General features: G+C 46.1%; 1 protein-coding gene across 1 annotated transcript; it reads right to left on the bottom strand.

Annotated features, from left to right (window-relative positions):
* Positions 1-34,663: 34,663 nt before the first annotated feature.
* Positions 34,664-47,282, bottom strand: LOC138662596 (myosin-1B). The gene is made up of 41 exons (XM_069748409.1): positions 47,264-47,282; positions 46,850-46,892; positions 45,273-45,485; positions 45,043-45,186; positions 44,446-44,602; positions 44,338-44,365; positions 44,135-44,249; positions 43,817-43,909; positions 43,662-43,725; positions 43,479-43,577; positions 43,099-43,202; positions 42,867-43,005; positions 42,661-42,779; positions 42,430-42,579; positions 42,177-42,347; positions 41,782-42,088; positions 41,606-41,676; positions 41,379-41,466; positions 41,163-41,280; positions 40,830-40,953; positions 40,604-40,740; positions 40,253-40,508; positions 39,923-40,165; positions 39,663-39,839; positions 39,427-39,572; positions 39,253-39,343; positions 38,787-39,176; positions 38,583-38,709; positions 38,262-38,380; positions 37,965-38,161; positions 37,690-37,873; positions 37,427-37,592; positions 37,105-37,229; positions 36,326-36,634; positions 35,975-36,178; positions 35,765-35,890; positions 35,516-35,686; positions 35,328-35,432; positions 35,111-35,206; positions 34,883-35,017; positions 34,664-34,790 (listed from the first exon to the last, which is right to left on the bottom strand). The coding sequence occupies exons 3-41, from the start codon at positions 45,471-45,473 to the stop codon at positions 34,773-34,775; spliced, it is 5,814 nt and encodes a 1,937-aa protein (XP_069604510.1). The 5' UTR covers positions 45,474-45,485; positions 46,850-46,892; positions 47,264-47,282; the 3' UTR covers positions 34,664-34,772.
* Positions 47,283-72,089: the final 24,807 nt, after the last annotated feature.

Genomic DNA, 72,089 nt, shown 5'->3' with positions numbered 1-72,089 from the left:
CAGCAGTGCAACAGTGCCGCTGGGTAAGCCAGATGAATGAAGAGGAAGTGGAGAAAAGACCTGCGGCACATGACCGAGGGTCACGGGGGACAGATGCGGGGCTAAGCGCAAGGCTGCTTGACGAAGCAGCGGAGCACCCCGGAGACACCTGGGGTTAGGAGGGGAGACGGAACCACAGGGCACCTGAGAATAATGGGGCACCTGGGAATAACGTGGGCACCAGATAAGAATAGGCAGGCAGGGGTCAAGAATACCGGGACGGACGAGGAAGTACTGAAGGAGCAGACAAATATAGAAACCTAAGACACAGCAGAAGTAAAAGCCAGGAGAACAGATAACAGTACCGAATCAAGAGGCAAAATCACAACAGGGGACAGGCCAAGTCAAAACCAAACACACGGATCAGAACACAGGCACAAGGCACAGGCAACCAGGGGTCGACGTACTCAGCCGAGGGCAAAAGTATAACTGACAAAGCATGGGTCCACAAAGAGGCTATAAAAAGCCTCACAGAAACCAAAGGGAGGCTACCAAAATTAACCCCAGAAACACCAGATCTGAACATACCAACCAAACTATGACAGTACCCCCCTCAGGATGCCTGGCATGAAAAGCCCGAACCAGACCGTCTGCATGCTCCCACCGGGCAGGCACACAAGATCGATCCTCTGACCCATAACCTTTCCAATGCACCAGGTACTGCAATGTCCTGCGTACCAGGTGGGAATCTACAATATGTCCCACCTCATACTCCACGTGTCCCTCCACCAGTTCTGGGGAAGGAATCGATCCCGGATCTTCCACCACTGAACCCAAGGGTTTCAACAGAGACCTATGGAACACATCATGAAGTTTCAACAAGGCTGGAAGTCGTAAACGATAGGCCACTGCATTAATAACCTCAATAACCTCATAAGGACCGATAAACTTTGGAGCCAATTTGGACAATGGTACCTTAACGCTGATGTTCTGAGTGGAAAGCCACACCTTGTCAACTAGCTGAAATGCCTGACCAATGTTCCTTTTTCTATCAAAGGGTTCACTGCACAGTGCAAGCCACTCATAAGCATGAAGAATAAAAAGGGTAGACTGGACTTTGCTAAAAAAACATCTAAAAAAGCCAGCACTAGTGTTGAGCATTCCGATACTGCAAGTATCGGGTATCGGCCGATATTTGCGGTATCGGAATTCCGATACCGAATTCCGATACTTCCCGCGTATCGGATACCGGAATCGGAAGTTCCCAGAATTCAAACTGAACGCAGCAGCCAATGAGGAATGATTGGAAGTGTGGGCACATCCTGTTTAGCATGGTGGGCATGTAAGTACTGGCAAGGCTGTGATTGGCTGCTGAAATGATGTCACTCTGCACTATAAAAAACGCTGCCGCCATTTTGCGCTCACTCTGCTGTGATTTCAGTTAGGGACAGGACGCTGTGTTCTAACTGAGGGCCAGTTGAGCTAGCTAATTGCTTTATTTTCCTTTCCAAAGGCTAATTTAGCAAAACGCTGTGTGTTCTTCACTGTTCACCTTGCTCTTGCCTTGCAGCGCTGTTTTAACAGCGTTCTGCAAGGTCTCTGTGTGTGTGTGCAGCTCACTCTGTAGTCTGTGTGCAGCCATATACCCGGTTGTATTCAGCTCAGGGGGGTTCACACTGTCTCACACAGTTGTCCTTTTTTGCTCATAGTGCAGCCTGCTGCACATTTTTTTTTCAAATTCCCTATTAGTGTTTTTCCACCGGTCTCCAGCTAAATTGTGGAAAAACACTACATAGGATAACCTAGAGGGGGGTTTTTGGGCCTTGCAGCGCCGTTTACGGCTGTCTGCACGGTCTCCGTGTGAGCCCAGCTCGCCCTGTAGTCTGTGTGCAGCCATAGCCGGTTGGATTCAGCTCAGGGTTCGTTACTGGCTCATACCTTGAGAAAAATTTTCCTTTTTTTCAAATAGTGCAGCCTGTTTAAAAATTAAAAAAAAAATTCCCTATTAGTGTTTTTCCACCTGTCTCCAGCTAAATTGTGGAAAAACACTACATAGGATAACCTAGAGGGGTTTTTTTGGGCCTTGCAGCGCCGTTTACGGCTGTCTGCACGGTCTCCGTGTGAGCCCAGCTCGCCCTGTAGTCTGTGTGCAGCCATAGCCGGTTGGATTCAGCTCAGGGTTCGTTACTGGCTCATACCTTGAGAAAAATTTTCCTTTTTTTCAAATAGTGCAGCCTGTTTAAAAATTTTAAAAAAAATTCCCTATTAGTGTTTTTCCACCCGTCTCCAGCTAAATAGTGGAAAAACACTACATAGGATAACCTAGAGGGGGTTTATTGGGCCTTGCAGCGCCGTTTACGGCTGTCTGCACGGTCTCTGTGTGAGCGCAGCTCGCCCTGTAGTCTGTGTGCAGCCATAGCCAGTTGGATTCAGCTCAGGGTGCGTTACTGCCTCATACCTTGAAAAACAATTTCCTTTTTTTCAAATAGTGCAGCCTGTTTAAAATTTAAAAAAAAAAATTCCTATTAGTGTCTTTCCACCCGTCTCCAGCTAAATAGTGGAAAAACACTACATAGGATAACCTAGAGGAGGGTTTTTGGCCTTGCAGCGCCGTTTACGGCTGTCTGCACGGTCTCCGTGTGATTTAAACTAGCTCTGTAGCCCGATCTGCACAAAAAAAAAAGTAAAGTTCACCAACCACAACTTAACACTTGTGTAGGCCACATTTGAAAAATAATAAAGTTTAGTCCACACTTTACAACATTAGTGTTTCTTACACCTGTTAGGAGGAGCATTTCAGGAATAAGCACACTAAGGCCTTAGTACTTTTCTGCTTATCTTTATCTGTCAACCAAGATGAAGAGGGCAGGGAGTAAGGCACGTGGGCGTGGGCGCGGAGCAGGGAGAGGAGCAGGGAGAGGACGTAGTGATTCTGTGCCTGCTGCGGGCGCCGGTGACTCGTCATCACTCAGTTTCAGCAGGGAACAGTCCTTCATGCGCAGCTTTATCGGAGAGCGCCGTGCACCGCTGCTGCGTGAAGACCAAATTGAAGCCATTGTCGGGTGGATGGCAGCTAACGCCTCGGCATCGACTTCAGTTAGTGCCACATCCTCTCAGGCACAGAGCACTGGAGAGCAGCCATCTGTCTCTTCACCACCTGCCAAATTGGCCAGGCAGTCAGAGAGCCCAGGACAGGAGCCGTCTCTACTTCTGTTCTCTGAATCTCTTGGCTTGGAAACAGGGGGCCAGCCAAGCAGCATTGGAGAAATGGAAGAAGAGGCAGTGTGCAGTGATGCCCAACAGCTTTTTCTCTCTGACTCTGAAGAGGCAGGTGGGCCAGTGCCTCCGGTGACCACAGCGCAGTACGCATCTGATGATGAAACTCAGGTGCCGCTTTCTGATGCGTACTGTGCTGCCGAGACTACCCAGGAGGAGCAGTTGGTGGCAGAGGGTAGTGGAGATGATGAGGTCCTTGACCCATCGTGGCGTGAGGAACAGGAAGGTGGTGGGAGCAGCTCTGAGGAAGAGCTTCCCCTTACGGGCCAAAGAGGGAGAGGGAGGGGGAAGACTGCGGAGCCTGTAGCCTCCACTTTGGCACCCGTTAGGAGCCTGTCTCTTTCCAAAGCCAAAAAGGGCGCTCCCAAGACTTGCAGTGCCTGGTCCTTTTTTGACACAGTTGCAGATGACATTTGTTTTGTCAAATGCAAGCTGTGTCATCAGAAAGTAAAAAGAGGGAAAAATGTCAGCAACCTCAATACCACAAATATGTGGAAACATGTGCGGACCAGGCACGCGGTGGAGTTACAGAAACACAGTGAAGACGTAGGCCAACCAACAGCGGCAGCTACCACCTCTTCATCTCGTGTTGCCTCTTCCTCCACTGTTGTCCAGAGACCTAGTGTAATTCCACCCACAGCACCACCTTCCCAGTCATCCTCACACTCCCAGTCTACTCTACAGCCATCGGTAGTACAGGCATGGGAGAAAAGGCGGGCATTCTCGGCCAACCACCCCCGAGCACAGGCTCTGAATGCAGGCATTGCCAAACTGTTGTCCCTGGAAATGCTCTCGTTCAGGCTGGTGGAGACTGACAGCTTCCGTGACTTGATGGCATTGGCAGTCCCACAGTACAAGGTGCCCAGCCGCTTTTACTTCAGCAGGCAGGCTGTCCCTGCCCTGCACAGACATGTTGAGGCAAACATAAAACATGCGCTACTGAACGCCGTCAGTAGCAAGGTCCACCTCACCACCGATGCGTGGACCAGTCAGCACGGACAGGGGCGATATGTTTCCCTCACTGCCCATTGGGTTAATGTTGTTGAGCCAGGTACAGATCGTGCGAGTGGCGCAGGACGTGTCCTGCCCACTCCAAGGATTGCAGGAATCCAGTCTGTACGCATCGACTCCTCCTCTTACACCAGTTCCTCAGATTCCTCTCTGCAGGATCCGTCACAGTCCACCTCCACATGGACCCGTGAACGTTTACCTATGACCGACATGAGCACAGCCGTGGCCAAACGTCAGCAGGCCGTCTTGAAACTAGTTTCATTGGGGCATCGAAGCCACACAGCGCAGGAGCTCTGGAATGCCATCAAGCAGGAGAGCGATGTGTGGTTACTGCCAGCGAATCTCCAGCCAGGCATGGTAGTGTGTGACAATGGCCGAAATCTGGTGGCAGCTTTGGCCCTTGGCAACCTCACTCACATCCCATGTCTGGCACATGTGCTCAATTTGGTTGTGCAGAGTTTTCTGAGGGACTATCCGGATCTTGATGCCCTGCTGCGCAAGGTCCGCCTAGAGTGTGCTCACTTGCGGCGTTCCAGCTTGGCCAGATCCCGCATTGCTGCTCTGCAGCGCCGATTCCGCCTTCCGGAACACCGCATCATATGTGACCTACCTACCCGGTGGAATTCCATGTTACATATGTTGGAGCGGTTGTGTGAGCAGCAGCAAGCAGTTATGGAGTACCAGCTGCATCAGGCGCAAAGAAGTCGCAGTCAGCGCCGATCAGACTTCACAACCACAGAGTGGGCCACTATGAAGGACGTCTGCCAGGTTTTGCGTCCTTTTGATTATTCCACGCGGATGGCAAGTGCAGATGATGCACTAGTCAGCATGACTGTCCCCCTTATCTGCCTGCTTCAGCAAACTTTGCAAGGGTTAAGGGATCATGTTGTGGAAGAGGTGGAGGATGAGGAGTCACCTTTTCCATCAGCTTCTGGAGAGTCAGCGCCACGTGGTTCCTCACAAAGGGGTACGCAGGGGCCAATTTGTGAGGAGGATGAGGAGGAGTCAATGGAGGAGGAAGAGCTCCGTCCAGAGGAGGGAGCGACACAATTGTCCAGTGGTCAGTGTGTACAGCGAGGGTGGGGTGATGACGAGCGGGCAGAGATCATGTCTCAAGCAGGGGACAGCGTTTCTGGGCCAGTTGGCACTCTGCAGCACATGGTGGATTTCATGCTGCAGTGCCTGAGAAACGACCGCCGCATCGACCACATTCTCAACATGCCTGATTATTGGGTGTTCACCCTCCTCGATCCTCGCTACCGGGACAACGTCCAAAACCTCATCCCTGCGTTGACCCGGGAGCGTAAATTGCAGGAGTACCACGACACACTGGTGAATTCCATCATCTTCTCCTGTCCAACTGAGAGGAGTGCTGCTAGTGCTTTACAAAGCAGCTCAGTGCGTCGAGGCAGTGGGGGAGGCTCTGCCCAAAGAGGGAGCAGAAGCAGTGCCTCTGCCCAAGGCAAGCCCAGTATGGCACAACTCTGGAACACTTTTGTGTGCCCGCCCCAAATGTCTACACCATCACCGGCGGCTCCAGTCAGCAGGAGGCAACGGTTCCGTCAGATGGTGACAGACTACATGGCTTGCCCTCTTACTGTACTCCCTGACGGCTCTTCCCCGTTCAAGTTTTGGGTCTCTAAGCTGGATACATGGCCAGAGCTAAGCCAGTATGCATTGGAGGTGCTGGCTTGCCCTGCGGCTAGTGTCTTATCAGAACGTGTCTTTAGTGCCGCAGGTGGTGTACTAACAGACCGTCGCATGCGACTATCCTCCGATAACGTTGACCGGCTTACTTTCCTGAAAATGAACCAGGCCTGGATCTCGCAGGAATTTGCCACTCCTCTGCCTGATTAAGTAATTGGGTGTCATCCAGGTCTCCTGCTGTGTTCATCTTTCTACCACCTGAACTGCTATTCCTGGGCTCCAACACCGCCAGTTGCGGCTCAGAAGTGCAGGCTGCACAGTAAAAACATACGACCCAGTGTTATTGGGTTTCAGTAACGTCAGCTGATCCCCAGCTGTGTAGCCGGCAATGTGTCCTGCGACCGCCACGCTGGCACAACAACCTAAATGTAAGGGAACCTGTCCCCCCCCCCCCCCGTCGTTTGTTACTGAAAGAGCCATCTTGTGCAGCAGTAATGCTGCACAAGGAAAAGGTAGCTCTTTTTTTTTAGCTCCTTGCACACGCAGAACTTAACACTTATAAAATGTGTTCACTGATACCGTTATACTGTCCCGGAGCTGGGACTTTCCTTCGTAATGTGACGCAGCACAGCCGTCATTCCTACCCCCTTGGTGCCATGCGCTGCCTCCTCAGCGTTGTTTTAAGCTGTCACGGAGCCTGCGCTGTTCTGTTATCCCTTGGGCATGCCCTATTTGCGCTGCCTGTCTTCTGACATAATTTGGTGTCAGGCTGGCTGCGCCTGTGCGGCCGCGCTGCCCGAGATCCCGCTTCGCAGTGTCTTCTGATTGAGTCACACTGCGGGCCTGGGATCCATGGGCATGCGCAGTGCATATCTTCCCCTCGGGGTCTCGCTCATTTCCCTCCACCTTCTTTAGACTGTGCGCCGTCAGCTGATCCCTAATAGCATGCCACGGCCGTGACACCGCACAGTCTGAAGAAGAGGGAAGGAGGGGAGTGAGAGTCGAGGATATGCACTGTGCATGCCCATGGTTCCAAGGCCCGCAGTGGGTTACGTTAGACGAGACTGCGAGGTGGGATCTGGAGCAGCGTGGACGCACAGGCACTGACAGCCTGACACCAAATTATGTCAGAAGACAGGCAGCGCTAATTGGGCATGGCCAAGGGCTAACAGAACAGCGCAGGCTCCGTGACAGCTTAAAACAACGCTGAGGAGGCAGCGCACGGCACCAAGGGGATAGGAATGACAGCTGTGCTGTGTCCCATTACGAAGGAAATTCGCACCTCCGGGACGGTTTAACGGTATAAGGGGACACATTTTTAGTGTTTACTTCGGTGTTTGCAAGGAGCATAATTAAAAGAACCACCTTTTCCTTTTGCATCCTTAGTGCTGCACAAGATGGCTCTTTCAGCTACAAACGTCTTGGGGGGGGGTTAAACTTTCAACTTGCTCCAATCAGGCTTCGGCCTACACTCTGTTCCTCTGCTCCTCCTGCCGTCCCTGGGCTCTAACACCGCCAGTTGGTGCCTGGAAGTGCTGTGTGCACAGTCAACAGTCGCTCCTCTGTTATTGGGGTTCAGTAACGTCAGCTGATCCCCAGCTGTGTGTGCGGCAATACCTCCAATCTGCTCCTCCTGCTGTCTCTGGGCTCTAACACCGCCAGTTTGTGCCTGGAAGTGCTGTGTGCACAGTCAACAGTCGCTCCTCTGTTATTGGGGTTCAGTAACGTCAGCTGATCCCCAGCTGTGTGTGCGGCAATACCTCCAATCTGCTCCTCCTGCTGTCCCTGGGCTCTAACACCGCCAGTTGGTGCCTGGAAGTGCTGTGTGCACAGTCAACAGTTGCTCCTCTGTTATTGGGGTTCAGTAACGTCAGCTGATCCCCAGCTGTGTATCCGGCAACGTGTCATGCGACCGCCACGCTGGCACAACTAAAATGTAAGGGGACCTGTCCCCCCCCCCCTAGGCGTTTGTTACTGAAAGAGCCACCATGTGCAGCACTAATACTGCACAAGGGAAAGGTCGCTCTTGAAATTATGCTCCTTGCAAACGCTGAACTACACACTCATGTAATGTGTCCCCTCACACCGTCCAACCGTCCCGGAGGTGGGACTTTCCTTTGTAATGTGACGCAGCACAGCCGTCATTGCTACCCCCTTGGCACCGTGCGCTGCCTCCTTAGCGTTGTTTGATTCCGTCATGGACCCTGCGCTGTTATGTTATCCCTTGGCCATGCACAGTTTGCGCTGCCCGTCCTCTGACATCATTTGTTGTCGTCCTGGCTGCGCCTGTGCGTCCACGCTGCCCGAAATCACACCTCGCAGTGTCGTCTAATGTGATCCCACAGTGGGCCTGGTATCCATGGCCATGCGCAGTGCATATACTAGCCTCTCACTCCCCTTCTTCACGCTTCTTCAGACTAGGCGGCGTCAGCTGATCCCTAATAGCATGCCACGGCCGTGACGCCGCACAGTCTGAAGAAGCAGGAAGGAGGTGAGTGAGAGGCGATGATATGCACTGCGCATGCCCATGGATCCCTGGCCCGCAGTGGGACTACATTAGATTACACTGCAAGGTTGGATCTCGGGCAGCTTGGACGCACAGGCACTGCCAGCCTGACACCTACATGATGTCAGAAGACGGGCACCGCTAACTGTGCATGGCCAAGGGATAACATTACAGCGCGGGCTCCGTGACAGAACCAAACAACGTTGAGGAGGTGGCGCCCGGCACCAAGGGGGTTGGAATGACGGCTGTGCTGTGTCACATTACAAAGGAAAGTCCCACTTCCGGGATGGTTTGACGGTGTGAGGGGACACATTATATGAGTGTGTACTTCAGCGTTTGCAAGGAGCATAATTTTCGGAGCCACCATTTTCCATGTGCAGTATTACTGCTGTACAAGATGGCTCTTTCAGCAACAAATGCCTGGGGGGGGGGTTAAAGGTTCCCTTTCAACTTGCTCCACTCCAGGCTTCGGCCTACACTCTGCTCCTCTTTGATTCCCTGGGTTTCAACACTGTCAGTTGCCACCTGGAAGTGTTGTCTACACAGAAAAAACACTAGGTGATGTGTCAGTGGGGTTCAGCACCGCCAGCTGTTCCCCTGGCAACGTGTCCAGCACAAGCCACGCTGGCACAACAGAACAAAAGCTGCCACCAGTGCAGGCTTCGGCCTAGACTCTGCTCCTCTCCTCCTCCTGCTGACCCTGGGCTCAAACACCGCTAGTTTTTGCCCGGAAGTGCTAGCTGCACAGAGAAAAACACCAGCCAATGTGTTAGTGGGGTTCAGCACCGCCAGCTGTTCCCCTGCTGTGTAGCCGGCAACGTGACCTGCAAACGCCACGCAGGCACATGAACTGAAATTAAAGGGAACCTGGCCCCACCCCCCCAGGTGTTTCTATGTATAACAGCCACCTAGTACAGCAGTACTGCTGCATTTGTACAAGGTGGCTGTTTTTTTATCCTTGCCCACGTAGAATTAAACACGTAAAATATGTGTCTCATTACAGACCATTACAATGTCCCTGAGGTGTGACTTTACTTTTTAATGACACGCACCACCCCCCTTGGTAGCGCTGCCCGTCTTCTGACATCATTGGTTGGCTGCCTGTGCGTCGGCCCTGCCCGACACAACCCCCCTCGTTTCATATATTTTGGCTGCGAGGGTGTGATTGATGGGCATGTGCAGTCCATATGTTCGCCTGTCTTAACTCATCTCCTTCCGCCTTCTTCAGACTGTGTGGCCTCCTGGCCGTGGTAGGCGATAAGGGATCAGCTGAGGCCGCCCAGTCTGAAGCAGGTGTAAGGACATGTGTAAGCGGCAAACATATTTACTGCACAAGGCCACGAATCCCAGCCACGCAGTGTGATTTTTTGAAAAGAGAGAAAAACACCAGCCAATGTGTTAGTGGGGTTCAGCACCGCCAGCTGTTCCCCTGCTGTGTAGCTGGCAACGTGTCCTGCAAACGCCACGCAGGCACATGAACTGAAATTGAAGTGAGCCTGCCCCCCACCCCCAGGTGTTTCTATGTATAACAGCCACGTTGTACAGCCGTACTGCTGCATTTGTACAAGGTGGCTGACTTTTTCTTCTTGCCCACGTGGAACTCAACACGTACAAAATGTGTCTCATTAGAGACCATTACAATGTCCCTGAGGTGTGACTTTACTTTTTAATGACACGCACCACCACCCTTGGTAGCGCTGCCCGTCTTCTGACATCATTGGTTGGCTGCCTGTGCCTGTGCGTCCGCCCTGCCCGACAAAACCCCCCTCGTTGTCTCATATATTTTGACTGCGAGGGTGTGATTGATGGGCACGAGCAGTGCATATGTTCGCCTGTCTTCACTCCCCTCCTTCCGCCTTCTTCAGACTGTGCGGCCTCATGGCCGTGGCAGGCAATAAGGGATCAGCTGAGGCCGCCCAGTCTGAAGCAGGTGTAAGGACATGTGTGAGCGGCGAACATATTTACTGCGCAAGGCCACGAATCCCAGCACCGCAGTGTGACTTTATGGAAAGGCACTGTGGGTCTGGGATTTATGGCCATCGTTAACTGCACCGGCCAACATGAAATGAGGTCATAAGACGGCCTGCACTAACAGGGTATTGCCAAGGGATAACACAAGAGCGCACTCTCCTGTACTGCAAATAACAACGGTAAGGAGTCTGCGCCCAGCACCTAGGTGTAAATTTTGACACCTGTGCTGCGTCTTCTTCAAAAGAAAAGTCACGCCTCCACTACTGTTTGACAGTATAATGGGCTAAATAGTGTACGTGTTTTATTCAGCGTGTGCAAGGAGCAAACTAAATAGAGCAACCTTTTACTTGTGCAGCATTAATGCTGCACAAGGTGTGGCTCTTGTACCTTGCAACACCTGAGGGGGGGTTAAAGGTTACCTTTGAAATTGGTTCAACTAGGCTTCGGCCTACACTCTGCTCCTCTCCTCCTCCTGCTGACCCTGGGCTCTAACACCGCTAGTTTTTGCCCTGAAGTGCTAGCTGCACAGAGAAAAACACCAGCCAATGTGTTAGTGGGGTTCAGCACCGCCAGCTGTTCCCCTGCTGTGTAGCCGGCATCGTGTCCAGCACAAGCCACGCTGGCACAACCGACCAAAAGCTGCCACCAGTGGAGGCTTCGGCCTACACTCTGCTCATCTCCTCCTCCTGCTGACCCTGGGCTCTAACACCGCTAGTTTTTGCCCAGAATTGCTAGCTGCACAGAGAAAAACACCAGCCAATGTGTTAGTGGGGTTCAGCACCGCCAGCTGTTCCCCTGCTGTGTAGCTTGCAACGTGACCTGCAAACGCCACGCAGGCACATGAACTGAAATTGAAGGGAGCTTGCCCCCCACCCCCAGGTGTTTCTATGTATAATAGCCACCTTGTACAGCAGTACTGCTGCATTTGTACAAGGTGGCTGACTTTTTCTCCTTGCCCACGTGGAACTCAACACGTACAAAATGTGTCTCATTGAGACCATTCAACTGTCCCTGAGGTGTGACTTTCCTTTCTAATGATACGCAGCACCACCCTTGGTAGCGCTGCCCGTCTTCTGACATTATTGGTTGGCTGCCTGTGCCTGTGCGTCCGCCCTGCCCAACACAACGCCCCTCGTTGTCTCATATATTTTGGCTGCGAGGGTGTGATTGATGGGCACGAGCAGTGGATATCTTCACCTGTCTTTACTCATCTCCTTCCGCCTTCTTCAGAATGTGCGGCCTCATGGCCGCGGCATGCGAGAAGGGATCAGATGAGGCCGCCCAGTCTGATGCAGGTGTAAGGACATGAGGGACAGGTGACAAAATTTACTGCGCAAGGTCACGAATCCCAGCTCTGCAGTGTGACTTTATTAAAAGACACTGCGGGTCTGGGTTTCATGGCCATCGCTAACCGCACCGGCCAACATGAAATGAGGTGAGAAGACAGGCATCGCTCACAGCGCATGGCCAAGGGATAACAAGAGTGCAGACTCCTGTACAGCAAATAACAACGCTCAGGAATCTGCGCCCAGCACCTAGGTGTAAATTTTGACACCTGTGCTGCATCTCCTTAAATAGACAAGTCACGCCTCCACTACTGTTTGACAGTATAATGGGCTAAATAGTGTACGTGTTTTATTCAGCGTGTGCAAGGAGAAAAATTAAGAGAGCAACCTTTTACTTGTGCAGCATTAATGCTGCACGAGGTGTGGCTCTTGTACCTTGCAACACCTGAGGGGGGTTAAAGGTTACCTTTGAAATTGGTTCAACTAGGCTTCGGCCTACACTCTGCTCCTCTCCTCCTCCTGCTGACCCTGGGCTCTAACACCGCCAGTTTTTGCCCGGACATGCGAGCTGCACAGAGAAAAACACCAGCCAATATGTTAGTGGGGTTCAGCACCGCCAGCTGTTCCCCTGCTGTGTAGCCAGCATCGTGTCCAGCACAAGCCACGCTGGCACAACTGACCAAAAGCTGCCACCAGTGCAGGCTTCGGCCTACACTCTGCTCCTCTCCTCCTCCTGCTGACCCTGGGCTCTAACAACGCTAGTTTTTGCCCGGAATTGCTAGCTGCACAGAGAAAAACACCAGCCAATGTGTCAGTGGGGTTCAGCACCGCCAGCTGTTCCCCAGCTGTGTAGCCGGCAACGTGACCTGCAAACGCCATGCAGGCACATGAACTGAAATTGAAGGGAGCCTGCCCCCCACCCCCAGGTGTTTCTATGTATAACAGCCACCTTGTTCAGCAGTACTGCTGCATTTTTACAAGGTGGCTGACTTTTTCTCCTTGCCCACGTGGAACTCAACACTTACAAAATGTGTCTCATTGAGACCATTCCACTGTCCCTGAGGTGTGACTTTCCTTTCTAATGATACGCAGCACCCCCCTTGGTAGCGCTTCCCGTCTTTTGACATCATGGTTAGCTGGCTGCGCCTGTGCATCCGCCCTGCGTGAAACAACGCCCCTCGTTGTCTTATTTATTTTGTCAGCGAGGGTGTGGTTTATGGGCACGAGCAGTGCATATGTTCGCCTGTCGTCACTCATCTCCTTCCGCCTTCTTCAGACTGTGCGGCGTCCTGGCCGCGGCATGCGAAAAGGGATCAGCAGAGGCCGCCCAGTCTGAAGCAGGTGTAAGGACGTGTGTGAGCGTCGAAAATATTTACTGCTCAAGGCCACGAATCCCAGCACCGCAGTGTGACTTTATGAAAAGGCAGTGTGGGTCTGGGATTTATGGCCATCGTTAACCGCAGCGGCCAACATGAAATGAGGTCATAAGACGGGCAGCGCTAACAGGGCATTGCCAAGGGATAACACAAGAGCGCAGACTCCTGTACAGCAAAAAACAACGCTCAAGAAGCAGCGCCTAGCACAAAGGCGTTATTTGGGACACCTATGCTGCGTCTCCTTAAAAATACAAGTCACGCCTCAACTACAGTTTGACTGTAGAATGGGCTAAATTGTGTACGTGTTGCATTCAGCATGTGCAAGTAGACAAATTAATAGAGCAACCTTTTCTTGTGCAGCATTAATGCTGCACAAGGTGTGGCTCTTGTACTTTGTAACACCTGAGGGGGGGTTAAAGGTTACCTTTGAAATTGGTTCAACTAGGCTTCGGCCTACACTCTGCTCCTCTCCTCCTCTTGCTGACCCTGGGCTGTAACAACGCTAGTTTTTGCCCGGAAGTGCTAGCTGCACAGAGAAAAACACCAGCCAATGTGTTAGTGGGGTTCAGCACCGCCTGCTGTTCCCCCACTGTGTAGCCGGCAAAGTGTCCTGCAAACGCAACGCAGACACAAAGCTGACTCCAGTGCAGGCTTCGGCCTACACTCTGCTCCCCCTGCTTACCCTTTGCTCCAACACCGCTAGTTGGGGCTGTAGGAAGACAATGTTTGATAGGCACAGCACCGCCAGCTGGTTCTCGGCAGTGTTCTTGTCACAGGTACTCCCTCGTGCCAAGCCTGGTTTCAGCACCGTCAGCTGTTTCCGGGTTGTGTCAAGTTCACTGAGACGCCTATGCTTGCCCCGTCGTGGTGCGGTCGGGTTAGCCAACTCCAGGGTGCCTCCAGTTTAGGAGCTTCCTATGTGGGCTGCGTGAACTGGTAGTCAAGGCTGGTTCTGTAGTGCCAGTAGGCCCAGCTCCCCCTGTAGGACTGTTGGGGTTCGGTAACTGCGGCTGCCTCGCGGCCTAGCTGTTCTCTCCTCTCCTTTGGGCCTTCGGGTCCACCTCCTGGTTCCAGCACCGTCAGCTGGTTCCAGGCCGAGCCTTTGGCTTAGGTGCCTCCTCCTGGGTATCCGAGTTCCGCCAATGCCAGGCTGTCCTTGGTAGTGCTTTTAAGCGCGGGCACCTACAGCTTAGTAACTGGGTTCCAGCACCGTCAGCTGGTCCTCGGTCGTGCCATTGGCTCTTGCACACTGGGGCAACGCATCTGGGTTCCAGCACCGCCAGCTGGTTCTCAGCAGTGTTCTTGTCACAGGTACTCCCTCGTGCCAAGCCTGGTTTCAGCACCGTCAGCTGTTTCCGGGTTGTGTCAAGTTCACTGAGACGCCTATGCTTGCCCCGTCGTGGTGCGGTCGGGTTAGCCAACTCCAGGGTGCCTCCAGTTTAGGAGCTTCCTATGTGGGCTGCGTGAACTGGTAGTCAAGGCTGGTTCTGTAGTGCCAGTAGGCCCAGCTCCCCCTGTAGGACTGTTGGGGTTCGGTAACTGCGGCTGCCTCGCGGCCTAGCTGTTCTCTCCTCTCCTGTGGGCCTTCGGGTCCACCTCCTGGTTCCAGCACCGTCAGCTGGTTCCAGGCCGAGCCTTTGGCTTAGGTGCCTCCTCCTGGGTATCCGAGTTCCGCCAACGCCAGGCGGTCCTTGGTAGTGCTTTTAAGCGCGGGCACCTACAGCTTAGTAACCGGGTTCCAGCACCGCCAGCTGGTCCTCGGTGCCATTGGCTCTTGCACACTGGGGCAACGCATCTGGGTTCCAGCACCGCCAGCTGGTTCTCGGCAGTGTTCTTGTCACAGGTACTCCCTCGTGCCAAGCCTGGTTTCAGCACCGTCAGCTGTTTCCGGGTTGTGTCAAGTTCACTGAGACGCCTATGCTTGCCCCGTCGTGGTGCGGTCGGGTTAGCCAACTCCAGGGTGCCTCCAGTTTAGGAGCTTCCTATGTGGGCTGCGTGAACTGGTAGTCAAGGCTGGTTCTGTAGTGCCAGTAGGCCCAGCTTCCCCTGTAGGACTGTTGGGGTTCGGTAACTGCGGCTGCCTCGCGGCCTAGCTGTTCTCTCCTCTCCTTTGGGCCTTCGGGTCCACCTCCTGGTTCCAGCACCGTCAGCTGGTTCCAGGCCGAGCCTTTGGCTTAGGTGCCTCCTCCTGGGTATCCGAGTTCCGCCAATGCCAGGCTGTCCTTGGTAGTGCTTTTAAGCGCGGGCACCTACAGCTTAGTAACTGGGTTCCAGCACCGTCAGCTGGTCCTCGGTCGTGCCATTGGCTCTTGCACACTGGGGCAACGCATCTGGGTTCCAGCACCGCCAGCTGGTTCTCAGCAGTGTTCTTGTCACAGGTACTCCCTCGTGCCAAGCCTGGTTTCAGCACCGTCAGCTGTTTCCGGGTTGTGTCAAGTTCACTGAGACGCCTATGCTTGCCCCGTCGTGGTGCGGTCGGGTTAGCCAACTCCAGGGTGCCTCCAGTTTAGGAGCTTCCTATGTGGGCTGCGTGAACTGGTAGTCAAGGCTGGTTCTGTAGTGCCAGTAGGCCCAGCTCCCCCTGTAGGACTGTTGGGGTTCGGTAACTGCGGCTGCCTCGCGGCCTAGCTGTTCTCTCCTCTCCTGTGGGCCTTCGGGTCCACCTCCTGGTTCCAGCACCGTCAGCTGGTTCCAGGCCGAGCCTTTGGCTTAGGTGCCTCCTCCTGGGTATCCGAGTTCCGCCAACGCCAGGCGGTCCTTGGTAGTGCTTTTAAGCGCGGGCACCTACAGCTTAGTAACCGGGTTCCAGCACCGCCAGCTGGTCCTCGGTGCCATTGGCTCTTGCACACTGGGGCAACGCATCTGGGTTCCAGCACCGCCAGCTGGTTCTCGGCAGTGTTCTTGTCACAGGTACTCCCTCGTGCCAAGCCTGGTTTCAGCACCGTCAGCTGTTTCCGGGTTGTGTCAAGTTCACTGAGACGCCTATGCTTGCCCCGTCGTGGTGCGGTCGGGTTAGCCAACTCCAGGGTGCCTCCAGTTTAGGAGCTTCCTATGTGGGCTGCGTGAACTGGTAGTCAAGGCTGGTTCTGTAGTGCCAGTAGGCCCAGCTCCCCCTGTAGGACTGTTGGGGTTCGGTAACTGCGGCTGCCTCGCGGCCTAGCTGTTCTCTCCTCTCCTTTGGGCCTTCGGGTCCACCTCCTGGTTCCAGCACCGTCAGCTGGTTCCAGGCCGAGCCTTTGGCTTAGGTGCCTCCTCCTGGGTATCCGAGTTCCGCCAATGCCAGGCTGTCCTTGGTAGTGCTTTTAAGCGCGGGCACCTACAGCTTAGTAACTGGGTTCCAGCACCGTCAGCTGGTCCTCGGTCGTGCCATTGGCTCTTGCACACTGGGGCAACGCATCTGGGTTCCAGCACCGCCAGCTGGTTCTCAGCAGTGTTCTTGTCACAGGTACTCCCTCGTGCCAAGCCTGGTTTCAGCACCGTCAGCTGTTTCTGGGTTGTGTCAAGTTCACTGAGACGCCTATGCTTGCCCCGTCGTGGTGCGGTCGGGTTAGCCAACTCCAGGGTGCCTCCAGTTTAGGAGCTTCCTATGTGGGCTGCGTGAACTGGTAGTCAAGGCTGGTTCTGTAGTGCCAGTAGGCCCAGCTCCCCCTGTAGGACTGTTGGGGTTCGGTAACTGCGGCTGCCTCGCGGCCTAGCTGTTCTCTCCTCTCCTGTGGGCCTTCGGGTCCACCTCCTGGTTCCAGCACCGTCAGCTGGTTCCAGGCCGAGCCTTTGGCTTAGGTGCCTCCTCCTGGGTATCCGAGTTCCGCCAACGCCAGGCGGTCCTTGGTAGTGCTTTTAAGCGCGGGCACCTACAGCTTAGTAACCGGGTTCCAGCACCGCCAGCTGGTCCTCGGTGCCATTGGCTCTTGCACACTGGGGCAACGCATCTGGGTTCCAGCACCGCCAGCTGGTTCTCGGCAGTGTTCTTGTCACAGGTACTCCCTCGTGCCAAGCCTGGTTTCAGCACCGTCAGCTGTTTCCGGGTTGTGTCAAGTTCACTGAGACGCCTATGCTTGCCCCGTCGTGGTGCGGTCGGGTTAGCCAACTCCAGGGTGCCTCCAGTTTAGGAGCTTCCTATGTGGGCTGCGTGAACTGGTAGTCAAGGCTGGTTCTGTAGTGCCAGTAGGCCCAGCTCCCCCTGTAGGACTGTTGGGGTTCGGTAACTGCGGCTGCCTCGCGGCCTAGCTGTTCTCTCCTCTCCTGTGGGCCTTCAGGTCCACCACCTGGTTCCAGCACCGTCAGCTGGTTCCAGGCCGAGCCTTTGGCTTAGGTGCCTCCTCCTGGGTATCCGAGTTCCGCCAACGCCAGGCGGTCCTTGGTAGTGCTTTTAAGCGCGGGCACCTACAGCTTAGTAACCGGGTTCCAGCACCGCCAGCTGGTCCTCGGTGCCATTGGCTCTTGCACACTGGGGCAACGCATCTGGGTTCCAGCACCGCCAGCTGGTTCTCGGCAGTGTTCTTGTCACAGGTACTCCCTCGTGCCAAGCCTGGTTTCAGCACCGTCAGCTGTTTCCGGGTTGTGTCAAGTTCACTGAGACGCCTATGCTTGCCCCGTCGTGGTGCGGTCGGGTTAGCCAACTCCAGGGTGCCTCCAGTTTAGGAGCTTCCTATGTGGGCTGCGTGAACTGGTAGTCAAGGCTGGTTCTGTAGTGCCAGTAGGCCCAGCTCCCCCTGTAGGACTGTTGGGGTTCGGTAACTGCGGCTGCCTCACGGCCTAGCTGTTCTCTCCTCTCCTGTGGGCCTTCAGGTCCACCACCTGGTTCCAGCACCGTCAGCTGGTTCCAGGCCGAGCCTTTGGCTTAGGTGCCTCCTCCTGGGTATCCGAGTTCCGCCAACGCCAGGCGGTCCTTGGTAGTGCTTTTAAGCGCGGGCACCTACAGCTTAGTAACCGGGTTCCAGCACCGCCAGCTGGTCCTCGGTGCCATTGGCTCTTGCACACTGGGGCAACGCATCTGGGTTCCAGCACCGCCAGCTGGTTCTCGGCAGTGTTCTTGTCACAGGTACTCCCTCGTGCCAAGCCTGGTTTCAGCACCGTCAGCTGTTTCCGGGTTGTGTCAAGTTCACTGAGACGCCTATGCTTGCCCCGTCATGGTGCGGTCGGGTTAGCCAACTCCAGGGTGCCTCCAGTTTAGGAGCTTCCTATGTGGGCTGCGTGAACTGGTAGTCAAGGCTGGTTCTGTAGTGCCAGTAGGCCCAGCTCCCCCTGTAGGACTGTTGGGGTTCGGTAACTGCGGCTGCCTCGCGGCCTAGCTGTTCTCTCCTCTCCTGTGGGCCTTTGGGTCCACCTCCTGGTTCCAGCACTGTCAGCTGGTTCCAGGCCGAGCCTTTAGATTAGGTGCCTCCTCCTGGGTATCCGAGTTCCGCCAATGCCAGGCGGTCCTTGGTAGTGCTTTTAAGCGCGGGCACCTACAGCTTAGTAACCGGGTTCCAGCACCGCCAGCTGGTCCTCGGTGCCACTGGCTCTTGCACACTGGGGCAACGCATCTGGGTTCCAGCACCGCCAGCTGGTTCTCGGCAGTGTTCTTGTCACAGGTAGTCCCTCGTGCCAAGCCTGGTTTCAGCACCGTCAGCTGTTTCCGGGTTGTGTCAAGTTCACTGAGACGCCTATGCTTGCCCCGTCGTGGTGCGGTCGGGTTAGCCAACTCCAGGGTGCCTCCAGTTTAGGAGCTTCCTATGTGGGCTGCGTGAACTGGTAGTCAAGGCTGGTTCTGTAGTGCCAGTAGGCCCAGCTCCCCCTGTAGGACTGTTGGGGTTCGGTAACTGCGGCTGCCTCGCGGCCTAGCTGTTCTCTCCTCTCCTGTGGGCTTTCGGGTCCACCTCCTGGTTCCAGCACCGTCAGCTGGTTCCAGGCCGAGCCTTTGGCTTAGGTGCCTCCTCCTGGGTATCCGAGTTCCGCCAACGCCAGGCGGTCCTTGGTAGTGCTTTTAAGCGCGGGCACCTACAGCTTAGTAACCGGGTTCCAGCACCGCCAGCTGGTCCTCGGTGCCATTGGCTCTTGCACACTGGGGCAACGCATCTGGGTTCCAGCACCGCCAGCTGGTTCTCGGCAGTGTTCTTGTCACAGGTACTCCCTCGTGCCAAGCCTGGTTTCAGCACCGTCAGCTGTTTCCGGGTTGTGTCAAGTTCACTGAGACGCCTATGCTTGCCCCGTCGTGGTGCGGTCGGGTTAGCCAACTCCAGGGTGCCTCCAGTTTAGGAGCTTCCTATGTGGGCTGCGTGAACTGGTAGTCAAGGCTGGTTCTGTAGTGCCAGTAGGCCCAGCTCCCCCTGTAGGACTGTTGGGGTTCGGTAACTGCGGCTGCCTCACGGCCTAGCTGTTCTCTCCTCTCCTGTGGGCCTTCAGGTCCACCACCTGGTTCCAGCACCGTCAGCTGGTTCTCGGCAGTGTCTTTTGCTCTTGTACCTTCTGCTCCCCATCCTGGTTCCAGTACCGTCAGCTGGTTCCGGGCAGAGCCTTTGGCTTAGGTGCCTCCTTCTGGGTATCCAAGTTCCACCAACGTCAGGTGGTCCTTGGTAGTGCTTTCAGGCACGGGTACCTCCTGCTTAGTAACCGGGTTCCAGTAACGTCAGCTGGTCCTCGGTAGTTCCATTGGCTCTTGGACCTTCGGCTACCCATCCGGGTTCCAGTACCGTCAGCTGGTTCTCGGCAGTGTCTTTTGCTCTTGTACCTTCTGCTCCCCATCCTGGTTCCAGTACCGTCAGCTGGTTCCGGGCAGAGCCTTTGGCTTAGGTGCCTCCTTCTGGTATCCGAGTTCCGCCAACGTCAGGCGGTCCTTGGTAGTGCTTTTTAGCACTGGTACCTCCTGCTTAGTAACCGGGTTCCAGTAACGTCAGCTGGTCCTCGGTAGTTCCATAGGCTCTTGAACCTTTGGGTAGCCATCCGAGTTCCAGTTCCATCAGCTGGTTCTTGGCATTTTCTCAGCCTTCTTGTACCTTCTGCTACATTTCCAAGTTGAAGACCCTAAAGTCGACGACCCGGAAGACCACCCCGATGACGACGACGACGACGACCCAGAAGACCACCCCGATGACGACGACGACGACGGCGGAGACGACGACGGCGGAGACGACGACGGCTGAGACGACGGCGGCGGAGATGACGACACTGGAGACGACGACCCTGGAGACGACGACATGGAAGACCGAGAAGCAGAAGAACAAGAGGCTGCAGAACAAAGAGCAGAAGAACATTAAGCATAAGACTTAATATCAGAGCAAAAGATATTATCTAAATTATATGCAGAAGAAGACTAAGCAGTGTATGGGGGTGAGTCCGTTCCTCCTCGTGGTGCCCCTGGATAAAGCCTGAGGCCAAACTGAACGCGGACAAATGTAACTTTTGTGACTGGCAGAACGGAAGGTGTAATCTTCCAACTTTTATAGATAACAACTACGGGAATGCCTGTCACAAATGAGAATATGATGAAGAAGTAGAATAGGAAGAATAATAACAGTGGATTAAAAAGAATATGTAGAATAGGAAGAATAATAATAGCTGAATAAAATGAATATGAAGAATGTAATAAAAAAAAAAAAAGGTAAAGGATGAAGAAGAAGATGAATAAGGTGAAGAAGAAGTTGATGTCAAAGATGCTGATGATGATGAAGATGAAAGTGTGGGAAAAGAAAAAAAAAAAAGAAAAAAAAGAAGGGGAAGGGCGTGGAATAGTGAAACATCAATATCTGACAAAATAAAAAAAAAAATTTACATAGTCAATATCTTTGTCACTCCGAACGTCTTAAAAAAAAACAAAAAACATGCTATTCTATTTGATTGGGATAAACCTCTATGACTTTAATGTCTCCGCCACCTCCCCAAATACATCCGGCATTATTCTTAGTTGTTTTCCTTCATGTAGAATGAACCTACAAGGCAAGAAAGGGTTTATTTTAATTCCGATATTTTGGTCCCATTGACTTGCATTGGGATCGGGTATCGGTATCGGCGATATCCGATATTTTTTGAATATCGGCCGATCCTATCCGATACCGATACTTTCCGATATCGGAAGGTATCACTCAACACTAGCCAGCACAGTTCTGGAAGAACATTCTTTGGACAGATGAAACCAAGATCAACCTCTACCAGAATGATGGAAAGAGAAAAGTATGGCGAAGGTGTGGTACAGCTCATGATCCAAAGCATACCACATCATCTGTAAAACACGGCGGAGGCAGTGTGATGGCTTGGGCACGCATGGCTGCCAGTGGCACCGGGTCACTAGTATTTATTGATGATGTGACACAGGACAGAAGCAGCCGAATTCTGAGGTCTTCAGAGCCGCCATACTGTGTGCTCAGATCCAGCCAAATGCAGCCAAACTGATTGGTCGTCGTTTCATACTACAGATGGACAATGACCCAAAACATAAAGCCAAAGCAACCTAGGAGTTTATTAAAGCAAAGAAGCGGAATATTCTTCAATGGCCAAGTCAGTCACCTGATCTCAACCCAATTGAGCAGCATTTCACTTGTTAAAGACTAAACTTCAGACAGAAAGGCCCAAAACAAACAGCAACTGAAAACCACCACAGTGAAGGCCTGGCAGCGCATCAAAAAGGAGGAAACACAGCGTCTGGTGATGTCCATGAGTTCAAGACTTCAGGCAGTCATTGCCAACAAAGGGTTTTCAACCAAGTACTAAAAATGAACATTTTATTTAAATTATTCAATCTGTCCAATTACTTTTGGTCCCTTTAGAAACAGGGTGGCACATGTTAAGGAGCTGAAACTCCTAAACCCTTCATCCAATTTTAATGTGGATACCCTCAAATGAAAGCTGAAAGTCTGAACTTCAACTGCATCTGAATTGTTTTGTTTAAAATTCATTATGGTAATGTCTATAACCAAAATTAGAAAATTGCTGTCTCTGTCCAAATATATATGGACCTAACTGTATATTACACGCTCAGCTCTGCCGCACGCACTTATATTACACGTTCAGCTCTGTCGCACGCACTTATATTGCACGCTCGGCCCTGCCGCACGCACTTATATTACACGCTCAGCTCTGCGCCCACACTTATATTACAGCTCTGCGCACTCACTTATATTACACGCTCAGCTCTGCCACATCCACTTATATTACAGCTCTGTGGCACAGACTTATATTACACTCTTGGCTCTGCACCCGCACTTATTACAGCTCTGCCACTCGCACTTATATTACACGCTCAGTTCTGCCGCACGCACTTATGTTACACGCTCAGCTCTGCCTCACACACTTATATTACACGCTCAGCTCTGCCACACCCATTTATATTACACACTTGGCTCTGCGCTCGCACTTATATTACAGCTCTGCTGCACGCACGTTTATCACACACTTGGCTCTGCGCACACAGTTATATTACAGCTCTGCCGCATGCACTTATATTACACGCTCAGCTCTGCCGCACGCACTTATATTACACACTCGGCTCCGCTGCATGCACTTATTTTACACTCGCTTATATCACAGGCTCGGCTCAGCCGTACAAGCTCAGCTCTGCCGCACGCACTTATATTACACACTTGGCTCTGTGCCCGCACTTATTTTACACGCTCAGCTCTGCCACATGCAATTATATTACACACAGCTCTGCCGCACGCACTTATATTGCACACTTGGCTCTCCGCCCGCACTTATATTACAGCTCTGCCGCACGCACGTTTATCACACACTTGGCTCTGCGCACACAGTTATATTACAGCTCTGTCGAACGCACTTATATTACACGCTCAGCTCTGCCGCACGCACTTATATTACACACTCGGCTCTGCCGCACGCACTTATATTACACGCTCGGCTCTGCCGCATGCACTTATATCACACACTTGGCTCTGCCGCACGCACTTATATTACATGCTCAGCTCTCCCGCACGCATTTATATTACCCGCATTACTGCCAGTAATGGGCCCCCTGCCCGTCATCAGAGGTTCAAGTGTATCGGCTGGATGCCAATACAGCTGACCACATTGATGAGAGAAGGAGAGTTATGCTCCATCTCCCATCATCCCCCTCTCAGTGTCTAACGTCACCTACGCCAACACTGACAGGGATCATGATGATGTCACTACCCGGCGCTCGCTGTCCGGAGTTGTATGGGTGCTCAGAGCAGCGGAGGATACAGGAGAAAGAGAGGTAAGTATAAAATTATTTTTTATGGTGGCTGCCTTATACTACAGAGTCTGCCTATGGGGGGGCTTCATTATACTACAGAGTTTGCCTATGGGGGCTGCCTTATACTACAGAGTCTGCCTATGGGGGCTGCCTTATACTAAAGAGTCTGCCTATGGGGGCTGCCTTAACCTACAGAATCTGCCTATGGTGGGCTGCCTTGTGCTATAGAGTCTGCCTATGGGGGCTGCCTTGTGCTATAGAGTTTGCCTATGGGGGCTGCCTTGTGCTATAGAGTATGCCAATGGGGGCTGCCTTGTGCTATAGAGTCTGCCTATGGGGGCTGCCTTATACTATACAGAGTCTGCCTATGGTGGGCTGCCTTGTGCTATAGAGTCTGCCTATGGAGGGCTGCCTTGTGCTATAGAGTCTGCCTATGGGGGCTGCCTTATACTATACCGAGTCTGCCTATGGTGGGCTGCCTTGTGCTATAGAGTCTGCCTATGGTGGGCTGCCTTGTGCTATAGAGTCTGCCTATGGAGGGCTGCTTTGTGCTATAGAGTCTGCCTATGGGGGGCTGCCTTGTGCTATAGAGTCTGCCTATGGGGGTCTGCCTTGTGGTTTAGAATCTGCCTATGGGGGCTGCCTTGTGCTATAGAGTCTGCCTATGGAGGGTCTGCCTTATACTGCAGAGTCTGCCTATGGGGCTGCCTTATACTATACAGAGTCTGCCTCTGGGGAGCTGCCTTATAGTACAGAGTCTGCCTATGGGGGCTGCCTTATACTACAGAGTCTGTCTATGGGGCTGCCTTATACTACAAAGTCTGCCTATGGGGGCTGCCTTATGCTATAGAGTTTGCCTATGGGGGTGCATTATACAATATAGAGTAGGCCTATGGGGAGTGCATTATACTATATGGAGGCCTACGGGGAGTGCATTATACTATATTGAGGACTATCTGGTGCATTATACTATACTAGTGGGTCATCATACAGTGTGGAGATTACAGTGAGGGGGCCATCATACAGTGTTGGAGCCATCAAACAGTTTAGGGGCTACCAAGGAGTCAGTATACTGTGAGCGGTACTGTACAGTGAGGGGGCATTATGCTGTGTATAGAGGAGCTGTACAGGGGGAGTCTCAGGACATTATTAAATGTAAAGTGGGCACTTATTGTTATAGGGGAACTCAGGTTACTGTGACTATCAAGAGGCACACAGAGGGCAATATTACTTTCTAGGGGGCAAAATATGAGCACTGTTTTCTAGGGAACTTGCACCCAGCTTTACTATATTATAGAGAGTTGCTTTAGAATTTAGAGAGTACAGAGAACCAAACAGCAGGTGCAGTAAGAGGGACACATACGGCAGTAGCGGCTCAGTATTGGGGTATCAGGTGCAGTAATAGGGACACATACGGCAGCAGGGGATCAGTATTGGGGTATCAGGTGCAGTAATAGGGACACATACGGCAGCAGCGGCTCAGTATTGGGGTATCAGGTGCAGTTATAAGGTCACATAGGGCAGCAGCGGCTCAGTATTTGGGATATCAGTAGGATGAGGAGTTTGTGCAGGTTGGGAATAGATGGTAATGGCTGGAATATGAGAAGTGAAATGTGTCTTTGTTGTATTCTCTGCAGACGAGACCTGGCTGGAAGAACTTATCATGTCGATCTGGGTCAGATGGAAAAGACGGGAAAAGTGAATGATTCCATCAGAAAGAACGTTAGCGGTAAGTCATTATCTGTAACTGCTGTGATCTCTTATATGTTCTGTAGAACTGGTATCTACCACTGACCATATGGCCATAATATCAGTGTTGGTCTTTGTATAGAGATTATTTTCAGTAACAGCGCAGTCATCTGCTGAGGTTCTCCTGGTTAGGGGCCCACTGAGAAGTTTCGCCTCCCCCCTCCTTCCGAACCAAAACCTTAGCTACGCCTCTGTTTATAATAATAATCTTTATTTTTATATAGCGCTAACATATTCCGCAGCGCTTTACAGTTTTGCACACATTATCATCACTGTCCCCGATGGGGCTCACAATCTAGAATCCCTATCAGTATGTCTTTGGAATGTGGGAGGAAATCGGAGTGCCCGGAGGAAACCCACGCAAACACTGAGAGAACATACAAACTCTTTGCAGATGTTGTCCTGGGTGGGATTAGAACTCAGGACCCCAGCTCTGCAAGGCTGCAGTGCTAACCACTGCGCCACCGTGCTGCCCGGTGGCACAGAAATATGATTTGTTTAATCATATTTCTAGTCTGCCCTGTTTTTTCTTCCTTTTGGGTGTATCTCAATTCACACATGATGAGGTTGTTGACTGGGAGGTGTGTTTATGCAGTCTGTAGGTATATAAGATACTCTCTTTTTAGCATTTCATTGCTATGATTAATAGCGTTCAAGGCTCGAAACCTGTAGGCCAAGTGTTTCATATTTTTACCATTTATTTTAAGAGATTTCTCTATTTTTTATGTAACGTAATATTGAAGAAATACATCAATAAAGATATTAAAAAAGTATGTTACATTAATCCTAAATTTAAACCATCAGTCATTTTCTGGTGACATATTCCCTCAATTCCTTTAATATTGATGTTGTATTCTGTTGCTAATTATATGGTACTTTGTGTTCCAAAGTGGAAGCCAGAAGTTTGTACTGGCTATTGGAATTTCTATCTATTTTCCAAAGGGAAACTGGACATCACAATTGTATTGTTAGAACCTTGTAATGCTGCGGTAGCATTGCACGCAGTGAAGAGGCAGTGACCAACAAATTTCAAACACAAAAGTCTCTTTAATGTGTTACTTCACACATAAAGGTGCATAGCATTTTATAGTACACGTCATCAAAGTTCAATACACACAGTTGCATCTCATCTCAGTGCCTGTTTCATAGCACTAAAAATCATATGGCTTTTAGATTGCAGTCCCTAAACACGCCGGACCTCTCGTCCAGTGTCCGTGGGGCGACCGCCCGCCATATTACAGTCTCTAAACACATGTTGCAGACACTACACAGGCCAGTCCTCCTCTGACTAGTTCCCGTAGGTGTCCTGCACGGCTGTATCAGATTCTTTACTCACACAGCCATACACAGCCCAGGATATCCTCTGGATAGCAGTTTGGCACCATATTCACCTGTTGGCAATCGTTACACATGCCAGTCCTCTTTTGGGCACAGAACATCCCCCTCCGGTACACCTCTGGGCACAGGATTGTCCACATCTGACTTTTTCAGGCACAGCACATCGACTTCCGACACCTTTGGCCACAGGACTGTCCATATCCAAGACCAGTTACCATGGACAACTTGCATCACTGTGTACCCTGCGGGTGCCAGGCTATTCAGCTGCCATAGCTGCTGGCCTGTGCTGTTTCACACACACACAGCCAGCGCTCTGCAGGCCTCTGCTCTGCACAACAGCACACACCAAACTGACACTGACCTTGCACCTGACACCTGATACACTCATACCCCTTAGGCTATGTGCCCACATTGCAGAAATGCTTCGGAAATATCCGCAGCATTTCCTCAACTCCCTGCCACGGGTAAAACGCATGCGGAATTCACATGAGTTTTCCTGCAAAACACAAGCGTTTTGCAAGCGTTTTTAGCTTGCAGGATGCTTGCGCTTTTACAATCGATTTGAAGCATCGCTTTGAAAAGTGATTGACAAGTTGGTCACACTTGTCAAGCATAGTGCTTGACAAGTGTGATCAACTTTTTACTATTGATGCTGCCTATGCACCATCAATAGTAAAAGATAGAATATTAAAAATAATAATAAAAAATATATGGTTATTCTCACCTTCCGATGGCCCCCGATCTCCTCAGCGGCACTCCCGATACTTTCCGTTCCCAGGGACGCTTTGCGCGAAGGACCTTTGTGACATCACAGTCACGTAACCGCGACGTCATCTCAGGTGATTTGCGCAATGCATCCCTGGGAAAGGAAGCCGCCGCGTGCACCGCTGAGAGACGGGAGGACTCCGGGGGCCATCAGAAGGTAAGTATATCCCTATTTTTTATTTTAATTCTTTTTTTATTTACAGGAATATTGTACCAAGGGCCTGGAAGAGAGTCTCCTCTCCTCGAGACCCTGGGTACCATCCACACATGAAGCGCTCACTTTGCGCATGGTGGGCATAGACACATGCGTAAAGTGAGCGTTTCAATGCAATCCTATGGCTTCGGAATCACCACAATTCCGCAATTCCGCAGAAATAATGAACATGCTGCAGATTTTACCGCTATGCGATTCCGCAGGGGGAAAATCCGCAGCATGGGCACAGCAACTGCAGAATCCCATAAGATTGCATGGGAATCCTTTTTTTAAGTGTTTTTTAAGCGTTTCTGCTGCGGCAAAAACACGGCGGAAATGCATAAAAACGCAGAGTGGGCACATAGCCTTACTGCAGGGTTTTTAACAAACAAACCTGTGGCTTTCAGCCACATGGAAAACCCGGACTGGAAATTCGTGACTCCCATGCACACGTATGGACTTCATCGGTCTCCATGCAGAACCTGAGGAGACCACACAGCGACCCCTACCTGTGACACGAGTCACTGCCTCACAACCTGAAGTACCTGAAATTTCCTTAATTACATTATTTAATGGCATGCTGATGTAATCAAGAACACAAAATAAAGGTGTTAAATACATCTCACTGTATTTTTACAAATCTGTACAATTTTCTAACAGTTTTATTACAGAATTCCTTAGCAATATTAGAAGCCCACCAGGACGATAACTCGTCATAGTTACCAAGCAAAAAGATTCCAAAATTCTTGCGAATTACAGTGAAAAAGGCATACATGGAATGTCCCTTTTTTTATTTGAAAAGAGACTGTCTAAATATGGAGGATCTCTTCTTTCATTCTTTTTGTCAAAAGTAAAAGAACACTCCAAGTTTGGATTCTGAATCTTGTTAATGCCATATTCCTTAATCTTATTACGCTGCAATGAGAAATGGAGACTTGTTATTATTATATCTTGTGCAACTCGAAACAAAGGAAGCAAACTGAGACAGATGCTACGTTAAATTGCTGAAATTACCTGACAGTCAAAGGTCCCCTGCTGTGGCTACAAATCTCTTTGGCTGACAAGCACACATAGAGAGTTGGAGTTCAGCTGCTGAAAAACAAGTTGACTACCGTAATTTTCGAATAAGGAATTTTAATGATTTTGTGGAGTATATTACCCCTCTATGTATACAGGATGGGCCATTTATATGGATATACCTAAGTAAAATCGCAATGGTTGGGGATATCAACTTCCTGTTTGTGGCACATTAGTACAGTTATATGAAAAAGTTTGGGCACCCCTATTAATCTTAAGCTTAATGTTTTATCATTTTTTATTTTTTTTTGCAACAGCTATTTCAGTTTCATATATCTAATAACTGTTGGACACAGTAATGTTTCTGCCTTGAAATAAGGTTTATTGTACTAACAGAAAATGTGCGTGCAGGTAAGTACCTGGAAACAATGTCACAGATGTATTGAGGACACGTGTTGTGGATGGCTTTGTATGCCATGGTTACAGGAAAGATAAATATCTTGGTACCATGTTAGCCAGTGAATAGAAAAATATTTAGAATTGAGAGTTGTCAGTGGTTGATACCTTTTAATGGCTCTTAAGGTCTCTTCATCAGGCATAGACTAATAGAAATTCCGAAGAATCACGTATTTATGCACAATACAGCACAGAAAAATGCCATAGATAAGACAGGTGACGTGAAGCAGAATTACCATTATGTGAGTGATAAACAGTTTTGCCCATAAACATTGGGACAATTCATAGATAAGGAGTGTGAATGTTTCATTGTCCTCTGATTGGGGTCTGGTTCTGGTATGATGACCCCACATGGTATGAGGAGCAAATTCCTTAGTTTATGTAAAAAGACATAAATCCATGTGACACATTCATTCCTGCACTGAGATTGTCAAAGGTCATCATCAGCTTATATTCCCAGACTCTTCTGTCTCTCTGAGATTTGAAGTTACCTTTTAATATAAGTAATTTCATGTCCATAATGCTATGATCGGGGAGACAAAAATGTATTGCCACAGGTAGATCCATTCCTTTTTCTCTTATTGTGTGGCGATGAGAATTAATTCTGGTTCTCCCCCACATACAGACCCCTGAGTTGGACATTTAGTACAAATAATTAAGTACACCACATTAGAAGTGACACATCTGAAAGTACGTGGTATATTGTAGTCCTGATGTGAATTGGGGATCTTTATCTTGTCCGTGGTCATTATAAATGGACAGGTTTTACATTTTTTCTGGTTGCAAGAAAAGGTTCCTGCAGCTGTTGAAGGGGACAGGGAGCTTCTGACAATGATGCTTCTTAGATTTGGGGGCTGCCTAAAACATAGTAGTGGGGCGTCTAGAAAAATGGATTGTAAGCAGGCATCTTTTTGTAGTAAAAGTTGTAATTTCCATGCAGCTCCCCTTAGCACCTCCAGATTTGGATTGTAGGTGACTACTAGAGTCACCCGATTATTTTCTTCTTTAGCTTTCTAATGTAGCAGGTGATTCCTTGATATACTAGTTGCTCTTGTAATTTGGTTTTGAATTGTTCTTGGATGGTAGCCCTGATTCAAAAAGGTCTTTCTGAGTCTACCAAGGTGTTCATCTCTATACATGGGGTTGGAACATATACAATTGTATCTGATGGTTTATCATCTTTTCAGTTAACCATTAAAAAACCACTGAGGACTCTCAATTCTGGTTCTCCCCCACATACAGACCCCTGAGTTGGACATTTAGTACAAATAATTAAGTACACCACATTAGAAGTGACACATCTGAAAGTACGTGGTATATTGTAGTCCTGATGTGAATTGGGGATCTTTATCTTGTCCGTGGTCATTATAAATGGACAGGTTTTACATTTTTTCTGGTTGCAAGAAAAGGTTCCTGCAGCTGTTGAAGGGGACAGGGAGCTTCTGACAATGATGCTTCTTAGATTTGGGGGCTGCCTAAAACACAGTAGTGGGGCGTCTAGAAAAATGGATTGTAAGCAGGCATCTTTTTGTAGTAAAAGTTGTAATTTCCATGCAGCTCCCCTTAGCACCTCCAGATTTGGATTGTAGGTGACTACTAGAGTCACCCGATTATTTTCTTCTTTAGCTTTCTAATGTAGCAGGTGATTCCTTGATATACTAGTTGCTCTTGTAATTTGGTTTTGAATTGTTCTTGGATGGTAGCCCTGATTCAAAAAGGTCTTTCTGAGTCTACCAAGGTGTTCATCTCTATACATGGGGTTGGAACATATACAATTGTATCTGATGGTTTATCATCTTTTCAGTTAACCATTAAAAAACCACTGAGGACTCTCAATTCTTAATATTTTTCTATGCCATGGTTAGGGTTTTGATCTGGAGTCTTTGAATAATGGGGAGCTAGTGCAGGGATTGACAGAGGGTAGAGGGTGGGGAATAGCGGGGGAACAGGTGGATTAGTCGGGCAGCAGAGTTTAGAATAGATTGGGGGGGTGTGAGTGTGTTAGAGGGGAGGCCACAGAGCAGGAGGTTGCAGTAGTCCAGGCGGTAGATAATGAGGGCATGGACTAGGGTTTTTGCAGATTTTTGGTTGAGGAATGTACAGATCCTGTAAATATTTTTGAGTGGAAGTTGGCAGGAAGTGGAAAGGGCTTGAATGTGTGGTTTGAAGGAGAGATCAGGGTCTAGGATTACCCTGAGGCAGCGAGCTTGTGGGACTAAGGAGAGTGAGTTGCCATTTACTTTAATGGATAGGTCTTTTGGAGAAGTCGAGTGAGATGGGGGAAAGATGATGAATTCTGTTTTGTCCATATTAAGTTTTACAAAATCTAACGGAAAAGAAGGATGAAATAGCAGACAGACATTGTGGGATTTTGGTTAGTAGGGAGGTGATATCTGGTCCAGAGATGTAGATCTGTGTGTCATCAGCATACAGGTGATACTGGAAGCCGTGAGATTCTATGAGCTTTCCAGGCCAAAGGTGTAAATGGAGAAGAGCAGGGATCGTAGGACAGAAGCTCCCGAGACTCCGATAGGGTGCGAGGTGAGGAGGTGGTGTTCGAGTGGGAGGCGCTGAATGTCCAGTCTATTAGGTATGACGAGATCCAAGATAGGGCCAAGTCTGTGATGCCAAGAGATGAGAGGGTCTGTAGTAATAGGGAGTGGTCCACTGTGTCAAAGGCAGAGGACAGGTCCAGGAGGAGGAGGACAGAGTATTGTCGCTTGGCTTTGGCAGTCAGTAGGTAATTGGTGACTTTAGTTAGGGCAGTTTCAGTGGAGTGATGTGGCTGGAAGCCAGATTGTAAGTGGTTGAATAGGGAGCAAGAAGAGAGGTGGGAGGACAGTTCAACATGGACGTGTTGTCCCAGTAGTTTTGAGGCATAAGGGAGAAGTGATATGGGGTAATAGCTACTGTAGATGCAGAGGATGGAACTAGAGAAGGCTTTTTGAGGATGGGTGTGATTGAGGCATGTTTAAAGCTTGAGGGGAAAGCCCCAGTTGTTAGTGATAGGTTGAAAAGATGGGTTAGGGTTGGGATGAAGACTGTGGTGAAGTTTGGGATGAAGTAGGATGGGATCGGGTCAAGTTCACAGGTGGTGAGATGTGATCTTGAGAGTAGAGTGGAAAGTCGATCTTCTGTAGTGGTGGAGAAGTTGGTTTTGGAGGATGAGGGCTGAGCAGTTAGGAGGAAGGGCTCTGGGGGTTGTCGACCAAAACTGTCTCTGATGTTACCAATCTTCTGCTTGAAAAATGAGGCAAAGTCTTCGGCTGAGAAAAGTGGATAGGGAAGGAGTGCTGGGTGACCGAGGAGAGAATTGAAAGTGTTGAATAACTGATTAGGTTTGTGAGACACAGAGGATATAAGAGATGAAAAGAAGGTCAGTTTTACTGTAGCGAGTGTGGCCTTGAAAGTAGTGAGGGACTGTTTGAATGCGATAAAGTGCACATTGGAGTGGGATCATTCCATCTCCGCTCAGCAACCCTGGTAGCTCATTTCAGTTCTTTGGTCACACTGGTGTGTTTGTTGAATTTGCAAGCTTTGGTATGTGTGAGAGGGGCAACCGATTCCATAGCTACAGCTATTGTGGTGTTATATAAAGCAGCAGCGGCATCCACATTATGTAGGGAACTTATGTCTGTAAGAGGGAGAAGGGATTCAGAGAGTGAGTGTAGATCGAGGTGTTTAAGATTTCTGTGAGGATGTGCAAGCTTGTGGGGTGGGCATTGTGGACCTGGAGAGGAGAGGGAAGAGAATGTAAGTAGGTTGTGGTCAGAAAGAGGTAGAGGTGAGTTAGAGAGGTTAGATAGGGAGCAGAGGTGGGTGAAGATGAGGTCCAATGTGTGGCTCTCTTTGTGAGTGGCTGCAGAAGACCATTGATTGAAGGAGGAAATGAGAGATAGAAGTTTAGTGGCAGCTGAGGGGAAAAGTGTCATGGTTCACTGGGTTTGCAGGTTAGGTGGTTTAAGAGTTAATGTGGATGGCCTCTCTTTGGGATCTTGGGAGGGTTCTTATAGCCTCATTCTGGGGTCATTCTCTGTCATTTATACTCTGAACTGAGTGTGTCTGACCCTGTTCTGCCTGTGCTTGGTGCTTGGTTTTGATCTGGTCCCGTCCCTGTTAAAGTCTTCCGTCTGCTGATTCTGCACTTCACCGCCCTCTTTGTGTATGACCTTTGGCTACATCCTGACCTCCCACCGGCTGTCCCTGCTGTACCTCACCGCCCTCTCTGTGTGTGACAATATTGCTTTGCTGATCTGACTACTGTTTCTTCCTCTTCACCTTTGCTTTCCTGCGCTGCTGTCGGCTCCCAGTGGGGCTTTGCAGTAGCTCTGACCCCTTCTCTGATGCGCGGTCACGTGACCGCAAGTCCTGTTGGTGCTAAGTATTCCACAGCACCTCCACTCTCCTCAGGTCCCAGCTCTTGGCTGCTCATAGCCACGCTAGACACCGGACCCTCAACCCCTTGTAGCTGCTGGTAAGAGTCCTCAGCATTTCCCTGTCTGCGTCCTCTGTAGCCAGGATAGTGGTTACCGAAGGTTCTCACTTTACAGGAAGTGTCAATGGGGATGTTGAAGTCTCCTAAGATCATAGTGGGGATGTCAGCGGAAAGGAAATGAAGTAGCCAGGTGGTGAAGTGTGGCAGGAGTCTGTGTCAGAGGGGGGTGAGCCAGGTTTTGGTGATGGTGAGGTAGGAAAGTTTGTGAGTAATGAAAAGCTCATGGATGTAGGAAAGTTTGTTGCAGACAGAGCGAGCGTTCCATAGAGCTCCTGTTTGTGGGACTGGGGAAGTGGGGGTTGGGCAAATGGGTATAAGGTTAGAGAGGTTACGGAAAGTTGTGATAGAGCGTGGATGGGAGGTAGAAATGACTGTGAGAATGTGGTGAGGAGGACCAGGATTTGGAGAAAAATCACCGGCAGTGAGGAGGAGTAGAGAAAGTGTTAGCAGGTGGGAGCAGGAGAGGGCATGAGGGGGCTGTCTGTGTTTGGAGACAGGATTGTATGTTGAGGAACAGTTCTGAGGAGGTGAGATGGATGGGGAGGATGGAGGGAGAAATGGTCAGTTCCTTACTAGGTGTAGGGATTAGGGGGTTAGTAGAACGTGAAGGATTATAGGGGTGAGAGTGAAATCAAACAGAAGCATTGTTTATAGTGACTATGTATCCAGTTACCTTCAGTTCCATTCAGGTTCAATTCTGGATTAATTCTGAGCTCGATGATGACCAGATTGCCTGTATGTAGCAGAAATGCTCACTTCCTATGAGCGCCGACCACCAGGCAGAAAGGGTTTAAACTAGGTAATTTTGTGATGATAGCTTTCCGTTCAAGTCAATATGGAATAGCAAGTCTGAAGCTCAAACTGGAGCTCTGTCTGATAAAAATGCAAATTTCAAGGACAAAAAAATGTCTAAACCCAACTAGATTTTGTTGCTAAAATGTGATAGGTTTAAGATTGTAATGACTTGTACCATCTCAGTGTAAAACTGATTTATTGTATTTATGATCTAGCTGGAGAGTTTACTCTTTGATGGGAAGCTCTGCTAAATTGGATCAGCAACAATTTTCATAAAATGCATTCCACTAATAACGTTGATTACATGATTTTTGTAATATTAAATGAGTTTATAGGGATCCAAAAAGTATTTTAGCTCCATATACTTGCTTTAAAGTAAAACAAAAAAAAAAACAAATTGTCCCCAAAGATGGGCAACATCTTTCCTACTTAAAGATACAATTGTCAATTAGTACAAATAACATACAAGGGTTTTCTACTATTTTAATAGATAAGAGTACTCTTAGCTTGCTTGCTGACACTTAACCTTGGGCTCTGTGATCAAGCTCTCTGTTATCTATAGATATGAAGTCAGCGTTGAATGAATTATTCATCAAGTTTTAGGGACAAACGTGTTAAACTTGTGAATTGTTGGCTGTAAAAATGCAAGATGACACAAATTTAAAAGGCTCACATATGAAATTTATTAACAAGATAAATAAAAGACAAAATTAAAGACTGAGAATTTCCCATTTTGAAATTTCCTCAGTCTTCAGTCATTTAAACTCTTTACTCTTCGCTTTCCTTCTGCAAGTAAAATAAGAGAAAAACAGATTAAAATCAAATAGCTTTTATAAATACATATATGTCGTATCAATCAAAATATGTTCATATATTACCTTTCCACCAATGTCACGACTCTTGGCCCTTAGCTTGTTCACTTGGGACTCAGCAATGTCAGCTCTTTCCTCGGCCTCTTCAAGCTCGTGCTGGACCTTCCTGAAGCGGCTCAGATGGGCATTGGCTTGTTCCTCCTGCACACATAATAATCAGTGATCGAATTAGTCCCTTTTTTGTTTGTGTGCAAACAACAACAAAAATTGTCAAATTTAGTAGATTTTACTTACAGATTCCTCAGATTGTCTCTTGTAAGCCTTGACCTTCAACTGCAGTTTGTCAACCAGATCCTGGAGTCTCATGACGTTCTTACGGTCTTCTTCAGTCTGCAAAAAGGATGTTAATTATTACAATGGTAAATATGATTTAGTTTAAAACTAACAGTCATAGATATATCACATGGTGTAGTGGGCTTTTAATATTAATGTGTTTTGTTTTCTTTTTTACCTGGTAGGTCAGTTCCTTCACTCTCCTCTCATATTTACGAACACCTTTGATGGCTTCAACTCCGCGTTTTTGTTCATTATCCACCTCATTTTCCAGCTCACGGACCTACAAATGACAATTATACAAACCATATACATTTTGCAATTCAATTAGAATTGTTCTCAATGCTTTTTAAAAAATGTGCTTACTCTGGATTCCAGTTTCTGGAGCTGCTTCTTGCCACCCTTAAGTGCCAGTTGTTCAGCTTCATCCAGACGGTGCTGCAGATCCTTCACTGTCTGTTCCAGGTTCTTCTTCATTCTTTCCAAGTGAGCACTAGTGTCCTGTTCCTTCTTCAGCTCCTCCGCCATAAGAGCAGCCTTAAGAACAATAGATTAGTAATGAGTTTTGTGTCAAGTAAAGTGAAATGCATATGTAGCATTAAAGAGTAGGCTTACATCAGTGATGGCTTTCTTAGCTTTCTCTTCAGCATTTCTTGCTTCCTGAACAGTCTCTTCTACTTCACTCTGGAGCTGACCAATGTCTGCTTCAAGCTTCTTCTTGCTGTTGATCAGGCTAGTGTTCTAATTTAGAAAATATAATTTTAATATTGCACTTGATATATTTTTAGGCATGATATGTTTTTGTAGCTCAGAAGTAGACCTTACCTGAGAGTGCAGGAGCTGAAGACGTTCACTAGCATCCAGAAGTTCCTGTTCTGCAGTCTTGCGAGATCTCTCAGTCTGTTCCAGAGCAGCTCTATACTCTTCAATTTCTGCCTGTTGCAAATTGTTTCTACGTTCAATGACTGCAACCTGTTCCTTCAGATCTTCCTGTCCTCTGACGGCGTCATCCAGGTGCAATTGAGAATCCTGTTGGGAAAGTGCAAAAATATGTATGAACTATGCAACTGCTGTGTTACTCTTTCATTTGTAATGAGTTTATAGCAAATTAGTAAAATATAGAGAAGATATATGGTAGAGGGGTTATAAATAATGACAGATGTTTGATAAATCTACCTTCAGTTGTCCTTGCACATTTCTGAGTTGTTTCTGTGCCTCTGCAGCCTGGCGGTTGGCATGGCTGAGTTGGATCTCAAGTTCATTCAAGTCTCCTTCCATCTTCTTCTTCAGTCTGAGAGCATCATTTCTGCTTCTAATTTCAGAGTCCAATGTGCTCTGCATGGTGTCAATAGCCCTCTGGCTGTTTCTCTTCAGCTGCTCAATTTCCTCATCTTTCTCTGCAATCTTCCTGTCTACCTCTGATTTAATTTGGTTAAGCTCAAGCTGAACACGAAGGATCTTGGCTTCTTCATGTTCCAATGATCCCTGTAGAAGTAAATTAAGAAATATTTTGATATACCGTGAATACATTTTAATTGTAAACAAAATACAAGTTCCTTTCTAAAGTTAAACAGTTCTTCTAACAGCTTTTCAAAGCAAAAATATTATGCCAGAAAATCACTCATTTAAAAGCAAAAGGATCTCAAAAAAAGAGTTTTCGTTAAGTTTTGTGATGTGCATTTCCACAGACCTTTCTAACTACTTACACCAGCATGTATTTCTGATCTAATATGAGTCATAGCTTTTGCATGCAAAGCTATGTAATCTAGCAAGAGATACTGTCATATGCCAGAATATTAGAATAAGTGATGTGTTGTCAGGATCTTTATGAAAAATAGTAGTCAGTACTAGGCATGTACACTTAGATTATACGATTACTATACAGGATTAACTACAGTAATTTAAAAAGGTAGAATAATTTATTTTAAAAATGTGCAACAGTTATAGCAACATACTTCAGCTTCCTCCAGAGCTGCCTGCAGATCGCTCTTTTCTTGCTCAGTCTGTTTCTTGGCCTTTTCTAATTCATTAATGGTTTTTCCAGTGTCAGAAATCTGTTCAGTCAGATCTGAAATCTCCTCTAAAATAAGGAAGTAAAAAAAATTTGAAAATTGCAAAATATAATATTTTGAAATAATATAACATAGGAATATGTGAAGCTTTGAAAAACTATAGCCAAATCTTTTAAAAACATGCTGGCATCACTAATTTGCCCTACTTTATAGTTAACTACGAAATATAAAGAGTAAAGGATTAATCTCTATTAAATAAACATACGTTGTAAGTTCTTGTTTTCGCGTTTCAAGGTCTCAACTTGTTCCAGGGACTCTTCATAAGCATTCTTCATCTTGAAGATTTCAGTGCTTAAGGCACGGGCTTCTTTTTGAGCAGCCTCTAGCTCAGCCTGTCCCTCCTCATGCTTCTGTTTCCATTCAACCAGAACCTTCACAAATGAATATATATTATATTAACATATAGCAAACCAGCTGAATATGCATAATCAGAATTAAAATACCCCAGTGCTAGCTTGGGAAATCTACCTTGTCAAAGTTCCTCTGCTTCTTATCAAGAGCAGCTGCTGCACCGTTTGCTCTCTCCACATCAACCATGAGGTCTTCTACTTCAGACTGCAGTCTCTGCTTAGTCTTTTCCAATGAAGCACACTTGGAGTTCACAGCCTCTACCTGCTCCTCAGCATCCTGCAAGCGCTGAGCCAGCTTCTTCCTGTAAGTACATTGAGCAGATATATCACATAAATTGTTTTCTTGTCTGAAAGTAATAGTTATTGTAAAAACTAATTGGAGTTTAAACTTACTTGGCTTCTTCCAGTTCCTCTGTGCGCTGAATGGCATCAGTTTCATATTTGGTCCTCCACTGGGCAACTTCACCGTTAGCTTTGGACAAAGAGCGCTGGAGTTCAGCCTTGGCTTCTTGTTCCTCTTCATATTGCTCACGAAGTAAGTCGTTATCGTGACGGGAAGATTGAAGAGCATGAGCAAGGGCGTTCTTAGCCTGCAATATACACATACATTTTGCTTGTTGAAACATTAAAATAATCAAATCAACATTTTACTAGGAAATGATATGTAAACAAACAGCTCTAACTGTATACCTTTGATTCTTCCTCTAGTTGTCTCTTGAGTTCCTCCACCTGCTGGGTGAATCCCTGCTTTCCTCTGGAGAGCTGAGATATCAGAGATTCCTTCTCCTCTACTTGACGAGACAGCTCACCTACAATTAGGAATACAGATGATATTCCACTTTAAAAAAATGTATTTTACTTAGCGAATAGCTAGATAATTGTGGTGGTGAAATAGTGTAGATTTTTAGAGTTTATACTTGGTATCATTAATTCTTAGTTTGCAAAAATGTTATATTCACAGACTTCTGTTTCTGAAAAATAGATTATGTTGATGCTAATATATCAATTTACCATTTTCTGTCTGAGAACGGGCTCTTTGAGCTGAAAGGTCATTTATTACACGTTGATGCTCATCATCCTTAGACTTCACTTCACTGAGTTGGTCCTCAACTACGCGGTTGATCTTTTCAAGGTTGGCCTACAAAAATAAATCTTAGTAAGATTTTCATTAACAGCTTAAGTAGACTCATAGAAAACATTTTGTCATAAAAATACCTTAGCTTTAGAGATGCTCTCCAGGTTACTGGCAAGATCATCAACTTCCATCTTCAGTTCACTCTTTTCTTTCTCCAGTTTCTGCTTTACACGTTGCAGGTTATCAATCTGTTCACCAAGCTCAGCAACACTGTCAGCGTGCTTTTTACGCAGGGCGGAAGCTGTAGCTTCATGCTGAAGGGTGGCTTCTTCCAGATCACGTCTCAGTTTCTGGAACTCAGCTTCACGCTTCTTGTTCAACTCAATCTGGGCGGATGTTGCACCTCCAGCTTCTTCAAGTCTTTCACTGATCTCTTCAAGTTCTCTAGAAAGATCAGCTCTCTGCTTCTCAATCTTGGCACGAGCTGCGCGTTCAGCTTCAATTTCTTCTTCAAGTTCTTCAATACGGGCCTAGAAATCAGCATTTAGTCATTACTTGTAATAACATCTTTGCTATACGATATAATCTTGTTTTACAGGGTTTTACCTGCAGTTCTTTGATTTTCTTCTGCAGTTGTAATCCCAGGGACTGTTCGTCCTCTATCTTGCTTTGCAATTGGCTAATTTCAAACTCTTTCCTAGGAAGTACAAACAATATGCAGTTTAACTTCCAGCTTTGTATACAGATTTTTTGTATAAAAAAAGATTCATAAATACACACTTCTTAAGTTTCTCCTCGGTTTGTTGTTTGTCATTTTCTAGATCCATAACTGTTTCCTGAGAGAGTTTGAGGTCGCCCTCAAGCTTCCTCTTAGCTCTCTCAAGGTCAAGACGGAGTTTCTTCTCCTGTTCAAGGGAACCTTCCAGCTACATAAACAGAAAGTATGATATTCGTTATAAAATGAGATTCATCCAAACTGAGAAGTGTTACAAATGATGTGTATTACAAATACTTACATCGTCAACTTGTTGTTCAAGCTTTGTCTTGGCTTTTGTCAAAGAACTGACTTTGTCTTCCTCAGCCTGGAGGTCATCAAGTGTTTGCTGGTGAGCTTCTTGGAGAGCCTTCTTTTCCTTGGAGACTTTGGAGATATTTTCATCAAGAGTTGCCAGTTCTTCAGTAAGGTTTTTAACCTGTAATTGAAGAACATGCATGAGCTTAAAATCATAGTGATGAGTTAATTGGAAGACAAGAATGTTCTAATTGTTGACAGTACCTTGTTTTCTGTGGCATGCTTTTCTTTTTCAACTTTAGCCAGGGTAAGTTCCAAGTCATCAATGTCTTTCTTCAGCTCAGAGCATTCATCCTCTAACTTCCTCTTTTTAGCAGTCAGCTCAGCATTACTTTCTTCTTCATCTTCAAGTCTTTCATTCAGTTCCTTCAACTTTGACTCCAACTGGATCTTATTCTTGATGAGGCCTTCACATCTTTCCTCAGAATCAGCCAGAGTCTCAGATTCCTAGAGAAGTTATAATTCATATTAGCTTGGTATGTTATTTTCAGTTACCTAATATAATGATGTATTGATATATGCAAATGTGTTTACTGATTGGACTTGAAGAAGAAGGTCGTTCTTTTCTTGGACAATGACAATCAATTTTTCCTCTAGCTCCTTCCTCTTGGCTTCTGATTTGGCCAAAGCATCTTTTGTCTTTTCAAACTCGTCCTTCATGTTTGCCATCTCTTTTTCTGTCTCAGCACTCTGCAGAAGAGGCTTGATCTTGAAGTAGAGCTTCATCCATGGCCAGTGTTTGACATTCATGAAGGATCTAACATTGTACTGGATGACAAATATAGCCTCCCTGTTTAAAGAAATGGAGTTAGTGTTACGTTTTCCTAAACAAAATACATTGAATATATCATTGAGTTATATTCTAATATCATTAAATAAAAATACCTTCTCTCCATCATCTTCTTAAACTCAACTCTCATCAAGAAACCTCTGCAAAGAGCCTGAGTATTAGTAATCAGTTTTGCCAACTTTTCATCTCTCATCTCTTCCAGGGTACCCAGGAGACCAGCTTTGAAGAACACCTTACGGATTAATAAAAAAAATAAAGTATAAGTTCAAGGTAAAAACAGTCCATGTTAGCGAAGATATCTGATGTCTACTAACAATATACCTTAGTGTGCCCAAATTTGTATTGAGTGTGATCAACATCAATTGAGCCCAAGAGTTTCTCGCTGGCCTTTTTGCTGTCAATAAACTGCCCTTCTGGAATTGCACTAGCGTTCAGCACCTTGTAACTAGCAAACAAGAGTAATTGAAAAATACTGGTCAGTCTTAACAGTTTCAGGAATTTTAATTGGCAATATATTAAATGTTTTGTAAGTGTAATATGTTATCTCAATTTTTGTTATATCAGAGCTACAGTATAATGTAAGGTAAATTAAATGGTTGAAGTAGTTAGAACAGATTTGTGCAAAGCTATTTTTACTTAAGAAAGTAAAATTACCGTTGTTTAAAGTCAGCATAGAGGATTCTGCTTGGGAATCCCTTTCTGCAAATTCTGATACCTTCCAATACACCGTTACATCTCAACTGGTGAATGATCAAGTGGTTATCCATGATACCTGATAGTATAAAAGTAATTTGATTGTGCCAATGATAAATAATGATGTTCAGTTTTAATGTTCTCTGTTTAAACAAGCAAAAATATATAAATCAATACCTGGAGTCTTGGTCTCATTAGGGATCAAACAACGCACAAAGTGAGGATGGGTGCTTCTCAAGTTGGTCATCAGTTTGCCCAAGTTTTCCTGAAGAAAATACAAAATAATATATATTTCAATGAACTGAGAAGGCTGATGAACATCCTATATTAAAGGAAATTAAGAATGCATGAAAATATATATATAGCTTACATTTAATATTGTATGTACAATAATTTATACTGACTCTGAAAAGAGCAGACACAGTCTGGAAGGAGGATCCCTTCTTCTTCTTTCCACCTTTGCCACCAGCATCCGCTATGTAAAAGTACAGCAAAACATTAAGAATCATTTTTATCATGCAACCTAACTAAATGTTCTCAATATGATAAATACAATAATGGACATGAATGAGTCACTTACCTTCAGCACCAGCATGGGAAGCATACAAGAAGCACAACAGTTTGACAGAAGACTTCTGGTAGAGCTGGATAACAGACTCGTTCAATGGATCCTTATTCTTATCGAGCCAACCAGAGATGTTGTAATCCACAGTACCAGCATAATGCACCAGAGAGAAGTGAGCTTCAGCCTTTCCTTTGCCTGGCTTTGGCTTCTCAAAGTTCTTGCACTTGCCAAGATGCTGTTCATACAGCTTGTTCTTGAAAGATGTGTCAGTGGCCTTGGGAAACATGCACTCCTCTTCAAGGATTGAGAAAATACCCAAGGGCTGAAAGCACACAGCAAATGTTATTGTGTTTCTGAGTAACATGTAGATGCTTACTATAGACTTATAAAGCCTATTTATGTGAGTTTACCTTCTCAATGAGCTCAATACAGGCAGCCAAGTCCATACCGAAGTCAATGAACTCCCAGTCGATACCTTCCTTCTTGTATTCCTCCTGTTCCAGGACGAACATGTGGTGGTTGAAGAACTGCTGCAACTTCTCATTGGTGAAGTTGATGCAAAGCTGTTCCAAGCTGTTCATCTGTAATTTATTAAAAGGACATGAGAAAATACAATACAGCTGTCTCGGAAACTCATGATAGTAGAACAGGATGAAGACTTACATCAAAGATTTCAAATCCAGCAATATCCAGCACACCAATGAAGAATTGTCTTGGCTGTTTTGTGTCCAGCTGTTGGTTGATGCGAGTGACCATCCACAAGAACAGTTTCTCAAAGACTGACTTACTGAGGGCACCGACAGCATTGTACACCTAAAGTGGAAATCACAACAGTGTTTATTAGTGTTTATTAAACTAGTACAATTCTTTCTTACTATTTTCTTTATAATGTACCTGTTGCACAGTCTGTCCCTTGGTGACAAATTCATTACCGACTTTTACTCTTGGGTAGCACAAAGCCTTAAGCAAGTCAGCAGAGTTCAAGCCCATCAAATAACCAATTTTGTCAGCAACTGCATTAGAATATATAGCACCGTATAATTGTAAGTGGATGTTAATGGAGCAATTTTGTATATTAAATATTAAATACAAGTGCTAACCTTCAGTGCCGTCTGGCTCAGCCTGTTCCTCTCTTTGCTTCTGCTTGAATTTCATGTTACCATTGTGCATGACTGCACCAGTCATTTTGTAGATACCCATCTTCTCCTCTGGTGTGAATCCCAGGATATCAATAGCAGTCTGTCAGAACATCATAAAGTATGAAAGTGTCAGCCACTGACATATATCACATTTAACAGCAAGAACATACAAATTTAAGTACCACATACTTACATCTGTGGCTACCAATTCTTCTGTATCATCAATACTCTTCACAGTGATTTCACCCTGGCTGATCCAAGGGTAATCATATGGGTTGGTGGTGACCAGAAGCATTTCTAAGCACAAGAAAGTAAACCAGTTTGTGATCAAGGTACAATGTTTATTATATGTATTTAAATTGCCTGAAAAATGTTCCAGGAGGAGCTGAAGCGTTGCTCTATCCACATGGCTCAATAAAGGCACAACCTTATCTATTATTTTGAATTCTGCCTTTTCATATTATATTTATATTTACATTGCTAGCGATCTGTGCATTGAACACATCTGGGATCTACTCATTGCACAGTAATATCTTTAATGTTCTTCAAGGTTCTTCCAGACACTAAACTTACCAACGATCTCTGGTTTATGGTTTGTCAAGATCTGGTAGAAGATGTGGTAACTTCTTTCTGCAGAAAGCTGGAATGTTACTCTGGACTTTTCCAGCAGATCTGTAATTTTATGTAGAAAGTGACATATTAGTATACGTCATAAGTGACAAAAAAGAAGAGAAACGTAAAGAATGTAATTCTTACATGTTTCAATATCAGCAGAAGCCAGTTTTCCTGTGGTTCCGAAATGGATTCTGATAAATTTACCCTAAACAAGAGATAGGTCAGAGTTTACAGATTATCAAGAATTTGAGAAAGCATATGTTTTTTGTGTGTGGAACTGCATTTATAATACTTACAAAACGAGAGGAGTTATCATTTCTCACAGTCTTGGCATTACCGAAGGCTTCTAGCAGAGGGTTAGCCTGGATAATTTGATCCTCCAGAGTTCCCTAAAAGGCATAATGCAATGACTTAGTGTCTTTATGTACAGGCGTATTCACATACCAGATTAAGATATATTTGTATTAATCTAAGATAAATCATTAGGTAGACCTTAAAGTAGAAAGTATAATAGTGTTATACTTGGTAATGTGTAATTTTGTGAGTGTTACATTCATGGTTTGTTAGGAATCTTTTCATAGTGTCAGCTAAGGTTTCTTTAGTTTTGCATTTACCTTCATTTGGTTGGTGGGTTCCTTCTTCTTTCCACCATCTCCAATAGCTGCAACTGTTGCAAAGTACTGGATGACACGCTTGGTGTTTACAGTCTTTCCAGCACCAGATTCTCCACTGGGGATAGAGGAGATCAAATACATCACGAATATGTAGAAATCAAACACATTGCTTGTATTAGAAATAAATAGTTGTGATTACTTACGTGATCAATACAGACTGGTTTTCACGATCTGCCAAAATAAGGAAAACCGGTTATATATTTTATGAAATGTCAGGTGGAACTATTGTTTCTTACGTGAATGATCTGCACCTGTTAACATGAACTGATAGGCGTTATCAGAGATGGAGAAGATGTGTGGTGGGGCTTCCATACGCTTCTTGCCTCTGTAGCCAGCAACCACCTTAGGGTCGTACACTGGCAGCCACTTGTAGGGGTTGACAGTGACACAGAAAAGCCCAGAGTAGGTCTGTAATAGATATAAGCACTTTAGGCAAAAACATTTTATACCATATGAAAGAAGTATATTAAATATGACTGAATATCTGTTATTGTTATTTAACAGATTTCCCCTTGTTTAAAATTTATAGACAACGGCCCCAGAATACAGTTATTAGGACCTAGCTAGGGATATTACGTTAGATATATTAACTAAAGAAATTTGGTCATCTTGGTTAAACATAGACCATTTAAAGCCAACAAACAATTATTGCTTAGGGTTTATACCAATTGGCTTTTTAGTAGGAGACCAGAGGCTACACGCTCTCCTGGGCTTTGCAATATACAGTAAATATCTATCTTGATATTTTGATATGGTATATTATGTTTTCGAAAATATAATTTAACTTCAAGAGTAATTGTTTTCTGACGGTTTCCTAGATTTCGCAAAACAGAACCTTTCAGACTTACGTAGATCATCCAGGCTGCATAACGCTCTTTGAGGTTATAAAGCACAGAAGCCTCATTCAGATGGGTCATCATGGCCATGTCTTCAATTTTGTCATACTTTGGAGGATTCTGAGGGTAAACTTGAGCTTCCTTTACAGTTACAGTCTGGAAAGAAAACAATATGTTTAGTGATGTTATAGAATGTGCAGAATATGGCATTTGATTTATTAGGGATATATTATAATAATTACCCTCCCATCGTCAGTCTTCACGGTGAGTTTTCCATCTTCACGAGCAGTGACCAAACCTTTCACATAGAGTTCCTTTTGATCGTCTACAAAGCAGGTGTTCTTGGCATCAAAAGGTTTGCTTTGAGCCTCCAGTCTCTCCTTCTCCGACTTACGGAGAAACTGGGCGGCATCGCCAAAACAGGCCATTTCACCGTCACCCATGGTTGCTGGTTTCTGCAAGAGATTTTTTTTTTATATATATATATATATATATATGTATATATATATATATATATATATATATATGTTTCAAGATAAACTGCATAAACACACAAAATGTAAAGATAGACCTTTAGACCTACCGGGAAGTAAACCTAATTTAGTTGTCAACCATTGTAAGTCCCCCCATTTATATAGCCATCTTGTTATCATCAGATGTCTCTATTCACATCTACATTTGGGCCTGTCTGGTTAGGTGTGTACGCATGAAAAAAATACTGAGAATTATATTGTACAGTACCCATGGACTTCAATAAGGAAAGACCAATGTCAAAATAATTGGTTATGGTCTGGATAATATTTTTGACAATACAGCACTTTAAAAAAAAAAAGAAACAGGAAAGTCCAAAATTCTATATATCTTATAGTGTATATTATTTAATCATTGAAATTAATGTGTCAATGGCAGATATAATAATTAGAAATGAGGTCAACACACCTCAAAATCACATTTCTTCAGAACGGGTGCAGGAAACAACATATCCTGATCCAGAGACACATTGAAAATCCAACAAGAAGTTCAAAAGAAAAAACTGTAGCACTCTTGCTTTATCTAAGGTGTTTTATTTCCCAGGCATGTAACACTTCAACCACAAAGGTCTTTTTTCAAGCATTGATCTATGGGATGCCTGGGGAATAATACACCTTGAATGAAGCTGGAAGGCTTGCGTTTTTTCTTTCATTGGATTTTCATTGACAGATGTTTTTGAGGATGTGAATACAAGTCTACACTTTATATTGATATTTCTAAAGAAAAAAAATCTTTATTTTTTTTTAAAGAGCACAAACATGACTGAACCTAACCTTATCAAGAAGACGTGGCCGAAATGTGGATCATGTACGACTACTTTACAGGATTTGCAAGGCAAGAAATTTATATTTAATTTTATCTATTTGCCTGCATTAAAGGGAAAAATGGACTCTTAATAATAATCCACCAGAACTTCTAGACATATAATGGCCTCATGAAAGACTGGGTCTCTGTTCCTGTAAGTACAAAGCAGCAGCTGACAGCACTTCAAAAATGCGGATGCACGTTGAGAACCCAATTGGAAAATACATAACAAAAATGAAAGAGAACAGCATCCAGTCCAGGTGAAAAAAAATGCTTGAAAAAGACCTTCATGGTTGAAACCTTGCATTATGGCAAAATAAAGATCGAGTTTTATTTTTTTTCACCCAGACTGGATGCTGTTCTCTTTCATTTTTGGGTCTCTGTTCCTGTCTGCATTGACAAAGCAGTTTTCCTCGAACATAGATTGGTCTAATGATATATAAATGCCCAACCCACCTTACAGTAGGAAAATATAAAGACTCACCTTTTGTTGTCGAAGAGGGCGGAAACAAAGTGGTGATCCCCCTCTGCAGGAAGGAAACAAAAATTTGGAAATAAATTACAGAAATGCAATTTTTCATAAAACAAAAAAGAATTCAACAACCAAATAAATATCTTTCTTAATTGTATTATGGACAGTTAAACAGTTGGGTTTGGAGTAGAGATGATTTGTTACATGGATCTGTATCTATAGGACATTCCCAGAATTTACATTTTGGGTTAATTTTGTTACCCAAATTTATTTATTAATTTGTTTTTTCTTTGCAATGTCTCATAGAGAGAAATAATAGGATGTAATCAAATGTTTTCACCTCCTCTGATAGTATATTAATTAACTGGATTAATTTACTCTAGAACTTCCTATCATACAGAAAAAGACATCATGCACAGTACTCACCACCAACACAAATGTGACCAACAGGGGACTGTCAAGCTCGCCTTTATAGAGCAACCCATCTGCCTACTCAGCTCTCTTCAAGAAAGGAAATGTCTTCAGATTTCCTTAAGTGTGCAACAAGCCCAAATTGTCAGTGCATCGCAAGTAAAAATAACCCGCATAATGTATTAGGACGTCTGGATACTCTACACCTGCTCCTTCAAATTAGAGACCGATCTGAAATCGCACAACACAGTAACAATTCATATAAATGCTATGATTTTGAGATACAAACTAGAACTAATTCCATGCACAATATTGTTTAGAAAAAAAGTCCGATTCCAAATGATTTGTATCACAAAAAAAAAATGTTCTACTCTATTTATAAGAATGTCTTTACTTTCCCTAATGCTCTTTCCTTTTCCTATATCACAACCAAAGTAATTTCTCAATATGAAGCAAACTTAACTTTTAACTATAAAATTAATTATTTGACTTTTTTTTTATGCAAGTAGCATAAATAAGGTATTATGTTTCTTTCATTATCTTTCCAGGTTTTGTTAAAAAAAAAAGCAAGACTACTGTAAGTTTTATACACTTCTTCCCTACATTTATCAAGCAGTTTATATTAGTTTTTGGTGTAATCTCAACTTTATATTTTGCACTTTATAAAAAGAAAATATCACAAATTGCGCACAATTTTTCATTCTTAATCCATGCTTGCCTTAAAAAGGAGGGGTCTTAGGACCAGGAGTGAGCATTCCCAACAACTTTTAGACAGATTTATTAAGCTTTACCCTTAAAAATGGTGCAAATTTTGACATAAATCCATATACTTTTAAGAGTTGTAGATCTCCGTTTTTAATGACTTCTAGACAGTGTATATCTGTGCCAAATTTTTATCACGCTATGCGAATGTGTTTTTTTTTTTCTTTATTAGTGCACTTTATTCCAATGGCATAAAAAAGCTTTACTTTGTAAATCTGTTTTTTTTCTTTTTTTTCCTACATATTTTAGTCTTTAGTCGCCTATGAATAACTAAATTTGTAATCTTAGTGTTACATCTATTATATCTGTTCATAATAAATACATAAGCACACTCCAGAAATCTCTGTCATCCATTAAATGCATAGTGCACATGCCTACTGTTGTTAACTGGCATCATGTCAAGCTCTTTACATTGAGTCGCTCAGGAATTTAGTTTTATTGGCATCCTGATACAGTGATGAGCGTAATGTCTGGCCTCAATATATGGGGCAGTGAACACCAGCTAGGTGTCCTGGATGATTAGCCCTCCCACTACCATTAGAGTACAATATGCTGCAGACATTGGAAAAGACTACTGAAACATAGAAAAGAATACTAATTGAGTAACCTCTTTGCATTTTTGTAGACAAGATGCAACTTCCTGCCCAGAAGAGAAACTAGAGTGTGTTCACATTTTTTTGCGGGGGAAATGTTATTCTGTTCTGAAAATGAAATTTTGCTCTAGCCTGACATTTTTATCTTCCCTCATAGGATTTGGTATTTTTTACGATAGGGATAGAAAATCTGATATTCACCCTGGTAAAAAATACAGTTACTCCAATGGAAATCTGAAACACCCTATTATAAATTAATAGGATCTATCGGGATACGTCAAACTCTGTTTGAAAGCGGATTCGGCATAGTTGTCATTTCTCCCTTGTGGACGAATTAAAGCTTTAAAGGGAACCTGTCACCTCATTTTGATGCTATAAGAGGCAGCCACTGCCTTTCTGGGTTTACCTACAGCATTCTTTAATGGGCGGCACGGTGGCGCAGTGGTTAGCACAGCAGCCTTGCAGCGCTGGAGTCCTGGGTTCAAACCCCACCAAAGACAACATCTGCAAAGAGTTTGTATGTTCTCTCCTTGTTTGCGTGGGTTTCCTCCGGGCACTCCGGTTTCCTCCCACATTCCAAAGACATACTGATAGGGAATTTAGATTGTGAGCCCCATTGGGGACAGCAGTGATAATGTGTGCAAAATGTAAAGCGCTGCGGAATATGTTAGCGCTATATAAAAATAAAGATTATTATTATTATTATAATGCTTTAGATATAACCTGAAAGAGAAGAAAAACAAGTTTTACTATACTCACCCGCGGGCGGTATTGTCAAATGGGTGTCGCAAGTTCGGGTCCGGCGCCTCCCATCTTCATGCGATGTCGTCATACTCCTGCACAGGCGTACTGATTTGCCCTGTTGAGGGCAGAGTAACGTACTGCAGTGCACAGGTGCTAGGCCTCTCTGACTTTTCCCGGCGCATGCGTACTGCAGTAATTTGCTCTGCCCTCAACAGGGCAAATCAGTACGCCTGCGCAGGAGTGTGACACGAAGCAAGCAGGATGACGACATTACATGAAGATGGGAGGCCCCGGACCTGCGACACCCATCGGACCGGACTGCCCCCTGGTGAGTATAATAAAACATGTTTTTCTTCTCTTTCAGGTTTGATCGGGGGCTTTTATCTACAGCATTACAGAATGCTGTAGATAAGCCCCAAAAGGCAGTGGCCGCATCTTGTAGCGGCAAAACGAGGTGACAGGTTCCCTTTCAAACGATCAATTTGCATCAGTTCTACTATAGATAACTTATTAATCTTAAAAAATATATAATAGATCATATAATAAAAATGATCATTATAGAACCTATGATTACAGAAACTGATACACTTTGATATCAGCTCAAGTCCCTTTGAAAGTAATTCATCAATGGATATTAATACGTGTTTTACTAACACTTATAAATGAAAAAAAATCTCACTCCAGTTCATGTTTACAACAGTATGGTTTGCCAGTACGTATAATTTACAGGAATAGACCACCACATACTCCCCCTCAAGATGCTTAAGTAGTTATTAAATGTCTTCAGCTGGACACTACTTCTTGATTTCCAATTGAGGATTAGTACCTCGTAATCGGGAGATATTAAATAACGTGTAAGTATCTCAGTGACAGATCTAAGTTCATTACAAAGACACTTTTAGAAAAGATTTTTTTATCACAAAGCAAAAAATACCAAATGTAGTTACGGTCCAAAGCTTTAACTATTTCACAACTGGAGCTCAGGGGTTAATGGAAAACAACTTATGTTTTACTCATTACCCATGTGTCACACAGTTTGACGAAGGAACTTCTGAGTCAGGAATACTCTAGCTGCTAGAAGTGAACATTCATCAAGTGTCTTCTCTTCCAAAACTGGAGCAAACACATGGTTAAGGCACAAGTGTGCTTTGAGACAACTGACAACAAGCTGGCATTTTGCCTTTTTTGCATTCTTTCATTTCTTAGCTTTGCACACTATATTAACTTATGACAGCTTTTCAATTATGTTGAAAATTGTGTCCAAAAATGCTATGATAATCATTTGATCAATTGTGATCACATTACACATAACCTAAAGAAATGGTATAAATCATTTTTGGGAGAGTGGGGGCATTATGCTGGAACCTCAACTTGTAGGACTCGGAGTGGGAGGTGTTCAGTCAGTAAGATCAACCTTTTAAAACCGTATATATAGGCAAGCAAGTGTTTGAAAGCTATATCCATTGACGCCTTTACATCTTCTTTCTGTTGCAGGCAGATTCTTTGGCACAACGCACTTGGAGTATCATAGTCTTCCCTTTATGGGGCCATTCTTATACCATTTTGATCACTCCAATAGATGTTCCATCTGGATTACTGAAAAATGGGATTCAGGCCGCCCCTTACAAAAAAAGTAAATATGTAAAGGCAAAACTGTAATTTATCGGTGACTGTCAATGTGAGAATTGAACCAAAAATTAGGAGAGTCAATGATTGGGTTGAGGGAAATGGGCCCAACTTTGGCTCTGGCTCACAGAGAGCAATATATATCTTGAGTTGGCCCGATCATACATTGCAAAAAGGGAGTGCTAGTTAATTTAATGATGCTGCTTTCATTTTATCAGCCATTATTATAAGGTACAGTGAGTGGGACAGCATGAACATTAGTTATACAATCAACCTGAAAACCATGAATAGTTGAGATAAAGCAAATAAGACAGAGAGGAGAGAAGTCATGTAAAACAATGAGGCTTCTTCACACTGCAAAATCTGTGAAAGTGTAATGTGAGTAGGGGTTCTCCAGTTAAGAAATAAAAAAGAAACACTGGGGCCCAGCACTCAATGAAAAAGTTATATTGGATAGGGACCCTATCATTTCACCGTTGAATGGCTTTAGACTTAAGACGTGGCATGTGAAAGAGTCCAAGAAATGTCATTAACTACAAACCTTTTTTCAGAACATCGTATATTAAGGGTTTTTTCCCAACTTTCAAGTTATCACCTGTCTACATGATAAGTGATAACTTGCTGATTGCTTGGGAACTGACTGCTTCGATCTCCAGCGATCCTGAGATAGCGACTAGCCACACATGTGTGACTCCACTTGGCATATAAAAACAGAAATTGCAACCATAGGCAAGCACGACTACAGAAGACAAAAACAATATCCCCCCAAAAACTTGCAGGGTCTGAAATAATTACAAAAAGTAAAATTACATTTTAATTGAATGTAAATAAAAAAAGCATATATGTAACCAGCAAAACCGACACAAAGATATGTTGGTGCATATATATATATATATATATATATATATATATACTAGATGGTGGCCCGATTCTAACGCATCGGGTATTCTAGAATATGCATGTCCACGTAGTATATGTCACGTACTATATTGCCCAGTCACGTAGTATATTGCCCAGTGACGTAGTATATTGCCCAGCCACGTAGTATATTGCCCAGCCACGTAGTATATTGCCCAGTCACGTAGTATATTGCCCAGCCACGTAGTATATAGTAGAGCCATGTAGTATATTGCCCAGTTACGTAGTATATTGTCCAGCCACATAGTATATTGCCCAGCACAGAGCCACGTAGTATAGAGACGCAAAAATAAAAATAAAACATATACTTACCTTCTGAAGACCCGTTGGAAGTCCTGCTATACTTACCATCCGCCGCCTTTGCCGCTCCTCGCCACGCTCCCGGGACCGCTACATTGCAAGCGGCAAGGTCCTTGTCGTGCAGGACCTGCCGTGACGTCACGGTCACATGACTGTGTAGCGGTCACATGACTGTGACGTCACGGCAGGTCCTGCTCGCGCAGGCGCGCAGGGCCTGTGATGACGTCGCGGTCACATGACCGTGACGTCATGGCAGGTCCTTCTGCCACACCATCCATGCGACCGGAAAGTGGCGGTTGTATCGTGAGGAGCGGGAAAGGCGGCATAGGTGAGTATGTACCGTAATCGTTTTTAATTTTTTAAATTATTTTTAACATTAGATGTTTTTACTATTGGCGCTGCATAGGCCGCGTCAATAGTAAAAAACTTGGTCACACAGGGTTAATAGCAGCGAAAACGGAGTGCGTTACCCGTGGCATAACGCGGTCCGTTACCGCGGGCATTAACCCTGTGTGAGCGGTGAGCGGAGGGGTGTATGCGGGCGCCGGGCAGTCAGAGCAGCCATTTTCTTCCGGACTGTGCGCGTCGCTGATTGGTCGCGGCAGCCATGACAGGCAGCTGCCGAGACCAATCAGCGAACGAATAACCGTGACAGAAGGACAGACAGACAGACGGAAGTACCCCTTAGACAATTATGTATATAGATATATATATTGTGGTGTGACAGGTGATCGCGTTGTTAATGGGAGGTATGTATCACAGGGATGGATGCTCCATGCTCCCTGCGATGCAACCCGGAGTATTTTCTCTTTAGTGCACATGAGCACTAAAGATGTCATTTAGTGCACCTGGGTCCGGGTTGCGGGTAGCTATGAGAGATGGGAGGGTCTGGCTACCCACATATCTCACCTCTGGGTGAGGGTGCTCACTGTACCCCTTTTTCCTGCGGGAAGTGCTTGTGTTTGAGGACCTGCAGTGATGTCATGATCATGTGACCTGTACATGAAGTTACCTCCACTGTGGGTCTGGTTACAGGCTACCTAATGGAAGTGTGTTTGGCACATGGTAGTGAGTGATTGGGAGTCTGTCGGTGTGGACAGACTTCCATGTGTCCCAGCTGAACAATACAGAGAGACTGTGTTTAGACTGTAGAGCCTGCGTGCTGGACATAGCACAGCTTGTGTGCCCACAGACCTGAGAGCGGAGCTCTACTATGGACATTAAGGATTTATCTGTCTGATGTAAGACTGTTTACCTTTTGTTCATGTTTCTACGGTTTATGGAGAGAATAAACCACATAGACTGTTTTAACTGGAAAAACCGTGCCTGAGTGCTTGAATCCCGTGTCAAGCGAGTGTCCCCCAAGACACGCAGTAAGCGCAACGTTACTATATATATATATATATACAGTGAGGCAAAAAAGTATTTAGTCAGTCAGCAATAGTGCAAGTTCCACCACTTAAAAAGATGAGAGGCGTCTGTAATTTACATCATATGTAGACCTCAACTATGGGAGACAAACTGAGAAAAAAAAATCCAGAAAATCACATTGTCTGTTTTTTTATCATTTTTTTTGCATATTATGGTGGAAAATAAGTATTTGGTCAGAAACAAACAATCAAGATTTCTGGCTCTCACAGACCTGTAACTTCTTCTTTAAGAGTCTCCTCTTTCCTCCACTCATTACCTGTAGTAATGGCACCTGTTTAAACTTGTTATCAGTATAAAAAGACACCTGTGCACACCCTCAAACAGTCTGACTCAAAACTCCACTATGGTGAAGACCAAAGAGCTGTCAAAGGACACCAGAAACAAAATTGTAGCCCTGCACCAGGCTGGGAAGACTGAATCTGCAATAGCCAACCAGCTTGGAGTGAAGAAATCAACAGTGGGAGCAATAATTAGAAAATGGAAGACATACAAGACCACTGATAATCTCCCTCGATCTGGGGCTCCACGCAAAATCCCACCCCGTGGGGTCAGAATGATCACAAGAACGGTAAGCAAAAATCCCAGAACCACGTGGGGGGACCTAGTGAATGAACTGCAGAGAGCTGGGACCAATGTAACAAGGCCTACCATAAGTAACATACTACGCCACCATGGACTCAGATCCTGCAGTGCCAGACGTGTCCCACTGCTTAAGCCAGTACATGTCCGGGCCCGTCTGAAGTTTGCTAGAGAGCATTTGGATGATCCAGAGGAGTTTTGGGAGAATGTCCTATGGTCTGATGAAACCAAACTGGAACTGTTTGGTAGAAACACAACTTGTCGTGTTTGGAGGAAAAAGAATACTGAGTTGCATCCATCAAACACCATACCTACTGTAAAGCATGGTGGTGGAAACATCATGCTTTGGGGCTGTTTCTCTGCAAAGGGGCCAGGACGACTGATCCGGGTACATGAAAGAATGAATGGGGCCATGTATCGTGAGATTTTGAGTGCAAACCTCCTTCCATCAGCAAGGGCATTGAAGATGAAACGTGGCTGGGTCTTTCAACATGACAATGATCCAAAGCACACCGCCAGGGCAACGAAGGAGTGGCTTCGTAAGAAGCATTTCAAGGTCCTGGAGTGGCCTAGCCAGTCTCCAGATCTCAACCCTATAGAAAACCTTTGGAGGGAGTTGAAAGTCCGTGTTGCCAAGCGAAAAGCCAAAAACATCACTGCTCTAGAGGAGATCTGCATGGAGGAATGGGCCAACATACCAACAACAGTGTGTGGCAACCTTGTGAAGACTTACAGAAAACGTTTGACCTCTGTCATTGCCAACAAAGGATATATTACAAAGTATTGAGATGAAATTTTGTTTCTGACCAAATACTTATTTTCCACCATAATATGCAAATAAAATGTTAAAAAAACAGACAATGTGATTTTCTGGATTTTTTTTTCTCAGTTTGTCTCCCATAGTTGAGGTCTACCTATGATGTAAATTACAGACGCCTCTCATCTTTTTAAGTGGTGGAACTTGCACTATTGCTGACTGACTAAATACTTTTTTGCCCCACTGTATATATATACAGTGTATATATAAAAAAGACATTTAATGTATACTAGAGACCATATCATGATTGCCATGTTTGCCTCCTGTGACCCGCTGCTCTGCTGATGCCACTCCCCCACCTACCCACCACAGCCAGAGCCAGTACATGCAGACTATAAGACGCACCCCCCATTTTCCTCCACATTTTTGGAGGAAAAAAGTGTGTCTTATAGTCTGAAAAATATGGTATATTTTTTTGCCTAGCAGCATTAGATCATTGTATGATTTCTGGAGGTGCTGACCATTCTTTTTTCCTTTTTTTTCTTTTTTTCTTTGGATGTGTATTCCTCCCATTTGGCACAAGTGATTTTAAATTAGCAGGAGACTGCAAAAAAAGGGGTCTTGCCCATTTTTGCTCTCACTGGAGAGCTTGAGGAAGGTGAGTTGCAATGTTCCTTTCATTTGGTGTTGGTGCTGTGTGGCGGCCATTGTTGCTTCTGTTTTGTGCTGGTGGGGAGGTGCCGTCTGGAGTCATAGGGACTGTCTTACACCATGGGCGCTGTGAGGCACCAGACCATCGTCCCAGCCAGTGCATTGTCGCTGCGGCGGCGGTCAGCACACGGCTCCGCTCTGTTAGGGTGATAGGGACTCACTAAGAGGTTTGCCATGATGTGGCAGTGGGATTCATACTTTCTGATCAGAATGTTAAACTAAGAACCTCATTAGATCATTGTATGATATTTGGAGGTGCTGTCTATTCTCTTTTTCAGCATAGAACATGGAATATGCGCTGAGGAAACCGGATGATGGAAAGTTTTGTCATAAATGTGAGACCTCTTACATTCGTGACTGTGCTTAAAGACATGAAGTGGACTGTTCCCAATAAGCAGAGGAGGGTGATCGTAATCCTATCATGTATGGCTAATTAAGATGGGGAGCAATGTTGGGACACAGCATTGTATCTTAATTAACCAGTCGACTATTTCTATCAAGTCAGAAAGAATGCTCTTATCCTTGATGACTAGTGATGTTTTCTGATATGCTAATTATGCATTGCTTAGGCCAGATAGTTTGTTGACTTTTAAAACAGAGGAGGAAAATCTATACAAATAGATTACATAATCAAACAATGCGACTTGGTTGTCACCCTTCTTCCCCTTATCTGTGATGCCGGATTGAAGGACACTCGTTAAACATAAAAAGAGGTGATATGCCTCTATGAGACACAGAAAGAGACAGCCAGAGATTCTGCCAAGACATCCATACATCCAAAGGACCAGAGACAGAACAGCAGCCAATAGATTATGGCTCCATTACGAGGAACACCGATCTATTATTCTACAGGAAACAACTTAGGGGATCTCGGCCCTGGTTGGAAGAATACAGATCTGCTCCATTGACCATTTCTGAATCATGGATACGTTTGGAGAAAGCCAGGATTGGAACATGCTGGTCACCTTCCTCAGAGATGTATCTAGGGTTTCTGGCACCCGGGGCAAGAATTCAGTTTGGCGCCCCCCTCCAAGGACATATGCAATTTGCACAGTTAATCATGTACCGATGAGCTGCTCTCCCTAATGCTCTCAATGTTCAGTGAAAAACTGAGAGAAGCAGGAAGAGAAGTTTGTTGTCACAGGACCATAAGTATTTAAATCGCACATGAGTGAGGTGTCCATGTGATGACTACTGGAACCTGCAGAGCTGAATCCTAGCATCGCAGGCTTCTGAATTCTCACAACTAATGCACTGCACACTTTTAGGATTCTCCCTTGCCAGTGGACAGTCATGTCAGTACAAGCATGCAATTTGTATACTTCTGGCCACATTCCAACTAGACGTGCCCAGCCTCGCTCAGTTCATTTTCATTGAGTGAGGCCACACATGTCTAGTCAGCATGTGACCTGATGTATGTAAATCGCCAACATGCGAGAATCCTGACAGAGTGCAGTGCACACTGTGAGAAGTCAGAAGTCTGCAGTCGCAAAGAATGACTGCAGACTCATCACAAACCTGGACATCCCCTTTAATGCTCCTAACAAATAAAAAGATGAGAATTAGTTAGTATCACAAATAACATTTACTGTACATCCAGGTACCTTATAGATGATGTTGTCTCTGGAGTCGCTCTTCTTTTTTTCATCTTATCTAGACCCCATGATGAGTTTTCTCATCCACAGCTGTCTCTGCAGACTTCCATCTTCTGTGCTCTTTTGCAGAAAATCTACACATGATGCCCTTAAAGATAGAAGTGTCATTATAATGCTCCTGAATAAAAAATTGCCCCTCACTATATTGTCTGCACAAAATATGACCCCCGCACTGTACCTCTTATGGTACATGCTCTTTACACTGACCTCTCCTTTCCATACTGGTCCCCTCTTCACACTGTCCTCTCATACTGTGTCTCCCCTACAGGGCCCAGTATTTATACTGTACTCTCATTACATTCCCACTTCTTGGTAAATTGTCCCCTCAGTTTCTATTGGTGCCCACTCACTTTCCTCCCCCCTACTGTTTCCTCACACTATTCTCCTCCCTCCTCATACTGTCTCCTCTCACATCCCCCATTCACCATACTGTCTCCTCATATATTTACCCCTCACTTTCTATACTGCCTGCTCACCTGACTCCCCATACCGTGTCTGCACACAACCCATCACCCTCACTCCCCGTACGTCCACATACATTTTTCACATCGCTACTCATACTGTGTCCGCATACATTCCCCCATTTGCTCCCCATACTGTTTGCACCCATCCCCATACTGTTTCCTCATATAAGCGCCCCATTTCCCCATACTGTTTCCTCGTTCATGCCCCCCATTCCCCTGTACTGTTTCCTCATACATGCCCCCTATTCTCCTGTACTGTTTCCTCATGCATGCCCCCCATTCTCCTGTACTGTTTCCACATACATGCCCCTCATTCCCCCATACTGATTCCTCATATATGCCCCCATTCCCCCATACTGTTTCCTCATACATGCCCCCCAATCCCCCATACTGTTTCCTCATATATGCCCCCCATTCCCAAGTACTTTTTCCTCATACATACCCACCATTCCCAAGTACTGTTTCCTCATACATGCCCCCATTCCCCAGTACTGTTTCCTCATACATGCCCCCATTCCCCAGTACTGTTTCCTCATACATGCCCCCATTCCCCAGTACTGTTTCCTCATACATGCCCCACATTCCCCTGTACTGTTTCCTCAGACATGCCCCTCATCTCCCCCTTTGCTCTTCATTTTGTGTCCTCAAATCTCCCCCACACATCAATCCCCCCATCCCCACTACAAATCTCCCCACACACAATAAATCACCCCATCTCCACTCCAAATCTCCCCCACACACATTACATCCACCATCCCCACTCCAAATCTCCCCCACACATTAAATCCACCATCCCCACTCCAAATCTCCCCCACACATTACATTCACCATCCCCATTCCAAATCTACCCCCACACATTAAACACCACCATCCCCATGACAAATCTCCCCCACACACACATTAAATCCCCCATCCCCACTCCAATTCTCCCCACACACAATAAATCCCCCAACCCCACTCAAATTCTCCCCACACACATTAAACACACCCATCCCCACTCCAATTCTCCCCCCACACAATAAATTCCCCCACCCCTCTCCAAATTTTCTCCCCACACAATAAATCTCCCATCCCCACTCAAATTCTCCCTCCCACACAATAAATCTCCCATCCTCAATCAAATGCTCCCCCACACAATAAATCCTTACATCCCCTCAAATTCTCAACCCACACAATAAATCCCCCATCCCCACTCAAATTCTCAACCCACACAATAAATCCCCCGATCCCCACTCACATTAAATCCCCCCACAATAAATCCCCTTATTCCCCTTACATTAAATTCCCCATCCCCACTTACATTAAATCTCTCCCAATAAATCCCCCCATCCCCACTCACAATAAGTCTCCCCACACACAATAAATACCCCCATCCCCACTCACATTAAATTCCCCCATCTCCACTCACATTTAATCTCCCCCCACAATAAATCCCCCATCCCCACTCACATTAAATCTCCTCTCCACAATAAATCCCCCATCCCCACTCACATTAAATCCCCTCACCCCACTCACATTAAATCTCCCCCACAATAAATCCCCCATCTCCACTCACATTAAATCCCCCCACAATAAATCCCCCATCCCCACTCACATTAAGTCTCCCCCCTCTCCACACACATTAAATCTCCTCTTCGCACCTTTGGTGTCTTCAGCTTCACTGGAGCATTTACCACCGACCTGCATCTCTGGATCTGTAGCGCCGGCGAGTGACGTCAGCAACGTGATCACATGACATGATCACGCTGCTGGTGTCACGCTGACCCAGCAGTCAGAGCTTCAATTGTATTCGTATCTGAAAAACGCAAGTACAATTGATCCCTGGAAGCCAACGTGCTGCAGCTTCTCTGTGCTGGCTGTCAGCTTGGCACAGAGAACGTCTGACTCCCAGTCCAGAGGGCAGCTGAATGCAGCCACCGGGGAGACACTGCAGAACGCCGCATTAGGCGGCCCAACAGCGTCCCCCTGCCGGCTGCGCCCGGGGCACATGACGGCTGCGCCCCCTAGATATGCCTCTGGTCTGGCTCCATGGAGATGTTCGGAGAAGCCAGCTTGTCGTTACCTTCTCTCTGTGTGCATGCCACAGGTGGTTTAATCTACCCTGGAAGGTGAAGCCAGGTTGTGACCCTCCGGTCAACTGGCCCTTGTATCTGAATGGGATGTCATCTTCCTACACTTGTTGTTACCTCCTCACTGTGTGCGTGCCTCCTTGACTATGGAAGCTCTGAAGTAACAGCTTCTATTCCAGCGAGTCAGCAGAAGGGTGAGACTCTGTAATGTGCACCATCTTGGAATATTTTGCTGGGACAGTTCTACGTGTTATTTGCCTGTTTTGTGGTTCAATAATACATTACCACACTGTTTTACCCTCACCCTGTGTTGTCTGGGTAGCCTTACGCACACATTAAAAGGATAGCGGGCGTTCGGTGGGACGATCCATGCAATTTCGGCTAGCAGACCGGGGCGCCTGCCAACCCCCCATGTCTCCATACCCCTTTCCTGATTTCCTAATCTTTTGCATGTTTGTCACACTTAAATGTTTCAAATCACCAAACAAATTCAAATATTAGACAAAGATAACACAAGTAAACACAAAATGAAGTTCATAAATGAAGGTCTTTATTATTCAGGGAAAAAGAAATCCAAACCTACAGAGCACTGTATGAAAAAGTGATTGCCCCCTAAACCTAATGACAGCAACAACTGCAATCAAGAAATGAGTCTTTTACAATACTCCGGAGGAATTTTGGCACACTAATCTATGCAGAATTGTTGTAATTCAGTCACAATGGAGGGTTTCCGAATATGAACCACCTTTTTAAGGTCATGTCACAGTATCTCAATCAGATTAAGGTCAGGACTTTGACTAGATCACTCCAAAGTCTTAATTTTGTTTTTCTTAAGCCTTTCAGAGGTGGACTTGCTGGTGTGTTTTGAATAATTGTCCTCCTGCATAACCCAAGTGCACTTCAGCTTGAGATGACGAACAGATGGCCATACAGGAAAGATATATATCTTGGTCCTGTGTTAGCCAGTAGATAGAAAAATATTTAGAAATGAGAGTCCTCAGTGGTTCAACCACTGAGGACACTCAATTCTAAATATTTTTCGAACAGATGGCCAGACATTCTCCTTCATGATTTTTTGGTAGACAGCAGAATTCATGGTTCCAATTACCACAGCAAGTCTTCCAGGTCCTGAAGCAGCAAAACAGCCCCAGACCATCACACTACCACCACAATATTTTGCTGTTGGTATGATGTTCCTTTTCTGAAATGATGACTTACTTCTATGCCAGATATAATGGGACATACATCTTCCAAAACGTTTAACTTTTATCTCTTTAGTCCACAGAGTATTTAGGGGTACTTGCATAGGACTGCATGCTAGGGGAGGGCTGCATGAGAAAGGAAGTGATATGCATATAGGATTGTGCAGGAAAGGAGGTCATGTTACTAATGGAGCGCCCCCAGACGCAGGGCCGCCGGTTACTCGGTACCGGTCCTCTGCTGGCTCAGTTCTGGGGATGTCACGGTGGCTGGACCCGGTCCGTGACCCTGCTAAGGGGCGTCCAATGAAAGGTGATACGAGTCTGCCAAGGTTTTGTGACGCCACCTGTGGTGTTCGGTCAGGGAGACCGACGCTGCTTGGGGTCCGCTGGGGTGATGTGATGGCAGCTAGATGGTAAACCTTCCCACAAGTGAAGTATGTCCCCAGGGCTTCCCAGTAAGGTGGATGGTGATGGTGTAAGGTGCAGACAATAACGGGGACACAGGGTTGCAGTCTCTTTACCTCTTTACTGAAGACTTCGGGATCCGCAATCCAGAGCACAGTTAACAGGGCTGTCTGAGACCGGCCGGTCCGAAGGCACATCCAGAGTTCTCTTTGCAGGTGGAAATCGTTGCCTACCACTAGCGCCTGTGTGTTGTAGTGCTTCCCTGCGGAGCATTCGGGATAGTCCTCACAACTTCTATTCTCGTTCGTTCTAATTCGTTCCAGTTATTTCTAGTTCTCCGTCCCCCAGTATGTTATGGCTAGGACGCACCCGTTTGACGGGTAGGCTCGGAGCTCTTCCGGGACCCTAGAGACGCCCCTCTCCACGCGTTGCCCCCTATGTCTGCTTAGGGGATGTAAGGTAGACAGCCAAACCTATAATTAACTGTCCTGCGGTATTTGAAGTAAGGCATAAAGTCAGTCACTTCCTCGGTGTTCTGGGCACCGGCTACGCGCCTCAGTAGGATGTTGCCGTTCTCCGGGCACGACTCCTACTGGTTCTCCTTTGTGCTTGATCTCGTTTCTCACTGTCCACAATATCCTTTGCTTCGTGTCTCTTTCTTAGGATACCGCCGCGGGTAGTGCAGGCGCGGTTCTGTAACGTTCTGTTCTTGTCGCTAGGTGCCTGCCAGGTTCCCACGCCTGACAGGGACCCCCCTGAATCTTCTCCCTGCAACACCCCCTGCCACGGGATGTTGCCTGAATCCAACCCAGTCAGCTTTTGACTAACTTCCTATCCAACCCTTAGTTTTACCAGTGTGAGGAGTGGCCCAATAAATAAAGCCTTTTTCTCCCCCTAGTGGCCGGAGTGTGAAGTGTAATGTGTGCTGGTGATACCTGGTCAGAAGAACTCCTTTAGTGCCATCAGATGTACCATCACTCCCCTTAGTGGCAAAGCGACGTTACTGCAACGACCAGATCTCTGGGGCGCTGCACTCCCCCCCGGTTAAATCCAGTACTCCTGGACTGGGAAGAAGAACAACAATACATGTTAGCAAAAGACATACAAAATTTTGGAATGCTTAAACAAGTAATTAGCAAGACCTTCTGTGCTGTGTTCAGAAACAGTCTCTTCACAAAGTCTTCTTTCCTTTGTAAAACCAGTAGAGGGCACCTTTAAGAAGGTGCAAACTATACACAACACGGTTTGTGAATCATTCACTGTCCATGATTCGGCACTCTTTTAACAGTGATGAACTGTGCAAAGTAGAAAAATGTAAAACAATTGGGATCCCGGGTCAACAAAGGGATCCCTTAAGAAATAACCCTAAACGGGTTTAAAGCAGCAAAAGCAGGAAACAGTTAACTATTTACATTTGTCGGGGTTTCAAGGTTTGTTACAGTAACTCAGAGGGTAGCACCGGTCGGAGAAGCCCAGCTGGATACTGGTGGCTATCAGGTGCTACATAAGGGGCTCCCTCACTCCAGAAGGGGGTCTTATGGCTTTGCATATCTCTTTTCTCATCCGATGTGGTATCAATGTCACTAATCGGTTCTTCAGGTATAATCTGGGTTCGAGTGTCAATTTTGTAGTAGGTTCAGTAGCGGCAATAATGTCCACTGTGGTAGTAGTATTAGGATTTGTCAGTTCAGAGTTAGTCTTAGTCATGGCAGCAGGTGGCGCTGCTATGGGGCCTACCATTAGGTCTTCTGTCACTGGGGCAGGGTGGCTCTTCATACCTGCTTCAGATGCGGTCCCTCTGGTGCCGGCCTGCTCCGTCTCCGCTGGAATCTGGAACGCTGACTGCGGGGCCTTGCACTGTGGCGTTGTCATCTCTGTTTGCAATATCTCGCTTTCCGGCAGGGCCTTGCTTTCTGGCTTCGGAGCGCTGGAACTTCTTTCTTGCTCCGGACCAGACGAGGCAGCTGACAGACGTCTGGTGAGGCCCCTGATGACGGTCTCCTTCCACCCGGCCTCAGTGCTCAGCTGCATCCGCCGGAGTTGATCGCTGAGCTCGTCCACTCCGGCCTGCAGGAAGTCGGGGCCCACAGGTGACGCCTGGCCGCGGTATCTCTCTGGGTAGCTGGGGGAGTCCTCTGCTCTGACCCCACGCTCCGATCCCGGTCGGCTTGCCATGGTGTCTCCCACGTGGTTCACTTCTTCCTCCTTGTCCTTTTCCCGCTCTCTCCTCCGTGGGCGGTTTCGTTTTCTTTGCCTCCGCCCGCCATTGAGGATCAGAAGGCGTATCTCAGCTGCTGACGGACACGTCCTGAAGGTACAGAAATATTTAGACTGGGCGGCCATTGTCGTTCGCGCTCTTCAGCTTGTTCACGCCCACTTCCACGCCCTTCTTCTTCTCCTGCACTCCTCGTGGCACGGTAATGGCGGCGGTTTTGGCGGGAATCTTGGCGGCAGTTAGCAATACACAGTCTTTGCAATAAATCACAGTTCAAGCACAATTCAATCACAGTTCCAAGGCACACATGATCTGGTTCTAAGGCTTAAGTAGATCCTGTTCGTGACGCCAAGTTGGAGCGCCCCCAGACGCAGGGCCGCGGGTTACTCGGTACCGGTCCTCTGCTGGCTCAGTTCTGGGGATGTCACGGTGGCTGGGCCCGGTCCATGACCCTGCCAAGGGGCGTCCAATGGAAGGTGATTCGAGTCTGTCAAGGTTTTGTGACGCCACCTGTGGTGTTCGGTCAGGGCGACCGACGCTGCTTGGGGTCCGCTGGGGTGATGTGATGGCAGCTAGATGGTAAACCTTCCCACAGGTGAACTATGTCCCCAGGGCTTCCCAGTAAGGTGGATGGTGATGGTGTAAGGTGCAGACAATAACGAGGACACAGGGTTGCAGTCTCTTTACCTCTTTACTGAAGACTTCGGGATCCGCAATCCAGAGCACAGTCAACAGGGCTGTCTGAGACCGGCCGGTCCGAAGGCACATCCAGAGTTCTCTTTGCAGGTGGAAATCGTTGCCTACCACTAGCGCCTGTGTGTTGTAGTGCTTCCCTGCTGAGCATTCGGGATAGTCCTCACAACTTCTATTCTCGTTCATTCTAATTCGTTCCAGTTCTTTCTAGTTCTCCGTCCCCCAGTATGTTATGGCTAGGACGCACCCGTTTGACGGGTAGGCTTGGAGCTCTTCCGGGACCCTAGAGATGCCCCTCTCCACGCGTTGCCCCCTATGTCTGCTTAGGTGATGTAAGGTAAACAGCCAACCTATAATTAACTGTCCTGTGGTATTTGAAGTAAGGCATAAAGTCAGTCACTTCCTCGGTGTTCCGGGCACTGGCTACGCGCCTCAGTAGGATGTTGCCGTTCTCCGGGCACGACTCCTACTGGCTCTCCTTTGTGCTTGATCTCGTTTCTCACTGTCCACAATATCCTTTGCTTCGTGTCACTTTCTTAGGATACCGCCGCGGGTAGTGCAGTCGCGGTTCCGTAACGTTCTGTTCTTGTCGCTAGGTACTTGCCAGGTTCCCACGCCTGACAGGGACCCCCCTGAATCTTCTCCCTGCAACAGCCCCTGCCACGGGATGTTGCCTGAATCCAACCAAGTCAGCTTCTGACTAACTTCCTATCCAACCCTTAGTTTTACCAGTGTGAGGAGTGGCCCAATAAATAAAGCCTTTTTCTCCCCCTAGTGGCCGGAGTGTGAAGTGTAATGTGTGCTGGTGATACCTGGTCAGAAGAACTCCTTTAGTGCCATCAGATGTACCATCACTCCCCTTAGTGGCAGAGCGATGTTACTGCAACGAACAGATCTCTGGGGCGCTGCACTAACATGAGGCTGCATGCTAGGGGCTGCTTTGGGAAGGGGGTGGTACGTGCGTGGGGCTGCATGCTGGGGGGCTGTATTGAGAGGGTGGAGATATTACACGTGTGGATTCAAGCTGGGTGCTGTGTGGTGAAGGAGAGTGATACGCATATGGGGCTGTATGGGAAAGGGGATGATGTTACTTGCATAGGACTGCGTGCTGGGGGGCTGCGTGTGTGATGTCAGGCCGCCGTCACACATGCGAGTTTTACGGACGTAAGAGCGCAGAATCTACGTCCGTAAAACTCGCAAAAAATACGGCACAATTATTCTCTATGCCCCTGCTCCTATTTGCCGTATTTTACTGATCAGTATTATACGGCTTTCTACGGCCGTACAAAATCGCAGCATGCTGCGTTTGTCACCGTACTGCGCAAGAAATACGCCAATGAAAGTCTATGGAAGCGTGAAAAATACGGATTACACACGGACAAGCAGTGTGACTTGCGAGAAATACGCAGCGCTGTTAGAGAGAAAAGCCGGTAATTCAGTGCGGTCTACAGTAAAATCACACTGACAGCTTCCAGTCCAATAGATATAATAAATGTGTACACATAGAATAGGTATATATATATATATATGTCAGTGAGACACATATATGTATATATATTAATATTTATTCCAGCGCTATACAGCTTGAAAGCCGGTAATTCAATTACCGGCTTTTTCTTTCTCCTTCATAAAACCCGACATGATTTGAGACATGGTTTACATACAGTAAACCATGTCTTCTCTCCATTTTTTTTGCAGATTCCACACTACTAATGTCAGTAGTGTGTATCTGCAAAATTTGGCCGTTCTAGCTCTTAAAATAAAGGGTTAACTGGCGGAAAAAATTGGCGTGGGCTCCCGCGCAATTTTCTCCGCCAGAGTAGTAAAGCCAGTGACTGAGGGCAGATATTAATAGCCTGGAGAGGGTCCACGGTTATTGGCCCCCCCCTGGCTAAAAATATCTGCCCCCAGCCACCCCAGAACAGGCACATCTGGAAGATGCGCCTATTCTGGCACTTGGCCACTCTCTTCCCATTCCCGTGTAGCGGTGGGATATGGGGTAATGAAGGGTTAATGCCACCTTGCTATTGTAAGGTGACATTAAGCCTAATTAATAATGGAGAGGCGTCAATTATGACACCTATCCATTATTAATCCAATTGTAGTGAAGGGTTAAATAAAACACAAACACATTCTTTAAAATTATTTTAATGAAATAAAAACAATGGTTGTTGTAGTATTTTATTCAACGCCCAATCCAGTCACTGAAGACCCTCGTTCTGTGAGTAAAGAAACATAATAAACCAACAATATACTTAAGGTACCGTCACACTTAGCGACGCTGCAGCGATACCGACAACGATCCGGATCGCTGCAGCGTCGCTGTTTGGTCGCTGGAGAGCTGTCACACAGACCGCTCTCCAGCGACCAACGATCCCGAGGTCCCCGGTAACCAGGGTAAACATCGGGTAACTAAGCGCAGGGCCGCGCTTAGTAACCCGCTGTTTACCCTGGTTACCAGCGTAAAAAAACAAACAGTACATACTTACATTCAGCTGTCTGTCCCTTGCCGTCTGGTTCCTGCACTGACTGCTGGCCGTAAAGTGAAAGTGAAAGCACAGCACAGCGGTGAGTCACACAGCGGTGACTCACCGCTGTGGCTGTGCTCTGCTTTCACTATGGCCAGCAGTCAAGGCAGGAACCAGACGGCAAGGGACAGACAGCTGAATGTAAGTATGTACTGTTTGTTTTTTTACGCTGGTAACCAGGGTAAACAGCGGGTTACTAAGCGCGGCCCTGCGCTTAGTTACCCGATGTTTACCCTGGTTACCAGTGAAGACATCGCTGAATCGGTGTCACACACGCCGATTCAGCGATGTCTGCGGGGAGTCCAGCGACGAAATAAAGTTCTGGACTTTCTTCCCCGACCAGCGATCTCCCAGCAGGGGCCTGATCGCTGCTGCCTGCCACACTGGACGATATCGCTAGCGAGGACGCTGCAACGTCACGGATCGCTAGCGATATCGTCTAGTGTGACGGTACCTTTACCCTCCGCAGATCTGTAACGTCCAACGATGTAAATCCTTCTGAAGGGGTTAAAACATTTTGCAGCAAGGAGCTGTGCTAATGCAGGCTGCTCCTCCTCGCTGCAAAACCCCAGGGAATGAGGCTAAAAATAGATCAATGATCTATATTTAGCATCATTTGCGGTGAGGCGCCCTCTGCTGGCTGTTCATAGATCGTGGGAAATTACCTAGAAAGCTCCCTGGCTCCCTGGCTTTCTAGGTAATTTCCCACGATCTATGAACAGCCAGCAGAGGGCGCCTCACCGCAAATGATGCTAAATATAGATCATTGATCTATTTTTAGCCTCATTCCCTGGGGTTTTGCAGCGAGGAGCAGCCTGCATTAGCACAGCTCCTTGCTGCAAAATGTTTTAACCCCTTCAGAAGGATTTACATCGTTGGACGTTACAGATCTGCGGAGGGTAAGTATATTGTTGGTTTATTATGTTTCTTTACTCACAGAACGAGGGTCTTCAGTGACTGGATTGGGCGTTGAATAAAATACTACAACAACCATTGTTTTTATTTCATTAAAATAATTTTAAAGAATGTGTTTGTGTTTTATTTAACCCTTCACTACAATTGGATTAATAATGGATAGGTGTCATAATTGACGCCTCTCCATTATTAATTAGGCTTAATGTCACCTTACAATAGCAAGGTGGCATTAACCCTTCATTACCCCATATCCCACCGCTACACGGGAATGGGAAGAGAGTGGCCAAGTGCCAGAATAGGCGCATCTTCCAGATGTGCCTGTTCTGGGGTGGCTGGGGGCAGATATTTTTAGCCAGGGGGGGGCCAATAACCGTGGACCCTCTCCAGGCTATTAATATCTGCCCTCAGTCACTGGCTTTACTACTCTGGCGGAGAAAATTGCGCGGGAGCCCACGCCAATTTTTTCCGCCAGTTAACCCTTTATTTTAAGAGCTAGAACGGCCAAATTTTGCAGATACACACTACTGACATTAGTAGTGTGGAATCTGCAAAAAAAATGGAGAGAAGACATGGTTTACTGTATGTAAACCATGTCTCAAATCATGTCGGGTTTTATGAAGGAGAAAGAAAAAGCCGGTAATTGAATTACCGGCTTTCAAGCTGTATAGCGCTGGAATAAGTATTAATATATATACATATATGTGTCTACTGACATATATATATATATATATATATATATATATTCTTTTCTTTTTGGGACACATGGATCACTTCTATAGCGGTATGTTGGTTTTGCAAGCCTGCGACAAAACCACGCAGTACGGATGCCATACGGATTACATACGGAGGATGCCATGCGCAAAAAACGCTGACACAGCCTGCCTACGGAGGAGCAACGGACCATTTTTTTGGGGACTTTTCAGCGTATTACGGCCGTAATATACGGACCGTATTGTTTTACGCTGTGTGTGACGCCGGCCTTACTTTTATGTTAATGTATGAGTTGTTTTTCTAAACTAAAAATTCAGTATTCAGATTTAATTGCTTTGTTGACATTTTGCGAAAAATAAGTGCATTGCAGTTTTGTGTTCTTGGTCTCTAAAAGGTTCACCCTAATTGCTAGACTATAATCTATGACCATTTTATTGTCGTGAGAATTTTCTAACCTGACAATCCCTTTAAATATAATTACTGTATGTTAAATCCTACATCTCCTGTTTCGGGTTGATAAAAACTGCGCTCTACACTACCTTGGATTAATGCTGTTCACTATTTATATTAAGTGAGAGCCCATTCACATGGCGTTATTTTAATAAGATGTGGCCTGGGCGGTGTTGCTTCTATTTACTACATACAAGAGATTTCTGACATGCTTGCATTTGCCCTGCGCTATATATTCTCTGTCAACATGCAGTCGATGAAGTGGTCAAATTACTGCTAAAAATTCTGCTGTGTACAGTGACATCAATTTTAATCAACTGACATAAATCTGTTATGTTCATAGTTTCTGCCTTTTACTTTTTGTAGGATCTTTTTTCCAACAAGTCCAACATTTTTTTTTTCCAATGGATTGAATTTCATAAGTGCTTTTCATCCGTTGTTCATTTTTACCATCAGTGCGGCATCTGTTTTTTGAAAAAAGTAAAAAAAAATATTGGATCAAAATGAGACATGTCTCCTTTTTACTTGCGGACAGTTGGACTGCAAAAAAAAACCCCATCTGAGTCCCATAGACTCTATTGGGTATGTGTTTCCATCGGTGAAAAAACATAGAGCACATAAAAGAAAAATTTAGATATGTGAACGAAGCCTAGGGCCCCATTCAGATGTCCATCTTTCACCAATGTGTTGTGTCCATGTTTCCACAAATGGCATAAGGCTGGCGTCACACTGGCGTATTGCATCCGATGTGATGCACAGACTGGCTGCTTGCTTCTTGACCTCAACATGGCAGCCTCATAGGCATATACTGTATACAAGCTGTCAATTTCAGGTTAGGACACCAGTGGCCAGTCTGTGCATCGCCATCCATAGTAAGACCATGATACATGATACACTAAATTAGTTGAAGAGGACAGATGTTTTTTATGGCTATTTTTCATTTTTTTTTTAAATAAGCACTGTAAGAATTTAAAAACCATGTGACGTATGTGTTAGGAGTTGAGTTTCCTCTGCTGCACAGGGGGAATCTCGAATTGTGTCTGCTGCGGTCTCCCATTCTGCATCGGCCGCAGTGAAGCCTGCTCAGCGGAGACGTCGCTCCCAGCGTCTCACTGAGACTGATACTGTGCAAAGGGTTACTGCTGCCTCTCCAGGCTCTGCTATTGTACCCTGCACTGATCTGCGGCGCGCAGGCTTTTCTGGGACTAAGTCCTGCTTTGCACACACTGAGCATGCCCAGGGTAAGATCTCTCAGTGGAGATCAAGGGTCACATGCTCAGGTACTGCAGCAACTTCCATTGGTCCTTCTTGGAAGGTCCTGTAGGTGTTAGGACTAAGTCCTACTTTGCACACACTGAGCATGCCCAGGGCAAGATCTCTCAGTGGAGATCTAGGGTCACATGCTCAGTACTGCAGCAACTTCCATTGGTCCTTCTAGGAAGGTCCTGTACGTGCTGCAACTATTTAAGGCTCGCATGGCCGCCGGGTTGCGAACGCACCAATCCCATCTAATAAATATATTCGGTGCGTTTCGCCAACCCTAATAGTATGTTTTCAAGTTATCTGTTTATTATTAACAAATATGCAAGAATATGGAGGTAAAGTTTACCATCCATACTGATGATTGCATTTTGAATACACACCAACCATGGGGCGCGGTTCATAGTATAGTATGGCCTTTCACTGTTTCTGCTGACTCCAAATGTAATACAGCAGCTGTTCTCTGCTAGTTAAAAAAAAAGCTTTACGTTTGCAGTGAGGAGGACTGTATAGAGCAGGGGAGTCAAACTGCATTCCTCGAGGGCCTCCAACCATGCGCGTTTTCAAGATTTCCTTAGCATTGCACAAGGTGCTGGAATCATTCTCTGCAGGTGATTAAATTATCACCTGTGCAATGCAAGGAAATCCTGAAAACATGACCTGTTTGCAGCCCTCGAGGAATGCAGTTTGACACCCCTGGTATAGAGGGGATGGTTTATATCTGCTGCTGGTATGACTTGGAGCACTGTGTGAGGATGTCCCTGATTATGCCCCATATTATCCAAATTCACTAAAGATAAACACTATAATGCACAGTTTGGCACTGTTTCTGCAATAACTATTTTTTTTTATGGAAACAAAACAGTCCATCTGTCAGGACAGAACACCATGCTGTACAACGGGGGTTCACTCCTTTCTTCACAGTTCCTTTATAGATAATAAACTTTATGAAATTATTTCCTGGAGTGTTCTGAATTCTTCTTACTGTTGATAGAGTGACTCCTGTTCACACAATTCTGAAGGCCTGGACAGAACCGACAGTAGCAATAAGCCTTGCCATGTGTTATGCTCTTAAAATAATCCAGTAAGGTCAGCACCCACTCATAGGGGATGATGAAGTCCTCTTTCACCAAACTTCTCTGTGAAGTGCTTTTTTTCTTTTTTTAACTTGTAACCTGTTCTGCACGATCGAATCATTTACCTTTCTCTCTAGTGTCCCTCCTTCAGAGAAAAGCTGATCATGCACTTTAGACCCCCGGACGAACAGTTATTCAGCTACCGTATATACATATGCACACTTGGACAAACCGAGCATGCATGTTTTCTCAGTGGAGAGGAGGTGTAAACTGCTGCCAGACACTTCTACTCGCAGTCTATCTCCTTAAAGAAAAAAAGTCTCAGGCATATTGAACTTCATAATGGATTTGGCAGCATGGTGGCTCAGTGGTTAGCAGTGTAGCTGTGAAGCGCAGTCCCACCAAGGACAACATCTATTAGCAGTTTGTATGTTTTCCCTGGGTTTTGTCCAGGTTCTCTGGTTTTCTCCCACACTCCAAGGACATACTGATAGGGAGTTTACATTGTGAGCCCCAATGGGTATTATTATTATTTATTATTATAGCGCCATTAATTCCATGGCGCTTTACATGTGAGGAGGGGTGTACATAATAAAAACAAGTACAATAATCTTGAACAATACAAGTCACAACTGGTACAGGAGGAGAAAGGACCCTGCCCGCGAAGGCTCACAATCTACAAGGGATGGGTGAGAATACAGTAGGTGAGGATAGAGCTGGTTCTGCAGCGGTTTGGTCGATCGGTGGTTACTGCAGGTTGTAGGCTTGAAGAGGTAG

Source organism: Ranitomeya imitator, chromosome 2 (genome assembly GCF_032444005.1).
Source record: "Ranitomeya imitator isolate aRanImi1 chromosome 2, aRanImi1.pri, whole genome shotgun sequence".
NCBI classification, from domain to species: Eukaryota; Metazoa; Chordata; class Amphibia; order Anura; family Dendrobatidae; genus Ranitomeya; species Ranitomeya imitator.
This window is presented reverse-complemented; position numbering and strand designations above follow the sequence as displayed.

Excerpts from the sequence above, each read along its gene's own strand:
- LOC138662596 (XM_069748409.1), bottom strand. The coding sequence starts at position 45,473 with ATGGGTGACGGTGAAATGGCCTGTTTTGGCGATGCCGCCCAGTTTCTC. Across the intron at positions 43,006-43,098 it reads AAGAATTGGTAGCCACAGAT|ACTGCTATTGATATCCTGGG; the intron begins GTAAGTATGTGG and ends ATGTTCTGACAG. Across the intron at positions 37,593-37,689 it reads AGCAGAGGAACTTTGACAAG|GTTCTGGTTGAATGGAAACA; the intron begins GTAGATTTCCCA and ends TCATTTGTGAAG.